The sequence below is a fragment of the Labeo rohita genome, chromosome 17 (genome assembly GCF_022985175.1).
Source record: "Labeo rohita strain BAU-BD-2019 chromosome 17, IGBB_LRoh.1.0, whole genome shotgun sequence".
Taxonomy (NCBI): domain Eukaryota; kingdom Metazoa; phylum Chordata; class Actinopteri; order Cypriniformes; family Cyprinidae; genus Labeo; species Labeo rohita.
In genome coordinates this window covers 20,878,451-20,950,539 of record NC_066885.1, presented here as the reverse complement: position 1 = coordinate 20,950,539, position 72,089 = coordinate 20,878,451, and the positions used below count along the sequence as shown (strand labels likewise).

The window sequence follows — 72,089 nt, the reverse complement described above, 5'->3', positions numbered from 1 at the left end:
GACACAAGAAATTCCCGACAGTAAACTGCTGCCGCGTTCTATTTATGACGTGCTCACACAACGGTCACTTTGCAACGGTCGCTTTGTCGCATCCAGTGTAGACAGACTAAAGTTGTTGCGGCGCGCGACAACTGTCGCGTCCAGTGTAGACACGGTGTAAGACCTTTGTTCATCTATAAAATCAGAAAACAAGATATTTTTGATGAAATCCGAGAGCATATAATTACGGAAAATTACATAAAATTATGACTGAACCACTAATGTCACATGGACTATTTTGTCAATGTTCGTGGTCCCTTCAACGTGGTAGTACCTTTGCTGTCTATGGAAGGTCAGAGAACTCTTGGATTTAATTAAAATATCTTAATTTGTGTTCCGAAGCGAACGAAGGTTTGGAACAACATGCAGGTGAGTAAGTAATGACAGAAATGTCATTTTTGGGTGAACTGAAATGAAGTCATATATTTCTGTCACGGTTTCTTCAAGCTAAACGAAACTTTTATTTTGACGAGTTGCTGTGAAACATTTAAGCTTCTGTTTGTATATGATATGACGATAATTTCTCTCTAAAGAAACAATAAAATGCTCATAAAGTGACTCTAAGAGTAGTTCTAGAAATTATGTTTATGTGTTCATACTGATATATTGAGGCAGCAGATGCTGAAAATACAGATAGGGTTATACCAGCTTTAGTATGTGTATAAACGAAATCGCACGTCTACGCCATTCATCACACAGACAAACGCAGAAAATGCAGGATTCATCTTTAAATAATCTTTTTGTGGCTTAATATTCACATACACTAGTCCATATGGCGTTTTGATTTAAGTGTACTGACCTACTTTTGATGTACTCATTCCAAATTTGGCAAATTCCGTGACATTCCGCATTATACAGTAAATCCCATTTTAATGACTGGATTCCGTCCGCATGTCCCGCATCGTGGAAATCATACAGCCCTAGACCAGTTAGCCTTTTCTAATCACGCCCATGATTTTTGCGTGTTCATTTATAGGGGTGTCCAAACTGTCCTGCAGAATTTAGCTCCAGCTTGCCTTAACACCTGCCTGGAAGTTTCTAGTAGGCATAGTTAGACCTCAGTTCGCTGTTTCAAGTTTGTTTGATTAGGGATGGAGCTAAACTTTATATTACAGGGCCCCTCCAGGATCAGGATTCAGAGGTCCCCATGTTTCATACCATTTGAAGTGAAACATTTTTTAAAAATGTTCAGTCTAAAATGACTAAGTTAACTTACATGGCTATTTTTGTTTTTCACATGCATCCATTAACCTAAAACCTAAAACAAGAGCCTGCTAGCTCCTAACCGGTTCGAGGTCACTGCATGTTCGAGTTGCCACGGTACAGTTGATCTAATGCTGCAGACTTCACAGCTGATTTCCACATTTATGTACACTGGCTAGCTATCGATCTCCAGCACTATTAATTCACTCTTCAGCATCTCTGCTTCAATAAAAGCTGTCTGGATACTTTGTCTGCTCAGATTCTTACTGACAAGAAATGCTGATGCACAGAAAAAAAGTGAAGTTTTCTTACCCTCGATCCATTTATTTAATGTAAACTTCTGTTTTCATCTCTGGAAGGTGCCGAGAGAGATTTAAATTCAGGTCTTTGTTTTTCATTTCATTCTCCGGCTAGGGGACGGGGTAATAACCAGAGAGGTATGGGGGATTTCTTTCACTTTAAAGTACCACAGCATCGTGGCCCAAAGCCAGTCTTTTATTGCTCTTTCACTGTTGCCGTGGTAGCAGTCGTGTCCTGGAAGCTCAATCATTTTCTTATCAGGTGCAGCTGTCAGACTTTTTCTTAAAAATGACCAAGAGAAAAAGAAATATCCCCAAGAAAGAGAGAGGTAACAGAGACCGCAGGAATGCTATTCCTGAGGTGTCAATACTGCGACCCAGTATTAAGCGAGAAACATTTGTTAATGTTCAGCCGTTTCAATGGGAGGCACGAACACACTTTCACACTGGTGCAAGAACTTCGCAAGAGTGCCTGAGAGCTTCGGGGTGAAGCTCTGGTGTGTGAAAACCGAAAGGAAAGAAGCTCAATTACTGGCTGTTTAGTAAATGGATAAACAAATTATGTAGGGGCTTTTTGACAATATTGCTTATTTAGTTAAATTGATTTTATAATTTGGTATTAAATTGGCTTTTACAGTGTTGCCTGAAAACTTGGCATTAAAAACAAGCAATCAAATGGCAGTGTAAATGTTATTTAACAAATTCCACAGCACTTCACTACAGCTGGCATTTTCATCACATTCAGTTCTATTGAACTGACTCAATAGTTTTAGAATACATAAAAAATGCTCAAATCTCAGAAAAAAAACAACATGCAAAGACAAAATCTTATATATACAGTAGTCAACATTTGAAGTGGATCAAAACCTTATTTCAAAGTTTTCCTAAAATCAAAACAATAACTGTTCTTTGATCCAACCATTCTTTTTTGATCCACTTCAAATGTTGACTACTGTATATTAAAAATATGTAAAGAACTTTAAATACTTAAAAAAATATCTAAGAAAAAAAAAATCACTACTCTAATCTTCAGACAAAATTCTACATACAAAGACAAAAAAATCTTTAAATATACTAAAAAGTACCTAAGAAAAAAATCTCAAATCTTAAGATAAAACCCTACATAGAAAGACAGAACATAACTTTACCTGACAGTGTACACAACAATAACTCCTCTATGTTTGTGCCTTACATTAGACATCAACTTCATCAGAACTGTGTAAAAATAGACATACTGTTAAGATAAAATGTAGCTTAATACTGCCCTCATGTGTTCCTCTCCATACAATACACCAAGTTACATGTAACAGCCAAATCAAATCAAAATTGAAGAAATATTAAGAAAAAGTTCAATATTTTTTCATAACAGTTTATTATAAAATTACATAACTGATATTACAAAAAACAGAACGTTGAGGATCAGTCAATCCGTTTAAATACCAAAGCTGTCACACTGTTACCCGTCACACCACCAAACTGAAAACGGGGGGTTGGCAGCTCTCGTACCAACTCAAACCCTGCAAGAAACGCATTTATATTATGATCATTGCAGTATTTGAAACATTATTAGTTTAGGAAATATGCTAGTGGTATGTTAAAGTACCAGGTGTGAATATCTGGAGCAGCTGCTCTTTGGTCCAGTTGCAGGAGGTGATGATGAAAAAGCCGCCTGGTTGCGTTACAGTTCTTAAAGAGTTCACATAGCGCTTTTTTGCCTCCTCTCTGTCCTCTGGGCTCAAACTAATGGCATCAAATGTGCCTTTATCTATACATACATCAAAACCCTTCAATTCTGTGCTGGGGTTCAGGAAATCCTCCACCTGAAGTCACATGTAAAACACAAGGGAAATTCCTTTTCATCCTATGTTCTTTTTAAATGCACAGTGAAATTATTTACTTAATTTATGGATGTTAAAAAGAAATCATTTCCATTACCTGAATTTTAACATTTTTTAAGCCTTCCTCTTCCAGAATATTTACAGTGAGCTCTACAGCAGCTTTGGAATAGTCAATTCCAGTGAGGTTTGAAAAACCATGCTTGGCCTGAAAGGATAATTCATGTGAATATTACTGTTATTTATACTTATTTACATTATCAGGGTTTCTTAAAGACTTTTTAAGATCAAGTACAGATTTGAGTAATAAATTAAATTGGAACACAATACTTCAATATGGTTTCTAAATGCAAGTGTATTGTACAAGCAATGCTTGAAAATTTTAAAATACAACTTAATGAGGAAAAAAAACATGTGGCTTGAATAGCTCTGCTCACAACTACTAGAATATGGAAATAACTTTTATTGTACCTTCTTATCACACTGCAAAAAAATGAAGTTCTTTATCAGTATTTTTTCTATTTTTTATTCTATTTTTCAGTATTTTAAATCTCCGAAATCAAGATACATTTACTTGAAGGGAGAAGGGATAATAACAAGTTGTTTTGAGAAATTGATCAAAATGAAGTGAGTTTATGTTTAAAACAATAACAAATATCTTTGTTGACAAAAAGAGCTTAATTCACTATTCTGCTGACAGATGTTTGTTCTTGTTACATGCATAAACTCAATTTATTTTGTTGAATTTCTCAGAAAACAAGACTGCATATATTCAATTTCTATCTCAAGTAAATTATATTTATTGAAAATTGGAGAAAAACTAAAATTAATATATTTATGTTTATATATTTATATATACCAGTCACAAGATTTTCAACAGTAAGTTTTTTTTAAAAAGTCTCTTTTGCTCACCAAGCCTACATTTATTTGATTTAAAGTACAGCAAAAACAGTAACATTTTGAAATTTTACTAGGGCTGGCAAACGGTTAATCGCATCCAAAATAAAAGTTTGAGTTTGCCTAATGTATGTGTGTACAGTGTGTAATTATAATGTACATATAAATACAAATACAAATTAATGTATATGTTTAAGAGAAATATGTTATTTATGTACAAAATATTTTTATTTATATATAAGTTCTAGAAAAATTATAATAAATACATATACTTGTAAATATTTCTTAAATATGCACATGAATGTGCGTGCATTTATATATATATGTTATATATATATTAATAATTACACACAGTACACACACATATATTAGGCAAACTCAAACTTTTATTTTGGATGTGATTAATCATGATTAATAGTTTGTCAGCCCTAATTTATAAAATATATATTTATCATATATATATTTATATGTATATATATATATATATATATATATATATATATATATATATATATATATATATATATATATATATATATATATATATATATATATATATATATATATATATATATATATATATATGTAAATTATTCTTGATTTCAAAGCTAAATTTTCAGCAACATTACTCCAGTCTTCAGTGTCACATGATCCTTCAGAAATCATTCTAATATTTTGATTTGCTGCTCAAAAAACATTTATTATTATTATTATTATGTTAAAAAAAACAGCTGAGTAGTTTTTTTTTTCAGGTTTCTTTGATAAATAGAAAGTTCACAAGAACAGCATTTATCTGAAAAATAAATTTATTTTGTAACATTACAATTGTCTTTATCATCACTTTAAAGCATCCTTGCTAAATAAAAGTATTTATTTCTATAATTTCTTTTCCAAAAAAAAAAAATTAGCATATTAGAATGATTTCAGAACGATCAAGTGACACTGAAGACTGGAGTAATGATGCTGAAAATTTAGCTTTGAAATCACAGGAATAATTTACATTTTAAAATATAATCCAATAGAAAGCAGTTATTTTAAATAGTACAAATATTTATCACTGATTTTGCCGTATTTTGGATCAAATAAATGCAGGCTTGGAGAGCAGAAGAGAATTGTTTAAAAAAACATTACAAATCTTATGGTTCAAAAACATTTGACTTGGAAGTATTGTTGTTGGGTTTTTCTAGGACTTTTTATTAGGACTTAAGACCTGCAGAAACCCTGACATTGATTCAAAAGAGCATTTAAATTAATAGAATGATTGAAAATAAAGTCAATAACTATATACAACGGTAGATTAAATTTTAACTTGCCAGTTCCACAAGGAACATCCCATTTCCAGTTCCAATGTCAAGTATAGCAGCATTTTCAGGTATGTTTTGTGCTTCCATCCATCTGATCACTCTGTCCATGCTTTCCTCACCAAACCTAAAGGTTGACCAGAGGAATATTAATTATATTGCCACATTATCATATTCATACGGTTCTGGATTGCTGAACACAACCAATATACAACAGAAGATGGTGCTGGTTCAGGTTCAGTCCTACCAGAACAGACTAGTACTACAACACTGTACACTTCATTTGAAGAATGTGACACAAAACAGCAAATTTACCATATTTCTCCCACATCTCCAATATCCTTGTAAGCCTCCAGCTCTCTCTTATAAGCATCATCCCAACTTCAAGGGGAAAAAAGACTTGATTAATTACAACAAGCTCAAGTCAAAAGTCTGATTACAAAACAACCCTACTTTTTTTTTATTTAACAAATAAATATTTATCATTTAACTTGAAGCATTTGCTGGGTAGAATATACAATATTCGTGAGGTATTACAGATGCAAAAACATAAATTTAATCCATGCGCTCGTCGACAATTGCAGGACTAACTAATCAAGTAAAATCTCTTACTACTCCTTCGTTCCGAGTTTTGAAGGAACAAAATCATCTTCTACTTTTGTACATTTAACCGGGCAGTCTTCTGCCCCATGTGTGCTCACTGACGATTCCATCATGACGTCCCGTCACATCAACATCCGCTGACGTCGCACAGAACATGATAATCGACATGACGCTTCAAAATAAAGGCTTTTAATAAAGGTACAAGTACGATTTAATCGCAGATTCAAAATTGAAAGCAAAGCGATACAAATTGAACTACACGGATATAAATTAAAACAATATGCACTGTGGTAAAAGATATTAAAATAAAACATTTAAAAATATTAAAAGCTGCATTTTTTGGTGCACAAAAATATAACTTCTTACTTTATATAACTGTCATTGCACTTATTATAAAAACGAAGACAGATATAAATAAAACACGTTGTTATTGTTGTTATTTTTCCCCCAAGGTAACTATTATGGTTTATACAACATGTATGTAGTTAAATGTTATATATAGTTTTTTTTATTTTAAAAAAAAAAAACTTTTAAACGTTTTTAACATTTTAAGGTAAATATTGCACTTTAAATAACATACGTAAGTAAATAAATGTATTTATAATGTTTTAATAATATTATTAGAAAAAAAAATCGTTCAGTCAAGTATTAAAAAATAAATAGATAAACGATTTTAGGATGAGCCTCTTTTACCTCAGCAGAGGGTTTGTTTATTCATGGGCAGGCTGATGCACAGTGCGTGCGCAAAGGATTGTGGGCTCGGCGCGTATGTTTCCATCATGGCGGCGTCAATTTCGGGATACACTTTTAGTTCTGTGTGTTATCACAGTGCCAACAGCAATTCCGACCATGTAAGTACTCTGTCACCTGACTTTGAGAGTAAATGTTTAGGGGCACGATCGCATAGCGGAACAACAAACCGTTTATTCCATCAAATCAGAATTAATTCATTTCCCGGTGTCATCTTCCTGGTGTGGCTTTAGAGGGGCTGTGTATCAAAACCTGGTCAGCTGCCTATCTAGACAGCCTTGATAATATTCAAGCTTGTTCTAGAATGTTCAAAATTCCGAGTCGTTGGGATTTCTGCAGTATTTCATGGTATTTTTAGATATCATAAATCGAACAGAGCTGACTCAGTACACGCCTTTGGTGGTAAACAGAATGCGGTCTAGATAGGCAGCACACCGGGGTTTGAGACGCAGCCAGGGTGACAGCTAGCAAACCTACAAGCCGAAAGAATTTACAAGCTTGTCAGAAAGTGTCATTGCCGTTTATTCACTCTACGATCGCTTGTTGTCATAAATGTACACCGCCCAGTAGCGCACGGTGAATTCAATCTCGTCGACGTCGTCTTATAGATGTCAAGATAGTCACATTAGCTGGCTGGCTAACTTGTTTGTCAGCAACAACTGTCAAATGCAAACTTGAATGTCGGACGGACATATTAAATGAAGTGTTCACAAATTGCTCAACATTTTCTAGCCCCTTTGTGTCATGTCCTCTAGTAGTAGTTGAGATATTAGGAAGTAGGTGATCTGCCATTGACCCTGCAGGCTTTGCATAGTTGTTTTGGGATGGTTAGTCAGGCGTTATGATTAACCAGTTTTCACTTAGTCAAAGATATGACGGATTTTACTGTTTTTCCGTATTGATTAAGTGACAACCTAATTTTGACAGTTTGAGTTTGTCCATGGGATAGACTGTCGGTTTTTAAGGTGTTTATATGTGGACTGTTGATACTAAACCCCCTTTGTAACCTAATTCTGTTTTAATTAGAAAACAAAAAACAGCATTTTCAGCGTGAATGAGACAAACAGGCAGGGAAGTTGTGTTGTGTTTCTCTCATTGCAGCAGTGTTTAGGAAATTTCATTTTTTTTAGACCTCCTTGTAAAAACTTGCATAATTTGTAACTTATTCATTGCATAAATTCTGGGCACATTCACCTAATATGTGACCCTGGGCCACAAAACCAGTCATAAGGGTAATTTTTTCAAAATTGAGATTTATACATTATATGAAAGCTGAATAAGTAAACTTTCCATTGATGTATAGTTTGTTAGGATTGCAATATTTGGCAGAGATACAACTATTTAAATATCGGGAATCTGAGGGTGCAAAAAAAATCTAAATATTGAGAAAATCGCCTTTAAAGTTTTTCAAATAATGTTCTTAACAATGTATATGACTAATCAAAAATTAAGTTTTCATACATTTACAGTAGGAATTTTACAAAATATCTTCATGGAACATGATCTTTACTTAATTTCCTAATGAGTTTTGCTATAAAAGAAAAATGTATCATTTTGACCCATACAATGTATTTTTGGCTATTGCTACAAATATACCCCAGCGACCTAAGACTGGTTTTGTGGTCCAGGGTCACATATGGTATATTTTGGTATCCCCTGAACATTAAAGGTACAAACTATGTTTTGTTTGTTTTTTAAGCATGTGAAATGTCTGTATTCCCTTAGAAATGACATTTGGCCTGTTACTGTAAGAAAAAATAAATTAAACATTAGTAACTAAAAACCAACATTTGGTCATAGACTAGCAAGCCCTGACTAAATGACAGCTTAGAATATGATAAAGTTTAAAGCTTTTTAAAAAAAAAAAAAGCGAGAGAAATAATTAAATGTGTTTGTACTTTTGTGTACGTTTTTTAGTTTCTAACATTTGTATATTTAATGTTTATGGTTATTTTGTGTTTATTGCTAAATCATACAAGGGTTTTTAACTGTATTTAGACATTTCAAATTTTGAGTAAAAGGACTGACATCAAAATAAAAAAAATAGTAACAGTAATGATTACTTCATTTTTATTTACAGACCTTATTTTGTACCGTCTGTTAAAGGAACACTCCACTTTTTTGAAAATGGGTTCATTTTCCAACTCCCCCTAAACAGTTAAGTTTTACTGTTTTCAGATCCATTCAGCCAATCTCTGGGTCTGGCGGTACCACTTTTAGCATAGCATAGATAATTGAATCTGATTAGACAGTTAGCATCTCGCACTTTGCTGCCATACCATGGGTGCTATTTTCAGGCGCTGCGTAATATCATTGCGCCTGCTGCAGCCATGGTACGTCAGCAAAGTTCCTTGATTATTACGCCAGAATTAGAGTATAGTTCCTAGCCATATCAGCTTAGAAAATTGCAACTTTTCATTTTCCGTCAGTCTTAGTACATGATGTAACTACAGAAGAGTCAAGTTTTAAATAGGAAAAATATTGAAACTCTTTGGTCATTTTTGAGCGAGATGCTAACGGTCAATGATCTATGCTAAGCTATGCTAAAAGTGCTACCACCAGACCCGGAGATCGGCTGGATGGATATGAAAACGGTAAGAGTAAACTGTTTAACTCTAGGGGAGTTGGAAAACAAGCGTTTTTTTTGTTTTTTTTTAAGTGTAGTGTTCCTTTAAATTAAGGTCATAATAACATTTGATCTTAACTACACTGTTTCTACCATTGAAATGTCATTTTATGTTGCTTTTAGGAGGGCTTCCTGTTGGGAGAAGTGAGACAAGAGGAGACTTTAAGCATCAGTGACTCACACATTGGTAGCTCAGAATTCCTCAATGTAATAGGTAAAACCATGGTTAATTATTTTTTACTGTCCTAAAGCTACAGGCAAAAGTTCGAGTTTTTAATCACTGTTTTAGTTTGGGGAAACTTGATCATTCATTATCAAAACATTGTTCATCCCATTACTGAAAACCTTAAAGGCTCAAATCACAGACATAACACGTTTCATAATAAGGACGTGACGACCTTCCTGTGTGAGCAGAGGGACTTTATCAGTTCAAGATATGTCTGATGTAATCTATTGATTCGCAACCATTCAAAGTACTGTAGCATGCTATCCTGGTTGTCAACAACCTGATAAACCACCCAGTTTGTGTTTTTAAGTTTGTGTCAGCCAGCATTTCTGATACTTGAGATATAAAGCCTCATGCATCAATGCTCAGAAATCCTGGAAATAGCTTCTTTCCGACATTAAGAGATCATGTTTCTGAATTTGGCACTGCTCCCAGGACCCCTTCATCTCTGATCACTTTACAAAGAATTTCACAGAGAACTTCAACATTAAAAGTGGGCCCGGATAGTATATTTGCAGTCAGTTGAGTCATTATGAAGGTCATATTGTCCTCTAGACAACCTTGAGATCATGATGGCTGAGATTCCACGTCACAGTTTTAGAGAGTACAACCAATCTGCTAACATATTATCCTTTGGCTTTTCCAAGGTTAATGTTGTCTGTATGCATATTAATATTTAAATTTAGACCTTTTGAACAGTCACAGATTGCGTGCTTTACTCAGATGTTGATAACTCTTTTGAAGAGATTTTTAATAGAGTTAAGCCAAACACAGTTAGTTTTGGAGTTTTTAGCAAAAATAAATAGTAAAAACATGATATAATTCAGCCATAGTATTTCTCACCATGAAAATAGCCATAGAAGCTGGAATGTCGTTAAACACAAACAAACAAAACTCAGATGTTGAATATGATTCATCACTTGCATTCACTTGTTTTTCAGAGGTCCATAATCATGAACCTTGTGCACAACTGTTTAGGTAAGAACATCTTACATGGGCATCTGGATTTAGTAGACGTGTTTTTAAATGTTTATTCTATTATAAAATAAATGTACACTACCATTTTAAAGTTTTGTGTTGGTAAGAATTTTTTGAAATGTTAATATAAAAAAAAAAGTAATAATAATAATAAATAATTATTATTTATTTATTATATTTATTAATATAATAAATAAATCCAATCAAAAATTGTGCCTACCCAAAAAAAAGTGTACACTACCAATGCATTTATTTGATTTAAAGTACAGCAAAAAGAGTAACATTTTGAAATATTTTTACTATTTAAAATAACTCTTTTTCTAATTAAATAAATTTTAAATGTTATTTATTCCTGTGATTTAAAAGCTGAATTTTTAGCATCATTACTCCAGTCACATGAGCCTTCTGAAGTCATTATAATATTCTTATTTGGTGCTCAAAAAACATTTATTATTATTATTATTATTATTATTATTATGTTGAAAACAGCTGAGTTGATTTTTTCAGATTTCTCTGATGAATAGAAATTTCAGAAAAACTGAAATAGAAATCTTTTGTAGCATTATAAATATCTTTATCATCACTTTTGGTCAATTTAAAGCATCCTTGCTGAATAAAAGTATTAATTTCTATAATTTCATTCCCCAAAAAAATTACACCGACTACCGAACATTGAAAATCTTACTGTTCAAAAACTTTTGGCAGGTAGTGTATAGCTGAATAAAATTAATCATTTTATTTAGAAAAAAAATCTTACTCACCCTAAACCTTTGAATATATTTTGATTATTATATCACTTCCTATATTTGAAGTTTTAACTGAATAAAAATTTCTTGTTGCAGCTTTTATGACTATGCAGGTAACGTCAATGAAGAAAATCTCAACAGAATCCTCAAGGACAGAAGAAAAGTAAGCAGTTATCATTAAATATGCATCAAAAATTTAAAGAGAAAAAATTAATTATTAACCGGTACCTTGACAGGTTCTTTGTCCCTTGATGTGTGTTTAATTCAGTCGACCCACCTCACAATGTCTCTTCTTGCTGAGCAGAATGTTATCGGCTGGTACCGGTTTAGAAGGAACACTCAACAGCAGATGTCATTCAGGGAGCAGGTGATCCATAAGCAGTTGACCCATATACTTGGCATCCCAGATCTGGTCTTCCTCCTCTTCAGCTTCATCTCCACAGCCAATAGTTCCACACATGCTTTGGAGTATGTGCTCTTCAGGCCCAACAGAAAGTATGTACATGCTGGTTAATACATATGTAATCCTGTGGGGTTAAAGTTCTCAAAATATGATATAATCATTATTCTGTTTAACTGTTTAGAGATTTGTCTTTCATATTATTTTATAATACCATGTGTAATGTTTGCAGATGGCGTGTTGTAGCTGATATCATGTTTATGAGCATTGCTGTTGCAATGTTTCTTTTTTATCTCAGCAGGTATAATCAGAGGATATCTCTAAGCATCCCAAACCTGGGCAACACCAGTCAACAGGAATATAAAGTCTCATCTGTGCCGAACACCTCCAAGAACTACGCCAGTGTCATTAAAGAACATGGGTGAGGCAAACTGACTGCACTGTTCAGTTATTTTATTTTTACACTACCATTCAAAAATGTGGGATTTTTAATGTTTTTAAAAAAGAAGCCTCTTATGTTCACCAAGGGTGCATTTATTTGATTAAAAATAGAGAAAACAGTAATATTGTTAAATATTAAACCTATTTGAATATATTTTCAAATGTAATTCATTCCTGTGATGGCAAAGCTGAATTTTCAGCATCATTACTCCAGTTGTCAGTGTCAGTGATCCTTCAGAAACCATTCTAATATGCTGATTTGGTGCTCAAGAAATATTTCTTAATAATATCATTGTTGACAACAGTTAAACTACTTGATATTTTTGTAGCAATCATGATATAGTTTTTCTTAATTTACCTAATTTAAAGTCTGACTTTTGCTGCAGTAAATATTTGAATTAGTGATCTCTAATTCATTTTTTTTATTTAAAGGACTGAGTTCTTTGATAAGGATGGGGTGATGAAAGACATTCGTGCTATTTTTCAAGTATACAGTGCCCTTCAAGAAAGAGTGCAGGTAAGTTACTGAACTTTTCTGAACTTTCAAATTAATTCAGGCGATGTTGGTTAAAATACACCACAGTTTTCTACATGTATTAACATTTAAATGTTATAAATAAATAATGCTATAAATAAATAATGCTGTATGCTATATGCTGATATTTTTAAACTCATTTTGAACGATAGCTGATACCGTTATATATTTATTTTTGTTTGGAAACAATACCAAGTCTCTGCTGTGAAGAGTTTATAAACAAATCATTTTTAATTTTGGTCAGTGTTGAGCAAAAACTTATTTGCTAGAACTAAATAAACATTATTATGTAAGCTATAAGTACACTGAAAGCTTTGAAAAAAATATACTAAAATCAGTCGCAGGGTTTCCATTACAGATTAGCACAACTTTTGGAATATTTCATATATGTCGATTAAAAAAAATCTGTTGCAAATTGACGCATTTCCAATTTTATGCAACTAAAACATAATTTTCCGTCTCACGATAAATCTGAGTAGGTTTATGTATATCGCAGCCTATATAATTGTTTTTCATTTACATTTTTACTTTTTTATATTTAAAGAAGAAACTATATGTAAAAATGTAGCTTGCAGTTGATACAAACAATGGTATAAAGCTATTCAGAACATCATTCACTGTAAATTGTGAATGATAATCATAATTAATGATCGCAATTACAATTTCAAAGGAATAATCAACAGTAATTTTTGTCATAATCGTGCAGCCCTAATGGAAAGCACTAGGATGCTTCTAAAAAATGGCTGGAATAAACACCAGCATTGACTCCGGTTGCCATTTTGGAGCCGTAATGCAGTGTAAGTAAGGGGTTATCCAAGCATTAATGGCAAGGAAAGCAGCTTATACTTGACAGTGGCCACATATGAGGTGTTTTTTGGAGGTTACAGTACATTAAAAATGATCATGTGATTTCATAGATGCAAACTCCTCACCTTTCGGTCAGAACTTGTCTTTTTAAGATCAAAGTAGGTCACCTACGAGATTCATGTAGATCTGGTGAGAAAGTGTTTTTGAGGGGGGAGGGGTGTCTTTTTACAGTACCAGTAGTATCAATTCGATTCTTTACCCGCTTGTAGTCGACCGCTTTTAAATGCTCCTGTGTTTTTGCTTGCACGCTCTGGTTTCGATTTACAAAACCACAAGTTAATTTACAACATGTTTTTGCAGCATTGAGTATTGTACCCAATCACAGGCATCTGTTGAAAGCAACGGCCAGTCAGAGGTGTTTAGTTAGTCAGAATCTGCAAGTTTACACGCTGACAATTTAATGTTTTAATTTTCGTTTAAAATTTTTGTTTGTCTAATAGAACCAAACATCCATGTATAGTAAATCTGCTAAATTGTTCCACCAGTCATTGCTATGATTGACAGTGATAACTGTACTGGGCAGAATGAACTATCTGACAAACCAGTGTCTAAAATAGATCTGTGCATGGGCCAAGTGATGCAGAGTAAATTCAGAGAAAAAAACCTATAACAGCAAGTCTGTGTTGGTTGAATATATTTAGCAGCTTCTACAGTTAAAGGTAAAATTTAAAACACCCTTTTTGATGTGTCCTTTTTAAAGGAGAAGTCCACTTCCAAAACAAAGATTCATATATAATGTACTAACCACCCTTGTCATCCAAGATGTTTGTGTCTTTCTTTCTACATTCGTAAAGAAATTTTGTTTTTTGAGGAAAACATTTCTGCATTTTTCTCCATATAATGGACTGATATGGTGCCCCGATTTTGAACTTCCTCGGCCGAGGAAGAAGGGTCTTATCTAGCGAAACAATCGGTTATTTTCATTTAAAAAAATACAATTTATATACTTTTTAATGCAATTTATATAGTTTTTAAAGACCCTTCTTCCTCAGCTGGGATTGTTTACAACCGCATTTGGGATCGTTTGAAGCCGCATTTAAACTGCATTTTGGAAGTTCAAAATTGGGGCACCATATCAGTCCATTATATGGAGAAAAATGCTGAAATGTTTTCCTCAAAAAAACGTAATTTCTTTACAACTGAAGAAAGAAAGACATGAACATCTTGGATGAGAAGGGGTGAGTACATTATTTGTAAATTGTTCTGGAAGTGGAGTTCTCCTTTAAGGCAATGTTTAAACAATGTCGTTTTTGAAATTGAACCTAAAAATATATAAATATATATATATTTAATGCATTATTATTTAATTGTACTTGCTATACTACTTCAGTACAGTACTAAAATTTGTTATAATAGTCATTTTATAATAAAATTCAAAATCAAGACGTGACAACTAGGGAGTGATATGCCAACTGAGCTAATGAGTGATCCTTTGCTGCCATCTACTGGATATAATGGTAATTTCATGTGATTGTCATCTTAAAAGTCTTTATTTTCCACTAGGATTTTTATTTTTTTTTGACTGCATGTCTTTCTCACATTTTTCACCCATGATGAGTTTGCATCTATGCTTTTACGTATGCCAGGTGATTGTAAATGCAGGAAAAAAAAAACTGTTTTCATTGCAGTTTTGCATTATATAACTTTTTCGAATTGCCTGAAAAACCACCTCATGTGAACGAGAAACTTTTTTTTACGATATATAGGAGTTTTTGCAAAATTGCCATGTTTCCATTGGGCGTAGTTTCAATTTGCACAATTTGAAGGGTAATGGAAATGCAGCTAATCACTGCTGGGTATCCTTAAATGGATAATTCACCCAAACATGAAAATTCTGTCAATAATTCACCCTCACCCTCATGTCATTCCAAATCCATAAGAACTTTATTCACCTTCGGAACACAAATTAAGATACTTCTGATTAAATCCGAGAGGTTCAAGACCCAGAAAGCTAGTAAGGACATTGTTAAAATAGTCCATGTGACATCAGTGGTTCAACTGTAATGCTAAAAAGCTATGAGAATACTTTTTATCCACAAAGGAAAAAAAAAAAAAAGACTTTATTCAATAATTTCTTCTCTTTCATGTCAGTCTTTGACTCATGTTCACGTGAGTATTGCAACATATGCGTGTGGTTCTGCTGACGCAGGAGCTGACGTTCTAAAATAAAACGTCCATCTCTCTTAGTTTATCGTTTCTATATTCTGGTTCAGTATGGCTGAGCATAAGTAGCAAGTCATCCTCTCTGCCGACTATTGATCTGTTTTAACAATGTACCTTTCTGGTTACGTTGCTGTCTATGCAGGGTCAGAAAGCTCTCAGATTTAATCAAAAATATTTTAATTTGTTTTCCGAAGATGAACGAAGGTCTTACGTGTTTGGAACGACATGAGGGTGACAAATTAATGACAGAATTTTCATTTTAGTGTGAGCTATCCCTTTAAGCCTTTATCTGTCCATTCCGATGATGTTCCAATAACATCATGCATCCCTAATGAATTTCTGTCGTCCTGCAGGCGGTGTGTTGTGAAGTGGATCAAAGTGAACGAGTGAGGGAGAAAATCCAAGAAGAAGTGAACAAACTCAAAGAGGAAATCGCTCTCAGGAAACGTAACAGCGCTGAGGAAGAGAGAAGTACGTGCTGATGACTCTGCGCATTTGTTGCTTGTTCAACAAAAAAAAAGGAAACAATTTCTTTTAATACCTTCTCTATTTTTTTCACAGGACTCCAAGAGGCGGCCGCTGTCACGCTTCCCGAAAACTCTGCCCTTCCAGACTCCTCACACTCTTCCCTGACTCGAGTCGTGCTCTCAGGTCCCTCGGTGGAGCCCAGTTTAGAGAGACCCGTGAACTCGTCATCTCCACCAATCTACAGCACCACACTGCCTCCAGATTCACCAAGCGCTATACTGCTGCCCCGGCCCCAAGCCGTAGGTTCGCCCGGCCACCCATCTCCCAGTTTGGGCCTGGGCAACGGAGACGGTTCGAGCTCGGATTCCCTAAACCGCCAGGCCACCGGCCAGGAAGACCAGGAGGATGATGACGATGACGAGGACAGTAGCGAGTACGAAAATTTAGTTAGCGAGCAATTGCAACCACCTTCCTTAACAGAAACTGTTACGTTAGGACGACCGGCTACTCTGTGGCCCGACGGAGACGCCCACAGCCCGCCGGGCTCATAGTAGTTGAACAAACCAACGGGGATATTGATGAACGAACAGAACTAGGTGTGATCGTGTGGTCGGTGGTGTTATGAACACAAACAAGCACTTGCCTTTTGTGAGTTTGACAATGTTGTACACATTTAACAGCTCTGTGCAGGGGACGTCATCATGTTTCGACAAACTCCGGAACTTCGAAGTGGAATGGAATGACATCCCCATCCATGACCGACAGCCCCCCCTTTTCTCCGCTTCATGCTCTCCTCTCTGGTTTTGTTCGAGTGGAGAGGTGCAACCTGCTTATCTCGGCGTCTGCTACTCACTGGAGTCATTCGGTTCTTGCACCATTTACCTCTTGCACTGTTTTGCCTTCTTTTGATCTGCAATTGAATAGAAAAGCAAAGGGAATGATGTCTTTTTTTTGCGGCCTTCAAACACGTGTGAGCTTGTTCATTGTCTCGCTTCATAAATCTGAATGGACAGAAAAAAAAATCACAGTTATAATAAGTGCTTAGATCTACGGCTGACACTTGAACAGTTCTTGTTCTAGAAAATGTATTTTATTTTTGGTTTTATCAGTTATATTTGATTTGATTGAGTAATATAATGGCCTATTCATGATCAGTTTTGGTCAACGATTATAAAAGTTACTTTAATAAGGGGTGCTTGTATTTTCTATGACATACTGTAGATCACTACTAATTTCATTAGCTTCAATCAAACACATTTTTGTCCTAATGAATGAATCGATTATCCTGTTATTTTCTGCTGCACTTCAAACTTTCACCATTGAGCTTTAAATGAATTTTCCGGTCGAACGGAGCCAATCAGAAACTGGAAGGGTCAAAATGCAGCATCATCGATCTCAGGATTCTTTTACAGTACCAGGACTGTTGCTTTCTCTCATCATCTTGTCCACATGCCTTTGTTCTTAAGTTGCAAAGACGTGATTGCTCAAAGCGATGCAGCAGTGGATCAGTTTAGCGCTCCATGATAACTTCAAATAAAGATTTCAGCCATATGCAGCAGATCTTTAAAGGTAGAAGCACAGTTTTGTCATCTGTTAGTGGATGTTTTGCCATGTCTGATCAAACCAAAATGACATTTCCCTCAAAAGACTGTATATGTGTGAATCTCAGAAAAACAAGTCTGGGTCATTTTACCATTAACCATTAAAAATAAAAATATACCATTGAATAACAAAATTTAATTTACCTTTAAAGGGATAGTTCACCCAAAAATGAAAACTGTCATTAATTATTCACCTCCATGTTGTTCCAAAGCCGCAAGACCTTTGTTCATCTTCAAAACACAAATTAAAAAATTTTTCTGATGAAATCTGAGAACTTTCTGACCCTGCATAGACAGCAGTGCAACTGACACATTCAAGGCCCAGAAAGGTATTAAAGGAACACTGACATGGACAAGGAGAAATTGTTGAATAAAGTTCTTATTTTTGTTTTCTTGGCGTACAAAAAGTATTCTTGTAGTTTCATAAAAGTACAGCTGAACCATTGATGTCACATGGACTATTTTAACAATGTCCTAACTACCTTTCTGGGTCTTGAACATGGTAGTTGCACTGCTGTCTATGCAGGGATAGAAAGGTCTTATGGGTTTAGAATGACATGAGGGTAATTAATGACAGAATTTTCATTTTTGGGTGAACTATCCCTTAAATACCATATATAATGGTAAATGATAAATACTTTTGTTTAAAGTTACTATATAATGGTAAATTTGCAATATATATACTCATAACTGTAAACAATCTATAGGTCTACTTTAGATTTTTTTCTCTTTCTCGTAATACAGTAATGTTTTACCTTGTCGACAAAGTATAACAATGAAGTTTGGAGATTTAGTGGAAACTAATGTTAGAATGTAAAAAACATCACGAAAATGTAATAGTCCACTCCTCTTAAGTTTTTTTCCAGTTACAAATATTATACAAATATACAGTTGAGGTCAAAAGTTTACATACACCTTGCAGAATCTGCAAAATGTTAATTATTTTACCAAAATAAGAGAGATCATATAAAATGCATGTTATTTTTTTTTTAGTACTGACCTGAATAATATATTTCACATAAAAGATGTTTACATATAGTGCACAAGAGAAAATAATAGTTGGAATTTATAAAAATGACCCTGTTCAAAAGTTTACATACGCTTGATTCTTAATACTGTGTTGTTACCTGAATGATCCACAGCTGTTTGTTGTTTGTTGTTGTTGTTTGTTTTGTGCTTGGTGATAGTTGTTAATTAGTCCCTTGTCATGAACAGTTAAACTGCCCGCTGTTCTTCAGAAAATCCTTCAAGTCCCACAAATTCTTTGGTTTTCCAGCATTTTTGTGTATTTGAACCCTTTCCAACAGTAACGGTATGATTTTGAGATCCATCTTTTCACACTCAGGACAACTGAGGGACTCATATGCAACTATTATGCAACATATTGAATGATGATGTGTACATTTTTCTTATTTTGCCTAAATATATATATTTTTTTCATTTAGTACTGCCCTTTAGAAGCTACAGAAGATACTTACATGTTTTCCAGAAGACAAAATAAGTTAAATTTACCCTGATCTTCAAATTTAAAAAGTTTTCACCCCCTGGCTCTTAATGCATCATTTGTCCTTCTAAAGCATCAGTGAGCATTTGAATCTTCTGTAATAGTTGCATATGAGTCCCTCGGTTGTCCTGTGTGAAAAGATGAATCTCAAAATCATAGTCATTGTTGGAAGGGGTTCTGCTGAAAAATGTTAGAAATGCTGAAAGACCAAAGACTTTGTGGGACCTCATGGATTTTTCTGAAGAATAGCAGGCAGTTTAACTGACAAACAAGGGACTCGTGAACAACTATCACTAAACAAAAAAATTCAGGTAACAACACAGTTTTAAAAATCAAGCGTATGTAAACTTTTGAACGGGTCATTTTATAAATTCAACTATTATTTTCTCTTGTAGACTGTATGTAAACATCTTTTATGTGAAATATATTATGCAGGTCAGTACTAAATAAAAAAACATGTATCCCTCTTATTTTGCTAAAATAACATCTTGCAGATTCTGCAAGGTGTATGTAAACTTTTGACCTCAACTGTATATAGACTTGAAACATGTTCTTGTGAGATTCACCCATATCGTGCACATTGCAATCAATTCGGGCAAGTGACTTGAATCAGATTGATGAGCTGTCAAGACTTTTTCACCCAAAGACTCCAAAACGATTTTCTTAGTTGTATCTCAGGATCTGACGCTCTGACATTTATTTTGGCAGAGGCTGAGAATGTCTCATGTTTCATTCAGTATATTTCTCCAGTTCTGTGTAGGACAGAAAAATAACAAATGTTTGTTCCCTGGCATGAGTGTGAATGAGAGTACACTGACAGAGATGTTTTAGTCAGCTGTATCATGTTGCATCGACCGTCTGCTTTAGATGTTTCTCTGGCTTTGGCATCTCTTCATGCGTACAGCCAAAAACCACCACCACCCATGGTTTTCAACACAAATATGTAAGCGTTAAACTGAACAGTGACAGTAAAGTGGAGAGATGCCACATTTGAACTTGACATGGGCTTGTTTGGACAGCTGGCAACCAGTCGCTCAGAGCTTTAAAATGTCATTTTATCATAACTAACATGTTTCTTAGAAAGCTCAAATGAACATAAATGCCACTTAAGATGATAAAATATATATCTACATATACACAGTTTGATCTGGGTTTTTTTTTCCAACAAATATTTGCTATTTATGACTAATCTGAACATTTGAAGACACCTCAACTAATTAAGTGTCATTGCCTTTCGCCCTCTCCTTACAGATGCTTTCAAATCTGATAACGAAGTAAATCCAAATGTGGCACTGTGCCATTTTAATGGGGAAATTGCAATGATGTGATTGTCATTTTTATTGTCAGTTTAGTCAGCTGCAGGTCAGACATTACTTGTTTCCCTGCGATCGAGCAGCTGCGAGTGATTAACATTGTTCCCATCAGAATTGGACTGAAGTCTCTCGTGTTTTACAAGTGCGGGCTGTGTTTGGCAGGCTGATGCACTACTGCAAGCACCTGCAAGCATTAATCGTTCCATCAACTTGTCATAAATCTGTCAACCTGTTTACAAATATGAAGAAAATTCCCTATTATAAAGCAGTAGCAGTGTTTCAGCAAACACATATTGTGGCTAATTTGCCCATTCTGTCATCATTTGCTCGCCCTCATGTCCTTCCAAGACTTTGTTGTAATGTAAAAGATCTCTTTTTTATACAATGAATGTGGATGGAGACCAAGTCCAAAGTACAAGTACAAAAACATCATAAAAGCTGTCTATATGTGACCTCTGCACTATATTCCAACTCTGAAGCCATATTATAACAGTTTCACTGTATGAAAAAGAGCAGCTTGAACATTATTACAAACGTCTCACAGTTTTATAGGGGAGAATAAATTGTGACAGATTTTTAATTTTAAGCCTCACCAAAATATTAGGGCAAAAAAGGCACTTTTTCCCCTCAGACATTATCCTTATCGGTTCCTTTATTAGGCCCATTTGTCTTGCAGTCTGTGAAATCGTAACTGGCACTCGAAGCCAAAATTTAACATGTGGGTTTTGCTAGCCTCAGATTTCCCAAGACCTCCGTATCCAGCCAAGAATAACTATATGATTTGTTACTCTTCACACAAGACAAAGTGAGTTTAGCGATCAATTGTGTTCGGTTATTCAATTCCCCTTTGATTGAATGTGACCGTTTTCTCACCTATGACGGCGAAATCTTTCAGCCTCAGGTGAAACATCCTTCCAAACTTTCCAGAAATGTCGAGTTTTCGGTCATATAAGCTCAATTTTGTGTCCTTGAGGCTAGTTATATTAGCTACAAAACATAAACATGTAGGAATTGTGCCTAATAATGTAAATAAATCAAATAAAGTACAGTACCGCACACTGCTGGATGGAGTTGTGTAGTTTATATCTTGATCCTGAAGGAGGCGCAGCGTATTCACGGGTCTGCGGTGGTAACGTTGCACACAGGGTTGCCAGTTCCGCGGTTTTGGCGCGGGGTCGTCTTTTTTCCAGTGGTTTAAATGTTTGACGTATTGCATAAATTATATTTGATTGAAATGCTTGCACTGAAATATTAGGTCTACTCAGTTTACTGGTAAGGAGAGTGTTTGCAGAAATATATGACAAGGACCAAGAAGAATAGTAGCATCGGAACAAATAGAAGTTCAAATAGTTCAAAAATAAAGGATTGTGTAGCTGTCAGTCTTAAGGTAAGAAGGTCGTATTTGTAAAAACAGACCGTTTAAGATTATACTACTGTGATTTTTAAGTTGAAACTGTGTGTAATGCATAACAGTAACTAAAATATGAACTTTAGGTATGGCATATTTTAGGTTTTTGTGTTTTATATTATTTGAAATAAAGCTTAATGGCTAGCTTTGGTCAATAAGCAGGTACTTATACACAACTATTTAAAAATCTGGAATCTTAGGGTGCAAAAAAATTAAATATTAATCTAAATATCCGCCTTTAAAGTTGTCCAAATGAAGTTCTTAGCAATGCATATTACTAATCAAATTTACAAAATGTCTTCATGGAACATGATATTTACTTAATATCCTAATGATTTTTGGCATAAAAGAAAAATAGATCACTGACTCATTCAATGTACTGTTGGCTATTGCTACAAATATACCTGTGCTACTTATCTGACTGATTTTGTGGGCCAGGGTCACAAAATAGTGAAGTTCATGTCTTTCTTGCTTCAGTTGTAAACAAATTATGTTTTTTTGAGTAAGACATTTCAGCATTTTTCTCCATATAGTGGACTTCTATGGTGCCCCGAGTTTGAATTTCCAAAATGCAGTTTAAATGCAGCTTCAAATGATCCCACATGCGGTTGTAAATGATCCCAGCTGAGGAAGAAGGGTCTTATAGAGAAACAATCGGTTATTTTCATAAAAATAATACAATTCCCATACTTTTTAATGTCAAATGCTCCTCTTGTCTTACTCTGCCTGAACTTTTTTCCGGTTCATGACAGTTAGGGTATGTCGAAAAACTCGCTGTTTTACCTTTTTTGTTAAGGGTGTTTGATCTTTGCACGTTCACTTTGCAAAGACTGGGTCGGTACTTCTGCAGCGATGTAGGATGATTTTGAAATGATTTTTGAAGTTGAGGGACAAAATATCATTGGAGTTTTTCGACACACCCTAACTGTCTTAAACCAGAATACAGAGAGTTCAAGCAGGGCAAGACAAGACGAGCATTAGAGATTAAAAAGTATTTAAATTGTATTTATTTAATGAAAATAGCAGATCGTTTCACTGGTAAGACCCTTCTTTCTCGGCTGGGATTGTTTACAAGCCGCATTTAAACTGCATTTTGGAAATTCAAACTCGGGGCACCATAGAAATCCATTACATAGAGAAAAATCCTGAAACATTTTCCTCAAAACACAATTTCTTAATGACTGAAGTAAGAAAGACATGAACATCTTGGATGACAAGAGGGTGAGTACATTATCTGTAAATTTTTGTTCTGGAAGTGGACTTCTTTAAGGTAAGAAGGTCGTATTTGTAAAAACAGACCATTTAAGATGTTATCTTTGATTGGTCAATAAGCTGGTACTTATGCACAGATCTGGCAACCCTGATTGCCGCAGTGTGACCCTAGACCACAAAACCATAAGGGTCAGGTTTTTTTCAAATTGAGATTTATACATAATCTGAAAGCTGAATAAATATGCTTTTTCGTCAATGTATGCCTTGTTAGGATTTGACAATATTTGGCGAAGATACAACTATTTGAAAATCTTGAATCTGAGGGTACAAAAATAAATAAATCAAAATCAAAATATTGAGAAAATATAGGAAATTTACAAAACTTCTTCATGGAACAAAATCTTTACTTAATATCCTAATGATTTTTTAATTGCTAGCTTTAACTGGTCATTAAGCTGGTAGATGCACAGATGTGGCAACCCAGATTGCAGATATCTGAAAAAACAACAGCTAAAACCAAAGATGTTTGGCTGATCTTAGCTGGTTTAAGCTGGTCTCCCAGCCTGGCTAAGATGGTTTTAGCTGGTTGTTCCAGCTGGTCTCCCAGCCTGACCAGCTTAGTCTGGTTTTAGCTGTTTTTTTTTTTTCCAGCGATGTTAGGACATTTTAAACATACTTTACCATTGGTTGCTTCATATGTGTTACAGCTCAGGTGACGGAATAATAACATCAGGCAAACATCATTTGTCAAAATCATTTATTTACTATAATACATAGCAGATGATGTTAAAATATTTAGTTTGTACATCATATGAGGCAGTCATATGAACATAATGTTGCTCTTTTTTTTAAACTACACTAAATGGGATCCTAGCAGCTGCACACTTACCCTATTGAGCCCTTTCCTCCATTTTAGTGAGTCAATTGAGAGAAATCTTGTCATTTTTGTTCCCATCCATTCACATACAAGCTCCCGCATCACAACTAAACACCTCTGAGTTGTGCTGTATTCCACACAAAGACTGCAAGCTTTCTAAACAGCATCTGTTACAGTGGAACAAAATTCAGTACCATCTAATAAAAAAATAAAAATAAAATAAACAAAACAAAAAAAAAAGTTTTATTCATATAGGGAATTAAGTACAGTCAATGGATCTAACCCCAAATTTTAATACATCATACCACAAAGAAATCTGATTATAGGTTTTACAAGATTATACAGAGCTCCAGTACCCCATGATTTTTGTTTCGCCAGCCATCAAACGATGCTGGCATTTTATATATATATATATATATATATATATATATATATATATAGATATATATAGATATATATATAGATATATATAGATATATATATAGATATATTTATATTTTCCTATTGTAGGGAAACAATTAAAGCCAAAATATGATGAGTCGAACTATGGCATGACACGAACAAACAAATATAACAATTTTACCCCAGTTTAATGTTCCCTCAAACAAGTTAGATTAAAAAACAAACAAAAAACAAAAAGTCTTGCATAAAAACAGTTAAGCATTTACGTTTTCTCTCTCTTTCAGTTATTACAAGTGGCAAAGAACATGCAAATTCAGCTTAAGAAAAGAATCAACAGAACCATAGAAATTTTGAAGGTGGTCTGTGGAAACGAAACGAACGAACATGAAACGAGACGGAGAAACCGGGCGTCTTCCGAAGCCTGGATCTCTGAGATGTGCCAAATGGTTGCAGTGGGCTGTTTCCCTTTCTGTGGTTTCCAGAGTACGAGGGGCTCCCGGTTGAAAGTCTGTAGGACAAAGTGCATCCTAGGCAGGTGCCCCTGATTTTATAAACTCATAGTTCAATCCCAGACGCCTTGGGATACCACCACCCCAACAACAACTGCTGTCTTTAAGATAAAAATATCCTAAAAATATATCTTTAGTCCATTGGAAAATTAAAAGGGGACAAACACAAGCAGAAAAAAAGGGCACACTTTGCCATTATGGCAAGCCGTGCATGTGGTGTTGGTTTTAGTGAGTGACTGACAGCTTCATTGTCTTTCAAAAAAAAAAAAAAAAAAAAAATTATAAATATATCTTCCTTATGTTGCCACGTTTGAAATTAGTCAATGTGCACATTTACTATGTCAAATTAACATTGACATTTTCTTTACAATTTTTCTTTTACAGTTCTCTCATTCAGACTGGCTGAGGAACAGAAAAGGGGAAAATTAAAAAAAGAGGGGGAAAAAAAAAATGGGACACAGGAGGTCTTATGCAAGTCAGATCTTCCTTTGTACAAAAAAGGTTCTTTTTTTTTCACTTCTTATTTTAAGAGGCTTATACGCACACGTACGAGCCGAATGTGAGTAGGTGGTCTATATGAGGGGTTCGGGGGGCAACGGGTGCTGGATTTGCTGTGGCTGCAGGGGAGGAGGGAGCTGGAGGGCCAGGAGGGACTCTAAGCCGTGGCCGTGTGGAGGAGGTGTTCCCTCGGCGCTGGAGGGCTCTGTGATTTCGCCACAGTAGAAGAAATACTGGCACTGCTGGATGAAGGACTCGATGACGGACTGGTTGAGTTTGGTGGTGGACAGCGTGTCCTTGTTCTCAAAATCAGGCCTCATGAGCGTAGGCCAGAAACAGATGGACAGATTGTCGGCCGTCATCAGCGTGGTCTTACTATGCTGACTTACCCTGGTGGAGAAAGGAGATAAAAATGCATTTAGAATTTTAAAAAGTATGAAGTAGTATTTATGTATATTGTTGTTACATAACATTATATTTTCATATTTACAAAATAAAAAGGCTGGGAATCAACTAGGGCTGTCACTAATTATTATTTTGGTAATCGAATAATTGGTCGATTATTCTGACGATTAATCGAGTAATCAGATAATCGGATTGTGATAATAAAAACAGACCTTAAATAGACTCTAAAATGACTTAAAATGCATATACAATAGCAATGAGGCAATAACAATTGGTTAAAATATAATATCAAAAGCAAGTACTCCTATGGGTTTTTTCAAACAATACAGTTAAAATACATAATGTAATAAAACAATATAATAATAACTTATACATCATATATTACATCAGATGCCTGCAGAGGGCGCCAATGGCCTGACGACTGTTTACACTTTATGGCATGATCCAATCCTTGTTTTTAATCGACTAAACGTTCAATTTAAAACGTCCATTTAATTTTTAATATTTGGCCACTTCTTTATGATAGAAATGCTACAGCCACTGTAAATTTTTTGAACATGTGAACATTAAAACATGCGAACTTTTATTTTGAAGTTGCGATAAAAGGGAAATTTCAAAAGATAATTTCGTTGGTTTATAAATGATTTAAAAACCATATAACCATGACCATATAAACCATAATATGCAAAGATGGAGTTTGAGACGCTCTGCACATGTAAATAATACCAGTTTGTGTGGAGCAGCATTTACTACGAACGGAGCTGCTCGAAGATTCACATAACCTACATGCATATAAATAAAGCGCATATTAAATGTAGCACTATGCTTTATTATGATTTTTAAATAGTTTTAATAAACGGTCTAATAATGTGTTAGTGTTGTCACAATATGATACATGACTAAAATATCACAATACTACTACTGAACTGATACTACAAAAAAAAAAAAACATAGAACAACAGTAAAAGTAATGGAATATAGATGATCCAAATGGAGATCATAGTTATTTTATCTATTAAAACAAAGCATTTCATCCTCCCTTTAAAAAAATTATAATAATGATAATAAAATAATAATAAAAATCACATGCAAGTGCCACTGCACAGGATTATGGTGAACGACTTCCGAGCCTACAGGTATGTAGAGATCTTTGCTATATTGGTAAGTTAGCTTAACGGATATAGACAAATCTTATTTCATGATAAAGTAATTTCACAACAATTCATATCATGACACAGTCATTTTTTTGTCATTTTATCTTTGTTATTAATAATAAGTACCTATAGATGCAAGTAACAATCTAAATGACTGAATCAATGTTGTGTATTCACAGTTTTCCGGTAAATAAATTCTGGTAAATACTCCTTAAACACTGCTTTAATAATATTTTTATTAGTAGTAGTAGTACTATCTTTACATTAAGTAATATATTAATATATTTCTGACCATAAAGTAAACCAAACTTTTTTGACAGGTTGCTATGAAGACCTTTAGGGACTTTATTATATGACGATAGTTTTCCGCAAAAGAAACGGAAAAATGCTCATGAAGTAACTCTCAGAGCAGTTCTAGACATTATGTTCATGTGTTCATGTACTCATATATTGAGGCGGCAGAAACACAGTGAGCGTCACGTGTATGTGTGTATCGTGCAACACTATAATGTGTTTCAGGGATTCTCTTCCGTGGAATGCGCCACTTCCGTTATTTTGCCAGTTACTCCACACGGGCAAAATGTAATTGGTGATTTTTTTTGTAATCTCTCGGATTTAATCGAGGAATCGTGACAGTGTTAGAATTAACCTCTTAACATTAAAAAAAATATATATAATAAATAAAATAAAAAAAATAAATAAATATAAATATATAAATAAATATAAATATAAATTTTTTTTTTTTTTAAACAAAAGATGACAAAGCAAGAAATTTACCTGTTCAGGTGAGTGATGACATATTTGAAAACTTCATAGTTCACAGGAGGAAATTTTCTCACGATTTCCTTCAGCACCTGCAGTCTCTCGTAATGATCTACAATTTCTGGAGAAAGACACATTTAACAAACTCATTAGACAGAGAAGTGAGGAAATATTTAGACTTTGATGTACTTATTAATACCTCCTGATTAAAACCTGTTATGGTTAACTTTTTTGATAATAACTGGCTATTGTGCATAATTTTGCTTATTTCACAACCACTAAAAATAAAATGGACATGATTTGACTTTATAATGCGAGAAAGACTGATAGAAAAGACATTAAATTAGCAATACATAATTGCCCTTATTTTTGTTTTTATGTTTATTTACATTACCTTATGTCATCTTGATCTTTATACAAACTAGTTATGGAATTTTTTTAGTTTTGACCAGTACATTTTACTGTACATTAGAATGTTGTGATGCATTGACCAATTTGATGTTTGCAAACAGTGATGACATTTTTTGGGGGCGTAGCCTTTCTAACAAGTTTTCAAGTAGCAGTCTATGAAAAGTCAGAATTGTGAGATAAAATAGATAAATGTAAATGTTACAGCTTTAAATAGTATTTCATGCTGTAACTGTAGGGCTAATATAATATGCTCCCTATGAACTGCATATGTGAATATTATGTAGACAAATTGTTCAAATCAAATTTACGCTTTAAAAGTAGAGGAATCATAGTAGGCTTCATCCATTAGTCTGTCCGTTCAAACCTCTGCATTTAGCTTCAAATGGTGTCTTTGATGACAGTATCCTATGAAAATGATTTGAATTCCGATTCTGACATTCAAAGTCACAACAATAGATTTTATCTCTTATTCTGTGGATTTTTGCCATTTCGCTCCACTTGTTACCAGTGTTTTTCTGCCACCACAATGCGCACAGCTGCAAGTTGGTTTATAAATTAACTTGTAGAATTTTAAATGACTAGTAATTTTTTGCATCCCTATATATTACACAAAAATATTTAACTGCAGATTACCAAAATTGACCAATCAAAATCATGTATTCTTAGAGATGTGCAATCAGTGGACATTATTAATACAAGGACTAAACATTTAAAACTAAGTACAATTTATCATTTCCAGCAGAAAGACAATTAGGAAGATTTGCATTTGTGTCTTAAACATAATCAAAAAGAGCTTTCTGTATAAGATACGGCACGCTACAACCGCCTGGCCGAGAACTTGCGAGGCGGGGGAAGATAAAGCTGAAATATCAGTACGTTCAAAAAGAACAGCATCCCAGCACTTAATGTCATTTATCTACAGCAGTGTGGATCAGAAATAATGAGAAGTACATCACAGGGGGCCCTGGATTAGATTCAGCACTCGGAAGCATCAAACGGAAATGCAGATGCATTTAAATGACTTCTCAGCTACCTTGGGCTGGGATTAGACGGTGTGGTGATGGGATTAATATTGAACGTAGTTGAAAGAAGAAACCGGGTACACATAGAAAAAAAAAAAAAAACTTGACTCGTGGGCTGTTGAAACGGTGAAGTAACACGGGCAGGTTGATACTTGTTCTCATAGTTGTAGCAGACACTTCCTGTCTTTCTTGAAGCTGCAACCTTGTGCTGATGCAACGGATGAACGCTGCGTCACTTAACCTGCCTCGACACACTGCCGCCCACCTGCTGCTCGTGAAGACTGAAGTTTGAATGAGAGGCTGAGGTCAGAGCTAGTGTCAGACACATGATTACAGATGGAGTCAACTGAAGTTGGATGGCTTATACCTCTTAACGCTAGCAATAAAATAATGGTGCCAACACATTGCTACAATTTTTTCAATCCTTATTTGAAATGTTTGTTCGTTTATAATTTAGTGCCCATTTCTGCCACTGTATAAAAAAAAAAAAAAAAACGTAAGAAGGTAATTGCGACTTTCTACGTCACAATTCAGACTTTCCCCTTGCAATTGCGAGTTTACATTTTGCAATTCTTTTCTCAGAATTGCGTGATACAAACTTGCAATTCTGAGTTATAAAGCCAGAATTGTGAGATATAAACTCGCAATTCTGAGTGACAATTCTGAGAAAAACTCTGAAACAAAGTAGCAATTCTGAGAAATAAAGTCAGAATTAAGAGATATAAATTCGCAATTCTGAAAAAATAGTCAATTCTGAGAAATAGTCAGAATTGTGAGATAAACGTACAATTCTAAAAAATAAAGTTGCACTTCTGAGAAAGTCAGAATTGCGAGATATAAACTCGCAATTCTGAGAAATAAAGTCAGAATAAAGATATAAACTCAAATTCTGAAAAAAAGTCACAATTCTAAAATATAAAGCTGCAATTATGAGAAAAATTCAATTCTGAAAAATGAAGTTGCAATTCTGAGAAATAAACTCACAATTCTGACTTTTTTCTTCAGAATTGCAAGGTTGTATTTTACAATTGTAACTTTTTTGCTCAGAATTGCGAGTTTATATCTCGTAATTTTGACTTTATAACACACAATTGCAAGTTTAACTAAGTAAATTTTCTTTTTTTTTTTTTTTTTTTTTTTTACAAAAACGCATCAGTTCACTTCAGGAGGCCTTTATTAACCCCCCGGAGCCGTGTGGAGTACTTTTAAGATGAATGAATGCATGCATTTTTTGGGCTTCAAAATCTCAACAGAACCAAAAAGGAAGAACCAGGACATTTTTAAATACAACTCTGAATGTATTCGTCTGAAAGAAAAAAAAAGTCACAACTAGGACGGCTTGAGCGTGAGTAAATCATGGGGTAATTTTCATTTTTGGGTAAACTATCCATTTAAACTTCTGAAATTATAAGCTTAAAAATCAATTGTGTAACTTTTGCGTCACTGCAGTCAAATCCAGAGCAGCAAAAAATAAGGCTTCTTGAAAACTCCTCAAACTCACACTATTATTTGACTTAATGATACTGTTGTCAATAATGCTCAGAGAAATGGAATACTGTGATTTTGCGCCATGGTGACAGTGTTTACAATTTTTGGAGGAATCAACCTACACATAATAAGCTGAAACAGAAAGTACTTAAAGGCTTGATAAGGCCACTGTATACTACACTTAGCAGAAACTGTCTTAAATGATACAATCAGTAAGTAATAAAATGAGATGTTCTAAATCAGTCCATTACCACAAATCTCAGCCAAAGAGGAAGCACTTGAGAATCTGAATGAGTCGATACTTACTGGCTGCTTCAACTAGCTCTGGGTGGAGAGAATACGGTATGAGGGGGTCGGGGAGGTCGGCAAAGAAGGCCTTCAAAGCCCCAGCCACGGCGTTTACGGCTACATCCATCACTATCAGGTCAACACTGTGGTCTGAGAAAAGAAAGAAAATAATGTGAGCTTGCACAAGCATCCAACCGCCTTTGTCAGTGCTGGTAAAGCCACTAAAACAGATTTAACGGGAATGAGCGGAACAGAAGGAAAACTACGGAGAAAAGGAAAATAGAGAGGAATGAGAGAAAACAGGGAGGAGAAAGAGGGGCTGTAAGAGCCGGGTTTAAGGTGAAATGACAGCTGTCAGACTAGATCTCTCCGCAAAGGCACTGAATGAACACAAGAAGGGAGGAAAAGCACCCAATTCACAGTATCGTGAGGATGGAGAAGAGAAAGAGAGAGAGTCTAATGGCTTCAGGCCAGCGAGCAGACTGATGCCTATAGTAGCTCTTTTAGGCAAACGATGCCTCACTGAGTGAATAATCTGGTCACTCGGTTGAAGATTTTCCACCCACTCATCTGCACAACTCACCAACTAGAGATGACTAGCGTTTGATTTGAAAGATATATATGAAAACAAGAGTGGATTCATAAAAACATAAATCTATCTTTTGCAATAGTGAGAGCAATGGGGAAACAGCAATGTGGAAATAAACTGCAAAGTCACGAAAATGAGGAAGAACTTGTTTTTTCAGTTTTTAATGTCAGTTTTATTGTTTTGAGGCTGTTGTTTTTTAACTCAAGCGTTATGTAATGTGCTAAAAGCCGCTTTTGCACAGATGCCAGGCTTTATTTGTTATGAATAATCTTATCATTTGCTTCCTGTCCATCGAGTTACAAATAAAAAGAAAGAGAAAAAAACATTAAGTAAAAGACTGAATTCGCAGCATTATTTAAAACAGTCACGGTTATTTAATATATATTTTTCATTGAGTTTTAAGCAGCAAAATAACTATATTGTGATATAGACTATTACAGTGAAATAAAACTGTTTGTGTCACAGAATAAATTTTGGTCATACCGCCCACCGCTAGCCTGCAATGGCCTCCATATATTGTCATCGTAGCGACAATTTAATTCTGAGCTTTAAAATGAGAATATAAGAGACTACTTTTATGTGTCACGGGAAGATTTAAGCTAAAAATGTCCTGCATAAGCTAATAACTAGTGCGAATCACAGCTTGATGGAGGCCTGCAGGCATCAGGCCAGTCAAAAGCCACAAATGTCAAGTTTGTTTTTACAGGAATGGTCCATTTACAGTGTGACAGATCATAATCGTGTAATTCAGGCCTGTTTCTCGTCATTCATGCTGTTGAATGCAGTGTTCACCCTTTAAGTCTTGATAGTTAGACGTTTAGAAGATATTAGATTTAATGATTACATTTTGTCATGTAAACCAATTTTCTTAATTTCATCTATATTAAGATAAATGTACTATAAATAGAAAATCTTATTTTATATAAAAAATTAAATATTAACAATTTAAATAAAATAAATATACACTACCAGTCAAAGGTTTTTGAACAGTAAGATTTTTTAATGATTTTTCTGCTCGCCAAGCCTGCATTTATTTGATCCAAAGTACAGTCAAATTTTGAAATATTTTTACTATGTAAAATAACTGCTTTCTATTTGAATCCATTTTAAAATGCAATTTATTAATGTGATTTTAAAGCTGAATTTTTAGCATCATTACTCCAGTCACATGATCCTTCAGAAATATAATAATATTCAGATCTGCTTAAAATATATATATATTATTATTGTTGAAAACAGCTGAGTAGATTTTTTTTCAGGTTTCTTTGATGACTAGAAAGTTCAGAAGAACAGCATTTATATGAAATAGAAATCTTTTGGAACATTATAAATGTCTATTATCACTTTTGATCAATTTAAAGCATCCTTGCTAAATAAAAGTATGAATTTCTATCATTTCTTTCCCAAAAAAAAAAGAAAAAAATCATACTGACTCCAAGCTTTTGAGTGGTATAGTGTATAAGGTTACAAAAGCTTTTTCATTTTAGATAAATGCCGATCTTTGGATCTTTCTATCCTGAAAAAAAAAAAATTTGTACTCAGCTAAGTTTTAAATATTGATAATAATAATAAAAAATGTTTTTTGAATGCTTTGATCACATTAAATGACATTTTAAAATATATTCAAATAGAAAGCAGTTATTTTAAATAGTAAAAATATTTCACAATTTTACAGTTTTCGCTGTATTTTGGATCAAATAAATGCAGGCTTGGTGAGCAGAAGAGACTTATTTAAAAAAAATAAAAATAAAATAAAAAACATTAAAAATCTTACTGTTCAAAAACTTTTGACTGGTAGTGTGCATCTAAAAAATATATATTATAACAATATGTAAAATATGTAATTTTATATAAAGTAAATATGATTAATACATTGCACATTAAAATAAAGCAAACTGAATCAGACAAGAAACCCTAGACAGTTCAGCTTTCTGATAGATGCTGCCAAACAGTGTCTTAATTAGAACCATAATGAATCTAAAAGGTGAGGAGAAAATCAAATATACAAATTAACCCTTCAAACTAGAGTTTATCAGAGCCTCCTATCCAATTTGTGAACTACCTTCCAACATATGTCCTAGCGGCAAGCCATCAAACACCTGCAAATGAAGCCTAATTTCCCCACAGAGCGCAGTTAAAATCAGTACATACCCTGGTCAAATTGTTTCTGTATGTTGTCTTGATCCGTCTTGTTTCCACTCACTCGATAAAGGCCCTCTGTGGTGAGACCTGCAAATTAAGAGCGACACTTCATTAAAATCAATCCCGCAAAGGTTATGTGACAAAATCTCAGTGGAACAAAGCAGTTAGTGCTCTAAAAAACAGCTAATGCCTGAAGAAGCCATATAAAAGGATGCACAAATGAACAAAAAAGGTGTCAGTTCCACAGTTTCTTATTAAACACGAAGTGAATACAAACACAGTCCATATTTTTGACAGAAAATAATGCTTGAAACAAAACAATGCATCTCTATGAACTTTGATATTATCCTTTGTCTTTTTATTCCAAGGCCAGGTTGATTTTTTTTTAATTGTTTAGATGCAACAATTCATTCAGCCATTTACATAATTTATTTTTCAGATAATGACAAGAATTGGAAAAGTTTAATTTAGTTAGAGTTAATCTAACTCTTAATTCTCTGGTTTCAAAATGTATGCTTATTGAGATTATCTGCTTCTTCTTATCTTGAAATATAGGACATTTTATGAATATTAAATTAAAATAAATTCCAATTTAAATAAGCAACTGACACATAATAAATAAAACAATTAATTATTTCCACATAATAAATAATAAAAATAGCAAAAATATTTCTCAATCACAAAAAAATAATTTTATTAAAAAAAAAAAAAAACACATAATTAGAAGATTTTACCAATAATAAAAATAAAAATACACATAATAAATCATAAAAACAATTTAACATTTAAATTTTAAATTTTACACACAATAAAATCACAAAAATCATAATAATTTAATTTAAAATAAATACAATGATACAAATACCTGAAAAATCATTCCATCTAAAGATTTAAAAACGACTAGCTGTATTTGCGCTATTGTGTTGTTCTTGGTACTTTTTTTGCTATTGTATCCATATGTAACACATCAGTATGTTGTTGTCAGTAACCGGTAAGAAAGCATCTGCCAAAACAGTACGTTTGTGTCACATCCGCAGAAATGCTGTCATTACAAAGGTGCAAATCTTCCTCAGAGGACCAAATATTACTGACAGCCATAAAGCTATAGCTCTACAACCTTCCCACATCACAGACCAGCTCTTTTCCTACATCCTTCGCTCAAATATTTAAAATCATGCACTCAACCCAGTAAACTGGGCCACTCCAGATGGATGAGTGGACATACGAGCTGATCTCACCGAGAGAAAAACTAGGCCAGAAATGCAGATAATGCAGCAGAATTCAACCCACACTTCCCCGTTCCCTGACCGATAACACTGGTTGTATCTCTTCATTTTCATTACGTCTAATCTACTGAAGCCCGTTTATCAAGCTAAAGATAGCTCCGTGAAGCCATGACCTTGTGCAGCTCCGCAGTGCTCCGGAGCACTGATGCAAAACACAGGGCCCCCACAGTCACTTCCAAAGTCTTGTGGGCTGCTAACTGCTACAAGTCAAAACCACTGTGCATTCTTGAGATGCTCGCACATGTCAGAGCCGGTCCCTCCTCCAGAGCGGTGGGAGGCTACAATACAGAGGCGCCTGCTTAACTCACGGAAAGGGCAGGTGTGTAGTGACGAATGTGGGTTGTTTGTTGCTGCCGAGTGAATCAGCTGTTTCCCACAAATGGGTTGTAAGCAGTAAACCATGAGTCCTTTTGAAATCTAAAGATCTGGCTAGTTGCAATATGCAAACATTGGGGGAAAAATGGAATATTGTTATTGTGCTAATACTATATTTATCATAATAATGTTAAAAAAACACTGTGACACTTCCAACACAGTAGGTGGCCATATGGTACTTCAAAGGGATAGTTCACCCTAAAATGAAAATTCTGTCATCAATTACTCATCCTCATGTGGTTCCAAACCCGTAAGACATTCGTTCATCTTTGGAACACAAATTAAGATATTTTTGATGAAATCTGAGCTTTCTGAGCCTGCATAGACAGCAACACAACTGACACGTTCAAGGCCCAGAAAGGTAATAAGGAAATCGTTAAAATAGTCCATGTTACAGTGATTTCAACCATAATGTTATAAAGCTACAAGAATACTTTTTGGGCACACAAAAAAAAAGAAAAAGTTGTTATCCAACAATTTCTACTTGTGGTATTCTCAAAGTATTCATGCAGCTTCATAAAATTGAGGTTGAACCACTGATGTCACATGGACTATTTTAACAATGTCCTTACTACCTTTCTGGGTCTTGAACGTGGTAGCTGCTTTGCTGCATATGCAGGGTCAGAAAGCTCTCGGACTTCATCAAAAATATCTTAATTTGTCTTCCAAAGATAAACGGTCTTACGGGTTTGGAACGACATGAGGGACAGTAATTAATGACAATTTTTATTTTTGGGTAAACTATCCCTTTAACGCTGTTGCCACCCATCATAAAATGGAGGCAAGTTGACAATGCAGTTTGTAGATTCTACTTCTGCACAAAATCATATCTAACCACAACCAAAAAAGTTTGATCTATTTTTTGGGGGATTTTGTAAAAAAGGCCAAACATTATTCTATCCTAACAAACCATATATCAATTGAAAACTTATTTATTCAGCATTCAGATGATGTATAAATCTCAATTAAAAATGGACCACTATGACTGGTTTTGAAAGATCCACGCGACATAGGCGGAACTACAGACCCAGTGTTTATAAAGCGAATGCGCAAAGACTAAGGAAGTGCAAGTAAGTCGAACGCTGTTTGCAAACAAAAAGGTACAACGATGTCGGACAATTCTGAAGTTGTAAGAGAAAATGAAATGGAGTTTTTCGACACGCTCTACCTTTTTAAGCCAGAGTACACAGACAATGAACTTCGCTAGATAAGACCCTTCTTCCTCAGCTGGGATCATTTTAAAGCCTTTTGAAGCTGCATTTAAACTACATTTTAAAAGTTCAAAATTGGGGCACCAACGAAGTCCATTATATGCAGAAAAATGCTGAAATGCTTTCCTCAAAAAACAATTTCTTTACGACTGAAGACAGAAAGACATGAACATCTTGGATGACAAGGGGGTGAGTACATTATCTGTAAATTGTTGCTCTGGATGTGGACTTCTCCTTTAAAGGCATAGTTCACCCTAAAATGAAAATTCCGTCATTAATTGCTCATGTCGTTCCAAACCTGTGAGACCTGCATTCATCTTTGAAACACAAATTAAGATATTTTTGATGAAATCCGAGACCTTTCTGACATCGTTAAAACGGTTCATGTGACATCAGCGGTTCAACCATTTTATGAAGCTACAAGAATACTTTTTGTGCGTAAAGAAAACTAAAATAACGACTTTATTCAACAATTTCTTCTTTCGTGTCAAGTATTCAACACACGTTCACGAGACTTGACAAATTGTTGAATAAAGACGGTATTTTTGTTTTTTGTGCACACATAGGTTCATAACATTACGGTTGAACCACTGATGTCACATCAATATCTTTATTACTTTTTGGGGCTTAGAATGTGTTAGTTGCATTGCTATCTGTGAAGGGTCAGAAAGCTCTTGGGTTTCATCAAAAATATCTTAATTTGTGTTCCAAAGATGAACATAGCTATTACGGGTTTGGAATGACATTAGGATGAGTAATTAATGACAGAATTTCCATGTTTGAGTGAATTCTCTTTTTAACTCCAACAAAATATTTTAAAACATATTGTCCTGAGAAGGCGTATGTCGTTTAGAACAAAAATAAGGGAAAGGAACACACTCAAAAGAATAAACTCAAAAAAGTAGATTAAACAAGTATAGGATGAAATAGCTAACTTCACTTATTGCTTAGGTGACCATCGTGACCCATCCCTGTTTGATTGTTGCTTTGTGATGTCATTTGCGGCCGGCTGATGACTCATGGAGATTAAGTGATGGTTTGGTGAGGTTACCATGCGATGGCGTGGGTTTGGATCCAGCCCTTTTTGTCAGGCCTGTCACATGCGTGAGCGTGAGCTCCGGCCTCGTGGTGTTATGCCCGGCCTGACACTGCGAACAGAGTGTGAGCTCACTTACAATAGCAGGAACACGTCGAGACTAACCGCACTGTACCATATCAAAGTCAAAGCCTTGAAGGAGTTCACACGTACTGAACTGTCAGCCTGCTCAGGAACGTGTCAGCTTACTATTTCAGATCCAGACAAATGCAGACATTTGCACTTTCTTGAGATTTAGCCACTCAGGTTTATACGAATCACTTGATGGATAGTATAAACACACTTCAAACGGTCCAAATAACAAAATTTTATTAATCATACAGTGCGGACACATTTCAAACACATGGTGCGTTCAAGTCAAGTCGGAAAGATAGTAATTACGAGTTGAAAGCACATGAACAAACTCTATTCTATTATTCTCTATTATTCGCAAGTAATCGCATCCAAAATAAAAGTATTTGTTTACATAATGTGTGTGTGTGTTTGTGTATTCATATATACATAATAAATTTACACAGTACACACACATATATTATTAACAAAAATGTTTATTTTGGACGCGATTAATTGTAATTAATCATTTGACAACACTAGTCAGTAGCCACTAACTTCTACAGTATTTTTTCCATATTATAAAAGTCATTGGATACCGGCATTTTGTTTTTTTGGGTAAACTATCCTTTTAAGCCCAGAGTTTCTGAGTTGACCCCCATTTGTTGACCCCCATTATTTTCTCATTTTCAGTGAAAAAATAAGTCAGACACAATGGATACAGCGCTTGTATTAATGGTAAATTTGTTCAAATTAAAGATTTTTTTTTAAAAGTGCATTTACAAAATACCACAGGATTGTACAATTATGACAGAAAATATAATCATTCAATTTACAACAATTTACTTAAAATCACACAAACATAATTAGAAATCAATTTTATTTGTTTTTTTTTTTTTTTCCAAATTCAGTTTATGGATTCCATTTTTTTTCCGTTTTAATTTTTCTAGACTTTATTTTATTAGTTATTTTAAATGTTATTAATCAAAAAGCATGTCTAATTAATTGAAATCAAGAAACATACACAATTAAACAGCAATTTACTAAAAGTCTAACAAAACCAAATGAAGGCCCTATAAAAAAAAAAAATCTTAAATTTAGTTGTATTTTTACAGAATTTCGTGTTTTCCATTAATTTTGTGTATTCCATTTTAATGGTTTTATTAAATTGTAATAATCAAAAGCATCTCTAAGTAAATAATTTTATAAAAAATGAATTTATTATTATTTTATTCAGAAATAGTTTTTGATCAGAAATACTGTGTTGTGTATTAGATTTTTCTGGTAAATAAATTCTAGTAAATATTTTTTCTGGTAAATATTCCTTAATGTTTTAATAATTTTCTTATTAGTTGTAGTTCTATCATTACATTAAGTAATATATTTGTAACAGTTTCTTCAAGTTAAACCAATCATTTATTTTAACGGGTTACTGTGAAGACCTTTAAGTTTCTGTTTGTATATGATATGATGGTAGAAACTATAAAATGCTAATTCTATCTAACCATAAAATGCAAAAACTGTGCCTCTGCACCATTCATTCAAACACAAATACGCAGAACACATAGGATTCATAGTTAAATAGTATTTTGGTGGCTTAACATTTATAGACAGTGGTCCATATCGCGTTTTGATTTACGTGTACTGACCTACTTTTGATCTATTCATCCAAAATTGGGCAAATTCCGTGACATTTTGCATTTTATGGTAAATTCCATTTTTATGACTGAATTCTGCGATTCTGTCCGCATTTTCCAAATCACAGAAATCACAGGGCCCTACATAATGCAGCACAACCAGTTAACATTATGTATTCATTATTTTGTAGATGTAGAGTTTAAAAAAAAAAAGTGCAGAATTTTATGTAGAAAAGGTGCATCTCCATCTTGCTTTGACTGAAGTGATTGAACGCACCTGACATCTTAATTATGACTTCATAACACATAAATACTAACTTCCCAAGAGGACGCTAAAGCACCAATAATCATGGTGTCCAACAGCTGGCAGCCATAAAAGTATAATCTGTCAGCGTGCGGATCCTGTGTGGCGTGTCAGTAATTTCAGACGTGATGGTCTTTAGTCAAATGCTGTGAGGAAGGTCAATGTCAAAAGTTTTGTAAAAACAGTAACAGGAAGCCGTACTAAGGGAAGTGATCTTAATTTGGATGCACGTCTATTGTCCCCTCTAAGCCCTTCCCATCCACCGCTGGACTTTATCTGCACCTCCTCATCAGCAGATTACCATCGCGTTCGACCTCAGAGGCAACAAAAGGCCACCATGATACAGGAAATCACAGGCATTACTGTAACACAGGAAATGTCAAAATAGAGCCTATATGCAAAAGCAGACCATAAATCAAATCAGGGATTCATATAAAAAACAGAAATCACAATATAACACAGATTTATCAGTCAAGCTTTAGTACTTCTCTTTCAGCAGAGGTAACTTCGAAAATGGTTTGAAGTGATGCGAAACGACACACAAAAGGTCAGCGTAGTAATGAAAACCTGCCATTTTGAGCACTGCTGTTTTATCTCTTGACGAAGTGTTTACACAGCAGGAAGTGGACAATATCGCACAGAAATGCACTGCACACAGACTCAGATGCTTCATTAGAGGAACTAAAATGTCATGTTGTTCATGAGTATTTGTTTTCACAATATAAAACATAACAGCAACAGGAAGTCATTCATTGTCAATGAGTGTTGGGGATTTCAACAGGACATAAGCAACAGTGACCATTAGCGACACAAAGTAAGCATGCCCAGACTCAGCGAGGTTGAGACGAGTTTAAACTTCATGCAAATAAGCAATTTCACAACACAATGACTACCGCTAGAGCGCAACAGTAACTATTGTAAAAGTCTTGGTTGCGGAAGTATTTTTCCTATTCATTTCCTCAATGGGAATTTTAAAACAAATGCACAATGACAATTTCTAAGCCTTGAACCAAAACAAAATTACAAAGGTACAAGACCATGATACATTGCACATTATACAAACACAAAAAATAAATGACTATAAATGCACACAGCAGTTTTACACTGCACCATCATTTTTATTCTAAGTGTGAAATACAATATGTGAAGTTTAATAACAAAATAGTTCAAAAATGAGTTTGGGGTTTGTAAGATTTTTCATTTTTTGACAATTTCAGCAGCCATTACTCCAGTCTTCAGTGATACATGATCCTTCAGAAATCATTCTATATAATGAATAATAAGAATACAATTGTATACTGGCAAGTCTGCCACTTTTGATCAATTATTACATAATTGCTGAATAAAAAGATGAATTTCCTCTCGTTCTGACCCTCAACCCATTAGAGTGAGTTGTTTGACATTGTAAAGAAACATCAACTGAGTTCTTCTGCCATGATTCTCGTCTCTATGGCAACAGCGTTATCTTTCATTGGTGGATCCAAGTGCTGCAAGATTGTGGGTTGCATTGTTCTTTACTACTAGACAATGATTTTCATAAATGTAACTTAAAGAAAAACACTAGTGGTTTCCAATTATTTAACAAGCTTTATTTAAAATCAGTGTTAATTTTGCATCTACAGCAGTCTGCAATAATATTTTGTCTCTTTTTGTGATGAAAATAAAGAGATTTTGGTAGTTTTTGTGTTTTAACAATACATTTTAGTCTCATGTTTTATCGTCAATGATACTGCAAGTTGATATAGTATAATAATAGACGTTATTGACGTCAAGTCATCGTCTCGTTTTAGTTTTATATGAACATTGTCAATGAACATTTTGCCAGTTTTCGTTAACGAAATTAACAATATTTAAACCTATATTATTCCTAAAGATCTATTTCAGTAGTGTTAATTTTGTCAGCCATTTTTAATTTAATTTTAGTCTTAGTCTTTTATGTAAAATGTATATTTTAGTTATCATATTTAGTTAACCTTGTCCTGCTTTTTGTTTAGACAAGTCAGTAAAATCATATTTTCATCATGCTGTATAATGGTTAAAATGATCATTATTTTTTTCCCTCAAAATTATAATCGTAATGATTTTTGTCATTTGAGAAAGCTATTTTTGCATTTCAAGTATTTCACTTTCACCAATATGCACAAACCAATAGAATGTCGACTCATACACATGGTTTATTTTACCTAAACTGTTGTACTAATTTATTATAGGCTGTTTATTAAACAAATTAATATAAAAGACTCATGCACTCCCTCTGTCAACATTATGAAAACTGGTAAAACAAACTAAAAATACTGTAACAGTGAAATTCCAAATAGTAATTCCAATAGTTCCAAATTGACAAATCAACAGTGGTGATGATATCTCGTGACAGAACACAGGCTAAATGACACTTTAATTTAAACCAAACAACTCACATGGAGATCGCTAAACTCCAGCTTATGTTTGTTGGTGTTTTCAGATCATCGTTGGCGCTTCCGTAATGAAAAACGAGTGTGTGCGCATGGTCGCCAGATTGCAAAAATTAAGCAAAACACAGCACAGAAAACACTTTTGAGAAGCTGCTCTTTATGGATTTGAACTTCTGATATCTGGCTACCATTCACAAAAATCTGCTTAGTAGAGGCATCTACAGCAGTCTGCAATATTTTTTTTCTATTTTGACGAAAATAAAAAGATTTGGGTTTAAAAAAAAAAAAAAAAAAAAAAAAAAAAAAAAAACATTTTAGTCTCGTCTTTTATTATCAACGACACTGCATGTTGATATACTCACAGTTATTGTTTATTGACCTCACTGAAATCTCATCATAGTCTTGGTTTAGTTATAGGGAGAAAAACCTTGTCAACAAACATTTTTCGTCATAGTTTTTGTTAATGAAATTAACTATTTAAATTTTTCTATTTAAAAAAATGTATTGTTGTGCCTTTGGATGTCAGAATCAGAATGCAATTTGGTTTTTTTTTTTTTTTTTTTTTTTTACAAAATACTGTCGTCAAAGTACTCTATTCATTTACTAACTGCTAGTTTTCTTAAAAAAAAAAAAAAAAAAAAAATCTCACTAGCTTCTCTATTCTTTTTTATTCTATATATTCTTTTTGCATTTATCTACTTTCTTTGTATTTATTATACAATTAACAACAACAACAAAAAGCCTCTAACACTAGCTTGCTCTATTTTTTTTCCATTCTATCTGTTTTCTTTTATTTATTATATAATAAAAAAAACCTTGCTACGTGTACTGCGTTAGGCTAAATGAGACTTGTCACAGCACTTACATATCATTGCTCTTTTGAGGATTTTGATTGCTTCCATTGTCCTCATTTGTAAGTCGCTTTGTATAAAAGGGTCTGCTAAATGACTAAATGCAAATGTAAATGTAAAGACGCCATTTGAAGTTAACGCAGACGTTTAAACAGATTAATGAATGAAACCTGTTATGATTAATCTTTTAAAGCATAAATTTGATTTAAACAATAAGTCTACATAATCAGAATCGGAAAGAGCTTTATTCTGATTATGCAGACTTATTGTTTAAATCAAATGGGAATAATATTCACATATGCAGTTAGGGGACATAATATATTAGCCCTACAGCTATAGCATAAAATATTATTTAATAACTACTATAACATTGTGCATTTACCTACTTTATCTTACAATTCTGCCTTTTTTCTCACAAAAGTTTATATTTTGTATTTCAGACTTTATAACTTGATTTAACTCAACAATAGTGAATCCTGAGGGGGAAAAAAAGCCAGAAGGGTGGGATATAAACTCATGATTCTGAGCCGAGGAGAAAAGAGAATGACAAGTTGATTTTTCTTATCAGAATTGTCAGATATAATCACGGAATTGCGAGAATAGTCAGAATTTTGAAATATAAATTCAATTTTAGTTTTTTTTTATTCTTTTATTCCAGGGCTTCCATAGACTGCTACTACAAAACTGTCATTTTCTGCCACTGGATAGGCTCCGCCCACAAAAATCACTGTTTATATCCACTTTGGGCGTCCCGAGTCCTGGCAAGTGGACCTTTCCTTTCCCCACCTAACTATCCCATCCTAATAAAAGCCCAAAAAATTAAACGTATATTATTCCTGAAGATCTATTTCTCCATTGAGAAAGTGAATGCGATATTTACTTCCAGAAGGAGACTGTTGCGCTCTATAGGACTGAAGGCAGTGGAGCCCACATCATCCATCTGTTGTGAGATACTGTAGTTTAGTGTGGGAAAGATGGAAACTTAATATGTTGCAGTGAGTAATTCCACTGTTCATTATGATGTGTCTCTAACCACACAGAGAGGTATAATAAACACATTACGCATGGAAAACTATGTAAGAAATCACCGCCTGGGTGAGTTGATCATTATTCATCTTGTTCATGATGTGATTCACTAATGCAATTTATATCCATCTCCCGCATAACGTTAATTTTCACCAGCAAGAAAACAGATTTCTTGTCAACATACATTAACAACTACTAGCAATATATCTCATTTGTGATCACAGCAGAGTGACCTGGTGACCTCCAGTGATAAAATCACTGTCAACGTGAACGCTTCAGGCCGGACTCCGGAGCACAACGGCAAATGTCACGCATCGTATTCCCATGTTACCACCATGTCTTGAAGGGGTCGTACACAATAAAAGGGCAAAGCTCAGGGTTACAGCTTCTGTAAATGCTACAGCGCATGTCTGTACAAAATCAATGTTCTTGCTTCAGAGCTGGGACGAACGTCACACCGGGACTGCAACCTTTTCACTGAGCTTCCTTTATAATGCTGTCATCAAATCTTTTCTGAAAAGGGCGTGCCTGCACAGGAACGTACCAGGGATGGGCCGCTATCAAAAGATTCATACCTCCACAGAGGCTTGTGTAAACCCAACAAAGAGTATTCCCAGTTCGCTACTTTGATCCGTTTTTACACGCTACACCATTTCTTGTGTATTGTATCTTATGTGTCTTATCTTTTTATTCTGAAACATTTGAGGAGACTAAAAGGAACTATCTGTAGTAGAATCAAACGTTTTATGTGTCTTCCTTCCAGGTAACCAGACTGCACCTGCATTGCAGTGCCCAGACTAGCACAGCTTGTGTGAAAAATGATTTTACATAAATAAAGAATCTTAAAACGGTGTTGAAACACATTAGAGCCGTTCCAAAACAAGGCGTGAAGACGGTTTCAAAAGGTTGGATGCATAATCATCCCTTTTAAGATACATTCACCTGGGCAAAATCTAAGGCAGAACTGCATATATTCTTCTTAAAGAAAGCAACCACAGAACGCACTGTGAAAAAAACAGTTGAGTAGGTTAAAATGAATGAAAAATAAAACTAAAAAAGACAAGTATAGAGAAATGTTGATAAATATATTTAAATCAATTAACAAAAAAAAAAAATTTAATTAAATATAAATTAATATAAATTAAAATCAGGGCTGCAACAAATGATTGCTTTGATAATCGACGATTAATCAACTAATTGTCGAATAACTCACCGATTAGTCAGTAGACTTGTTTTATCGTTCCACTTTTACAATTAGTTAAAATACTGAGTTACACATTCTTATAAACAAAAAGATATTCACGTCAGCTTTTCAAAAATGTCAAGTACTACAAGTATTGTACAATTATACTTTACAATACCAACACATTTGACACATAAAAATGAGATGACACACAGAAAGACTTCCTCATTCACCATTTAATTAACTGTCTGAAAAGTTGAGTCATGCATCATTCTGCCAAGTAATAAGGTATTTATGTTTTGGACAAATAATTTTATTCACAATATTAGCCCTCTTAAAACACCGTAAAGTTCCAGAATAATCAAAACAGTCCTAAAATAGATTAAGCTTTAATCTGTGCAAACCAAACTATCACTTTGATGTAATAACATTATTTATTTATTAATGCATGCATGCATGCATTCACTAATAAAAAGATTTTATCATTAGCTAGCTCCACATAGGTCATATCAAACGAGATTAAACGACTATTCGACATAAATATTTTTTGCAGCGCTGTCAAACGATTAATCAAATTTTTTTGTTTACATAACGTGTATGTGTAATGTGTATATTTATTATGTATATATAAATACACACACATGCATGGATAAATTTAAGATAAATGTTGTTAAAAACTTTTATTTTGGATGCGATTAATCGTTTGACAGCACAAATTTGTCGACTAATCATTTCTAATACTAATCATATATATATATATATATACACATACACACACACACATATAAACACACATATCTGTATATATTTTAAAAAGCATTTGTACGTAAACTATTATATATAAATATAAATATTTTACATGTAAATTAACATGTTTTCTTAATATATATGTATGTCTTTATATATACACATAATAAATATACACAGTACACACACGTATAGTATGCAAATAAACTTATTTAGAATCAATTAACTGCGACTAATCGTTTTGAAGCTCTAATAATAACAATGCAAATAATAATAAATAATTATTGTGTTGTTAGCTTAGCCACATCAATTAAGTTGACATTCTAATGGAATCAACTGTGCACTTTATGTCAAGAGCACAATTTGTGCTGCTACCGATGAAGACCGTTCCAAATCAGTCACCGAAGTTCAACACCAGTTAGGATGCCGTCTACGAAGGCAGTAGAGAGCTGTGTGGTTCTGGAACAGAGCTACTGTGTTGGCAAGAAATTGAGAGCGATTTCCGATCCATCTTTCCAGTATGAGCGCGCACCCATAACCTCTAACCATTCAAATCAAGAGAAATGATTACATGGAAGATCATGTGCATCTGGTGCTAAACCATTATACAAAATCACTTGACACCATCTGCTTAATTATTCTGCCATAACGCCCACCCCCATAGCGGAGTTCAAGACCAAATATCAGGGTCCACAAATAGACATGAAGGGAAAGTGCTTTTCTAAACCAACCTCCATCCGTCAGCGCAGACGCCTGGTGAAGAAATGCTCCACGAGATACAGTATGATTGCGTTAGCAGGGGGCAAACGTGAGTTTCGAGGCTATTGCCTCAGCATTCCACTAACACACCATAATAAATCAGCAGAGGGGAAGCGTCGACTCACATGCTCATTCCACAGGAAATCGGTTTAAAAATATACCAACCCTTATTAACCTTATTCCTCACAGGGTTTCAATATACTTAACGAGGTTTAGGAAATAAACTCAGGTCAGGGTTGATCCTGCGACGAGAGACGTGAAGCCTCAAATGCCAGCATTAGTGTCACTTAGACACTACGCAAACAAAAGCCAGTCTGGAAATCGAACCTTGCAGAATGTAGAGGGGGGCAGAATCTGAGTCGAGTCATCAATTTCCACACTACTGTGATAATAATTGCCCTTCCCTGCAGCTCTTGGCGCCTATAAATCAAAGCGGCAGATGTGAAGGAAAATATCAAAGCGTATCAGCTCTCCTTTTATTGATTTCTAAATCCATGCAAGAAAAAACGTGTTGACAATGCCTCTTTTGTAATGGGGTAATTCACCCAAAATGCATATTCTGTTATCATTTACACACCCTGATTTTGTTCCAAACCCGTAAGACCTTCATTCATCTTCAGAACGCAAATTACCAGGGCTCTACAGTGCGACCATTTCAGTCACATTTGCGACTGAAAACTACTGCGTGTGACTATAAAAAAATATTTAGGAGAACCAGTGCGACTGACCCCATCAGATATTTGTGCTTGCGCTGAGGGGAGCTTCAAAGGTTTCTATGTGTTTTCGCAATATTGAGTAATGTATCACAGATGTATCTCACGAATCCTTTCATAAAGCATAGACAGTGTAAATTAGAGATTCGTTGTGCAGCATAAAGAGCTTCGTTGATTATAATGGAACTTTGTGAGATTGCGATGAACTAAGATGAGTGACAGCTTTTAGTGATTTTTAAGGGAGTTTGTAAATGAGATATTGATTTAATACAACAGTTTAATAAACAAATTGTTAATATTAAGGGACTTACATTGTCTGACTATAACACTCTTGCCTGATTTTGCTCTATTTTGCTGTCAAAAATAGTCTGAGCCGCTGCGCATCTCCATTGAAACACAGCTGTGTTTCGTTTATGAATGAACGTGCGTTTTTAAACAAATCTAGTGAGTCAATGATTCAATTTTCCAGTCATAAAGACAGTCACTTGCTTTATTCCTAAATGAATCAGCCACTGGAACGAATCAAATGAATGAATGATTCAGTAACTAAATCAGTTACTTGCCACCACCTGCTGGCAGTTTTATTTTTATTTTTAAAGTATCTTTTCCGTTATTTAAAACATTTAATGATTCTGTGTTAAAAATGTTATATTTAAAACAATCTCAACATGAATTTATGAAATTGATTGCACTCATGTCACCTATGGGCCTCATTAAACATGAAAATATACCTACAAGCCACTTTGTTGTATTTCATTTGATTGGTAACACTGTTATTCTACTTGCTCTAATTCTGTTGTTTCAGTTTAAAAATCTTAAAAAATATCATTTAAAAAAATCTGAAAAAAAAAAGATTACACACTTTTAATAAATTTAGAAAAATGTCATTACAAAGGCAAAAAAAAAAACAACAAAATTCCCCTGTAAATCACTTTAAGGAGTCAAATATCACCATTAAAAAAAATAATAATAAAAAAAAATAATATATATATATATATATATATTTTTTTTTTCTCTCCTTTCACGTCTTTATGCCTTTATTTATATAGGACAGTGTAGTTGGACAGAAAGCGAAGTGAGAGAGAGAGAACTGGGTGGGATCAGGAAAGGTCCGCAAGCCGGGATTCGAACTCGGGACGCCATATGGCGGTGCGCTAACCACGAGGCTATAGGTGCTGACAGGAAGGCTAATTTTTGATCAGATTTATTGATTATTGATGAGAGGGTGCTCCTAAAATTTTGACTGTGCTCCTAAAAAGAAAACCAAGCGTAGAGCCCTGATTATGATATTTTTGATGAAATCCAAGAGCTTTCTGACCCTGCATAGACATCAACTCAACTGACACGTTCAAGACCCAGAAAAGTAGTAAGGACATTGATAAAATAGTCCATGTGACATCAGTGGTCCAACCGTAATGTTATGAAGCTACGAGAGCACTGCGGAAAGAAAACAATATTCAATAATATCTTCTCTTTCGTGTCAATCTTCGACGCACGTTCATGAGAGTACCATAACACAACAAGAAATTGTTGTATAAAGTTGTTATTTTTGTTTTCTTTGCATACAAAAAGTATTCTCGTAGCTTCATAAAATAAAGGTTGAACCACTGATGGACTATTTTATCAGCTCACAAACTGCAGAAACTACAAAATGGGTATGGAAAACGATGTCAAAAGAAATCCCTATAAGCTCTGCTATTCTTTTAGGCCAAGCAGTGGCATGTAAGGTCCTCAGCCTATGCTTTTTTTTACATAAACGCTTAGATGTCTAGATTCCAGAGTCAAGCAACTGTCTGAAAGTGGTTAAAAATTAAGCCCTGACATATTTAGTCATGCTGAGTTGACAGCTGCGTGAGTGGCGTAAGTGCTTTTAAAATAAAACGAGTCCAATCTAAGTTGTGAGCACAGCAAGTTGGCTGTTATCAAAGAGGGGTGGGTTTGCGTGTGTTTAGCCCCATGAGAAATTCATGGCAGTCGAGAGGATTTAGCAGAGCCGAGTGGCCTTATCTACTGCCTGCAGCTAAACGGCATCCCCTCGCACAGTCCTAAGAACTATGTGGCATTGATTTAACGCAGTATATCTGCTCGCGGCGAATAGGCAAGCGGCACAGGTGCGCAGCGGGCTGATGGACTTAAATTCAGATATGATGAAAATAAGCTAGCTGTTTGTGAAACAAATGCAAGAAGCTAGACTAAAAACAAAACAGTCCAAAAAGACAAACAACGAACCACACGTTTAATTATTCAGCGTGAATTATAATCAAGGGCTCATTGTGAGGACACTGCAGCGACACGGTTTCGAGTCTGTACTTAAAGCAGTAATGCATGGGTAATGTGTCGGCAGATGAGCTGTGGTCAGCTCGACCATGGACTGACCGGCAGACCCAGGACATCTGTCCTTCAGCAAACAGTGACGGCATCATTCGCTCCAGCTCATCTCTAATTCATCATGAACAGATGGGATATGCTTAAAAATAGTCATTTTTTTAATCCGCACACTACTGCAATTGCATAATCAGTGCCGGATAGCCTGTCCTTTTGGGAGTAGGTGTGTTTGCCGAAAAACCAAAGTGATGGTTCTCTTTAATGTGTTGAGTCTAAGTTGCATTGCTGCTACATTCTTACTTCAAAACCTGAGGCATAAACAATGTTTTTCTATGCACGTTACATTACATTTGACAATGAATTAATGTGCAAAATGTAGTCTACTACACTGTATACGGCTCAGTAGGTTTTAAATTTAGTATGTAAAACAGTACACATCACATAACTATTAAGCTTTTTAAACAGCAGCATGGTATAATAGTCACATGATCTCTGTTTATTTCAGTAATTGGCATCAAGTTTTATGTTTTTGATTTCATTTTGTGAAACCAAAGCAAAGACACCAAAACAAAGCCACATAAAACAAAAAAATTAAATAAGCAAAACCAAAATTAAACAAATTTTGATTAGAGTAAATTAAGACTTACTCTAATCAAAAGCAATCAAAACCAAAAATTAATCAAAGGGATCAAAAATTACTCTTGCAAATGTGAAAAAACTAAAACAATGCAAAACAAAAAACAAAACCCCCCAAAAGTCACACAAAAAAATACAAATAATTTTGCATTAAACAAAACCAAACCAAAACAAAAAAATCATGGGTTTACTCTTGCAAATCTGATTTAATATTTTGAAAAAAATAAATAAATACATAAATACATATAATAATAAGAATAATAATAATAATAATAATAATAAAAATCAATATAATAATAATAATAATAATAATAATAAAGTAATTTATAAAAAATAAAATAATAATATAATAATAATAATAATAATAATAATAATAAAGTAATTTATACAAAAAAATTAAATAAATAAATAAACCAAAAAATTATGGAATTACGTTTACAAATCTGATCAAATATGTTGAGAATAGTAGTATATTTTTTATTTAATGCCATGTCAGCATCTTAGGCTATTTTTATGGCAAAAACAATAAAAATAAATTAATAAAAAAAAAAAAAAAAAAAAAAAAAAGTATAGCAAATACAATAAAAATCAAATATTTTGAAAAACATTTATACATTCAAAAACACCACAAAAAGTCAGGCAAAACAAAAACAAAACCCAAAAAACAAACAACAAACTAAAACAACTAAACTAAACATAAATCATGCAGTGCAAACCTGATCAAATATTTTGAAAATGTACAGATATTTTTAATATTTACATATATTTATATATTTTTATATGTAAACAACACAAAAAGTGAAGCAAAACAAAAAGACAAACCCCCCCCCCCAAAAAAAACAACTAAACTAAACAAAAATCATGCATTGCAAATCGATCAAATATTTTGAAAAAGAAAATGATATATAAATATATAAAACAAAACGACGCAAAGCAAAAAACAAAGCCACACAAAACAAAACAATTAAACAAACAAAAACTAAACTAAACCAAGCCAAATCTAAACCAAACAGAATTTAGTACACAGGATTGATTTTTTTTTTTTTTTTTTTTTCCAATTCCTGATTGATACATCTTTACACTGCCTCGTTAAAAAGATTCCCACCCAGAGTAGAAGGTCATCAGGCTATTCTACGCATACATAAAATGTACAAACTGTGCACGGCATATCAACTACAAAGATTAAAATGCTATTCTGAACATAATTCTTCTTTCAGCAGTTGCCAATTAAATGTTTTAAACCAGCATGCTGAAGTGAGCATGGACAGTAGCCCCAAACGACGACCACCGGGCACACTGGGAGCTTAAAAAGTTAGTTACTTCCTTGCTTCTTGTAAGTACATAAGCTTCATTCTTGCTTTCTGACAAACTCCCAGAGCTTATGGCATCATCACCCTCCCCTTCATTACATTTTCTAAGCCACTTCCTGAGTCGAGATGCACTGGCTGATGTGTGGCGACAGCCTGTCAAAGCCAAGCGCTTCTGACATCCTCTCCCCTCAAGCACGACAAGCAGTAGCAGGCCAAGGGGAATAACAGGACTTTGCGTTGTCGGACACTTATTGCTAAGCATTCGCCAGAGACCTTGATGTGTCAAAGGAGGAAAAAGCCAGAGTCATCAAAACTTTCTGCAAGCCTCCAGCAAGGTGCATGTCTAGAATCATCAGGAGGGAAACTCCACTTCCCGAGCAGGCCTAGCAGATTAAATGTGTCCTTTATATGCCTAATTCAGCCGGATCATATAAAGGGAAGTGTTGAAAGTGAAGGCACACAAATTAAGACTCATCCTTTCACATGGATCTAGTTTCTGTCTGGAAAAGGTTAAAACACACTACACGCACCCTAATAAACCAATAGTAACATGAATGATAGATTAAGCAGATGACATTAAAACAACATAACCAAAGTAGTTCAGGCTACATATAACGATTATTAAACATGACTGATTTTATTTACATTGATGAAAACCTGTGCTTGTAAAAACAAAGCAAGGTGGTAAGTCAAGTTACGCAATACAAACCACACCTTACATTTGTATCTGTAGATTAACCTAAACAATGCAATGTATCAAGCAATCTACATTACGAAGAAATGGGGCAAATTGCAAATCACACATTTCCTGCAACTGCACTTAATGTTGTCGGTTCAGATTTATGACACCTGACCCTATAAAGCCTATTGTAACACATATGATGCACAAATTCAGCCCTTATCAACATGTCAAAACTGCTGAAAAACCTGTTGTAAACAATCTTCTACACGCTTACTGTAATCTGATTAATAGTTTATACTTTTTCTAGCAGGTAAAAGGCCTTTTAGTATAATTCTAACAATGTCCCACTTCAGGTCACGATACACGTCTTTCTGCTTGGAAGGCTTAACTGATTTTCATAACGTAAACATAAGAATAACTTTTATATTGCATGTAATATTTCAAGATAAACAACTACTGAACTGAAGCCCAAGGTTACATAAAGTACATCTCTCAATCTTCATTGTATTGCACTGCATTATGTTTCACCCCCACAATAAAAACAACAGAGCTTTGATCATAAGAACAACAATTCACAAATAATTTACTCACCCCCTTGTCATCCAAGATGTTCATGTCTTTCGGTCTTCAGTCGTAAAGAAATTATGTTTTTTGAGGAAAACATTTCAGGATTTTTCTCCATATAATGGACTTCATTGGTGCCCCAATTTTGAACTTTGAAAATGTAGTTTAAATGCAGCTTCAAAGGGCTCTAAACGATTCCAGCCGAGGAAGAAGGGTCTTATCTAGTGAAACGATCTGTCATTTTTTTCTGAAAATAAAAATTTGTATACTTTTAAGCACGAAAGCTCGTGTAGCACAGGCTCTGGGATGCGCGTTCACGATGCTACAAATTAGTGATGGGTCGACCTTGAACGAATCTTTAATGTGACTCAGGAAGAACGAGTCGTTTCGGGGAGTGATTCATTCAGTCGCACATGCACAACATCCTATTAGGTTCTGTACTGGAATTAGTTCACCTGTTTTGAGTCTTTGGGTTTTTCGAGTCGGTCGTTCATCTTATGGGGCTGTCACGTGATGAACAAACGACTCAAACCCGAAAACTTGTCAAATAAAGAGGTGAGGTGAGCTAATCATAGACTAAAGACCCAGGTAAACAATGAATTAATCTTTTCTGTTTCTTATAGCATTATAGTTTTGTCTTGTTTGTAGTGTGATCAACGTTTGTGTAAGCAGTAGATGTGTTAGGGATGTAACACATAACATTTTAAATTATATTTTGTTAAAATGAACGAAATTACTCAAAAAAAGATTTGATCATTTTTGCTGAACGAGACTCAAAGGTCAGAGTCTGTAAAATGATCCGAACTTCCCATCGCTACTACAAATCACGTCTAAGTTCACTGTCTGTGTACTCCAGCTAAAAAAGGTAGAGTATGGCGAAAAACTCCATCTTATTTTCTTCTTACAACATCAGAATTTTTTCAGGTTTCTTTGATGAATAGAAAGTTCAGAAGAACAGTATTTATCTGAAACTGAAATCATTTGTAACATTATAAATGTCTTATCATCACTTCTGATCAATTTAAAGCATCCTTGCTATATAAAAAGTATTATATATAAAAAAAAAAAAAAAAAAAAAAGTATACAGACTTCAAGCTTTTGAATGTTGTATCCTGAATGATCTTTGGATCTTTCTATTCATCAAAGAAACCTCAAATAATAATAATAATAATAATAAAAATAATGTTTCTTGAACAGCAAATCAGAATATAAGAATGATTTATGAAGAATCATGTGAGTAATGATGCTGAAAATTTAGCTTTGATCACAGGAATTACATTTTAAAATATATTAAATGAGAAAAAGTTATTTTAAATAGTAAAAATATTTCACAATATTGCTGCTTTTGCTGTATTTTGGATCAAAGAAATAAGAAATTAAAGAAATTAAGTGATAACATGCAAGACAGAAACCCATTTAAACTATAGCGCATAGATTTAAATAATCAAATAATAATACTCCAAGCATATGACATTTTATTTACAGCAGACAATCATGTGACTGGCCACGTGAGCGCACATTTCGTAGGATCACAGAACTTGCTTCTCCACTGTGAATAAATCGCCATCCGAATCCATGAGCTTTATCACAGAGGTGCCATGTAAACTTATTTTTACAGTCGTTCACATGAGAAAATTATCGTTCGATAGGGTTAATGTTTTTTTTTTTTTTTTTTTGTTGTTTTAAATCTAAGGTTCAAGAATTGCTCCATTCAAAAATAAAAAACAGACTTTGAACCCTGTAAAGCCAGAAATAAAAGCCTGTAAAATCCAAGCAGACAAAAGTATGACATTAGCCTAAAAAAAAATATACAATAGTAACCAAAATTCCCACCGAAATGATACAAAAATCCACCACTGTCATCAAAACAAGAAACTAACCAAAATAACAGTTATTCAAATCAATAAAAGTAATTAATAATTTAAATTACATTATTAAAATCACATTATATTAAATCTATGGTGAGTTTTCAGCAACAATAACTGAAATAACTACACTGCAGTGCAACAATAGCTAAATCTAAGACTGAGCTACTTCCTCATTTAAAATACAATTCATCATGTTGAAATCAGATACTCTGCAGCACTAGGTCTCAAACCGCAGAAACAGGCCATGACAATTATTCCCTACTGAGTTAAGTAATCCCTATGGCTGAGTGGAAGCTGCACCGTATTGAAAAGCAGGGCTAAAGGGCTAAAGACTTGTGAAAAGGCTGACTCCTGCTTTTTTACCACGAAAGAGTCACTTTAAAAAGTGCATCATTGCAACAGCATCTTGCTTTAGTGACCTGACGGCCAATGCGGATGTCCTGAAAAGGTGAGATGTACAAGATCGCAGCCAAAAACCTAATCTAAAACCTAGCTGTCGAACTAGCCAGCTCACTGAGATTTAAAACAGCCACATGTAGGCTGCAATCTACAACTCATTTCCAACTTGAGAAATACAAGGTTATACATGTGTGTATACATTTTTTGGGCTGCTATTCAAACCGCAGTATTCAGAAAATGTTCTCTGATGATTTGTTATAGAGTAAAAACAGCGCAGTATATAGTATCAAAATGAGTAAATAAACTAAAACATAGACCTTGAGAGGAAACATCAACAAGCTGTAAACAATCCCGTCCCATTCCGTGTCACAATCCATCAAGCGTTCTTGGAAAACGGTCCAACGTTGCAGAATGATGTTTTAGAGATTGTCAGTAAACACACTTATGACCCTTTCAGCCGAGCGCTGTCGCGATCGTGAAATATTAGCCGGCTGATTAACTGTTGTACAAATACTCTCGCCTTTTTCTTCATTCATCAAAGCGGTTCCGCATGTCCGGCTAAGAACTGTTGGCTATCCGTGCTTATGCAGGATATTTTCTGCTAATCTAATACCCAGTCTGCCAAAGTATACTGAAGCCATTCAGCTATGAGCTTCTCTGGTACATATCTTATTTCACACTTGGTAGCATCCAGTCATTGGTGAGGTAATGTATTGTTAAGCTCGCGTATGGGGCAACATCTGCGCTTGATCACACGTGTGTATTGGCCAAGCCAGGTTCTTTAAACCTTGACATCTTTCATCTGGCGACATGGGTTGGGAACTGCAATTTCTGAGATTTTCCTGGCAATTCATAATGCTTTTGCAGCATTCACATCGTATTCCAACTTGGGCCAGAAGCCTCTGCAATAACCCACTGCTGGGGAGCAACTGCAACTGCCATTTTATGGTCTCAGTGCCTCTAACTGCCACTGCTTTGCTGCAGAGGCGACCCATCCGAATTATTGGGCTTTCCTTTTCCATTTGAGTTAAGACCAAAATGCGCCCACAGGGAAGTCTTTGTGTTTGGCTTTGCAACCAGCTCTGAGTCCATGTTGTGGATTTCAACGACAGCTGATCAAATGATGCTGGCAAAGCAATGTCAAATGAACTGAAACACCAGTTGTAATGCTTCACACAAAATAAAATAGCTTTAGCTACAACTATTTTGCAGAGCTATGAGTAGCAAATAAGTCAGTTCAGTAAATATTTTTTTCTTTATATGAGGGCCATTCTACTGAAATGTACATATGCAATTGTATAATTACATAACTGTGCAGTTAATTGTCATATTGTAGTTTTGGAATATTTGTCCTCTCCCCAAACTTTCACTGCCGAAACACATTAAAATATAATTTAAAGGGGTCATCGGATGCCCATTTTCCACAAGTTGATATGATTCTTTAGGGTCTTAATGAAAAGTCTCTAATATACTTTGGTTAAAAATTCTCAATGGTTGTGTAAAACAACACCCTTTTCACCTTGTCAAAATGAGCTCTGCAAAAACCATCTCATTCTAAGGGGTTGTTCCTTTAAACGCAAATGAGCTCTGCTCACCCCGCCCCTCTCTTCTCTTTGTGGAGTGACGAGCCTGTTTACTTTAGCCGCCTTTAGACGCTAAACTTCCTAACTACCACGTTATATAGATTCATAAAAAACCCTTAAATGCTCTTCTGATGCCACAACGACAGGCATCTGAGAATGGCTCGATTTGAAAAAGGGGACATTATTTTTACAGATTACTTAAAAACCACTGCATGGATTTTTATCATTATAGGGTAGATTTGTACATACACTGCCAACACACATTAATGTTCAAACAACATGAAAAAGTGAGCTTTGCATTCGTAAGAAGGGTGATATTGACCTGTTAAGATTTTGCTTACATGTACCTTGTAAATATATATTTTTCTATTTTATTAAAAAAGTTTTCAGAGGTTAATTAATAACAATTACATTTTTAACAATATTTCAAGTGTGATTTATGATATTTGTTGTATTTTGAATCCAAATCTTTCTTTGTAAAATGTATAAACATCCCATGTTTCGGTCGTGACTGCACATTTATTTTCGGTATTGACAGCAATGTGTTGGTAGCAACCACATCACAATCCAGAATTTTAACTCTCATACTAAAACACTAATAAAACATACTAAGATTCGGATAACTGTACTAAAATTGTGTTTATTTTCCACCCAAAATAAAGGATTGTGTCTTCCCTTTTGTCAGTACTGAAACAATGATGACGTTTCAGTCATTACAGCTTCATTACATTACATTACATTACAGTGACAATTTTAGATACTTCTAAGCCTACCTCAAAGATGCTAATCAGCACATGGTTAGCTAACACAGTTCTGAACAGTTGTACACATATTATAAAGAAATCTCAGTAACCATCTAAAATTTTAATTCTTTAAATTTCTAAATGTGTTTTTTCATTGTGATACAGCAGTTTGCACCAATTCTGTAAAATGGCTCATAGTTAGACATTAACATTCTAATCTCAATTAATGAATATTCTAATTTTTTTTTTCAGGAAATGCTTAAATGTTGCATAAGTATTATTTCACATTCCAAGCCCAATTAGATGGATATTAGTATTCCAATACCAATTAGTCAATGCTTACTATTTCAATTCCACTCTACATTCCAATTCCTTTCTATATTCAAATAAATGCATTGTTGCTTAAATAAGTACTTAACATTCAAAATTTAATGAGTTTAATGTTAAAATTTTGATTCCAATTAGCTAACATTTAAATGTTTCTAGCAAATGCTTTGTTATAAATCATTTGTTAATATTCCAACACATTGGTTGGAATATTGACTTATTCAAATTGGAAAATTACTAAACAACTAATTGTATTGGGAATATTTACATGCCAAAGCACTTACTGGAAATGTTGTAACATTACCATTGAATATTTCCAGGAAAAGCTTTGTTGTATGAATAATTAGCTAATGTTCCAACTGTATTGCACAACCGTTTTAAACAATTCAAACATGCAAAATTAAACAAGAAAGCACTGTCTGTAAATTACCTCCTTTCCACAGAGCTGTTTAACGCACCGCTGCACCCGCAAGGAACACATCAAGTCAACCAAAATGCACCTAATTTGCATCCTATTTGTTGCAACATTTCCAAAATTGGCACAATATTCCTTCATTTGGATAAAAGCATGATGTGGTAAAAAAAAAAAAGATTGCACATTGTGGTCAGCTCATTTAATCACTCATGTAGGCCTAATAAATGTGATAGTCCTATTCAAGGCTTGGAAATATTTTCTGGGAACTGACGCAACGATTTTTTTCTGATCGCACTTCCTTGGTGTCTGTTAAGTTCATGGTTTATTTCACAGTTAGTGTCTCATAAAAATATCTAAACATCCATAACGTTTTACACAAGAAGGGGTTATTACTGCAAAGCCCTGCAAGGAGGAAATGACAATGGGGGTACTCTTCTGATGGATAAATGAAGCATCCAGGCCTAAATGAGCCATGAAAGTCAATTAGGAAACATCCATAAAGTCCATTTTCTCCATACAGTTTTTAACGCCACAGGGTCTTGGTTTTCAGAACGGATGGGCCGCGAGAAATAAAGGACTATGTGTGTGCATACACCATGTTTGGAGGAGTGGATTGTTGACTACTTGTTCTTGACCACAGAAAAAAAGGAGAGTCAAGTATTATCATTTCCTCTGGGTTTTACAATGCAGCACGGAGCGAGATAGAGGGGCATAAATGGGAGGGAGTGAGCGTTTGGCTTGGGGGGCTGGGTGTTTGATGAACCTTTTCATCTGCACAGCTCTTTGAGGCAAGATGCTTTCAAAAAGCTCTTAAACAGAGCCCTGCGATGCTCAGACGCAGCCATCAGCACATTGTGCCATCTCGTCCTATTACACAGAGACCAAAAAAGGCCCAGATTCAGCCACGGTCAATACAACAGCTTGATTTTAAAGAGATAGTTCAAATATAATAAATATTTGGGGTTAGTTCACCCAAAAATGAATATTCGGTCATTAATAGATCACCCTAACGTCACTCCAAACCCGTAGGACCTTGGTTCATCTTCAGAACACAAAATATTTTTGATAAAATCCAAGAGCTTTTTGACCCTGCATAGACAGCAACATAACGGACACATTTATGCTTTTTCTCTTTTTGAATTTTAGTGTGTGGTGTGTATCTTTGGCCATAAAAAAGATCTACAAAGTTACAAATCTCAAAGTCCACTCCAAAGGAAGATTCGTTTAAAAAAAAATCTCTTTCCAAGAACTACAACGAACGGCTCCTTTGGACTACAGCGTTTGTTTTCCACATGCAATGATGTCACAACGTGGTGTATTAGAATATCATCATATTAAATCCGGCCTACGGATATTCGAATTGTTGGGGGGGGTGTAGGGACGAGGTGGTGGATTAGCCAAACTTTAGCGATACAGTGTGGAGAACCGCTTCAACGAGCTGCAGTGCGGTGGGTATAAACACAAGAATTGACTAGAGTGGCCACTTCAGAGCAGTAACGCGCCACAGACGTGTGCAGTACAGGGGGTCAGAACGCATGCCGAATTCGCAATCTACTCCGGTTGCCACGTCGGAGCCATAACGCGCCCCAGACGTGTGCAGTGTGTGGTAAGAGATTTATTCATCATACAGTGTAGATAACTTCACTTACAATGCAAGTGTTTTTTAAAATGCATAAACTTGCACTAAAATAGGCTAGGCTAGTCAGTGATGATGTTTTTTATTATTATTTTTTTTTAATTAAAAAAAACAAAAACTGCATTTAGGGCCCTATGAAATCAGTGTTATTTTTTCCCAGTTTCCATTTTCTTTTTTTCCAAATTCAATTTTTTTCCATTTAAATTTTTCTGTATTCCATTTTTTTTCTGTTTTAATTTTTTTTTAGAAATATTAATCAAAAAGCATAATTAATTAAACCTAATTAATTGAAATCTACACTATTTAACAGCAATTTAACTCTCTCTCAAATTCAGTTTTTGTTTTCACCATATTCTGTGTTTTCCATTCATTTTCCGGATTCCATTTTAATGATTCATTCAGTTTTAATAACCAAAAGCATGTCTTATTAGTTGATTTTATAAAGAATTAATTTATTATTGCTGTATTTATTTATTTTTTTTTTCAGAAATACTGCGTTATTTAAATTTAAAATTCTGGTAAATATTTCTTTTTAAAAAAATTGTGTTTTAATAATAATTGTATAATTAGTAGTAGTTCTATCATTATAAGTAATACATTTCTTTCACAGTTTCTTCAAGTTAAACTGAAGTTTGTATATGGTACTATGATAGTTTTTCTCAAAACAAACAGTAAAATGCTCATAAAGTGACTCTCAAGAGTTCTAGAGATTACGTTAATGTGTTCACTTACTCGTATATCCAATAAATGTCATCATGAAAATCATAGGGCCCTATGCATACATTTTTAATACTGTCCATTTGTCGGTTATCAATGTGTTTACATGAGAAAAAAAAAAAAAAATCTGAGATCATCGGTATAATTTAAATATTGTGCACCACTAAAGGTAATCTTTAGCAAATCTCAAAATGAAGTTTTAATTTTTAATATTGTATATGCGATACCTGAATTCACCTGTAGCATTTAAAATGACTGATTTGAGTCTTATTTTTAGACACAATTGTGTAGAATTTCATTATCATCTATTTATTATCAGCGGCAACAAGAACTTATATTTTTTAATATATATATATATATATATATATATATATATGTGTGTGTGTGTGTGTGTATGTATATATATATCACACCTAATTTATAAACCTAAATGCTTCCCTATGGTCTACAACCCTGCATGTCACAAACAGAATCAAGCCACTTACCAACAAAATCAATCGTCCTGCACATTAACTGTGGACACAGCACTATGTGAGATCTAAACATGAGATCAGCAAAAAAGTGCTTCGGATCGTCGCATATAGGATTCATGTGTGTACGGCCACACATACACAAAGCAAAACCAGTTCAGCCAGCAAATTGACCTAGTATTACGCTCACCACAGACACTTTGCCCACTTCCAGTACACACCATAAAAACCACAAACAGCAGCTTAATAATTTCCTTTAAAAACCACATCAGTGCATGTCATCCTTGCATGAGTTTCACTGATCTACAGCCACAACCAACCTGAATGGCAGTGTGTGGGTGTCACCTACTTGCTAATGAAACCTCAAGCTATATTATGGGTCGGCTGGGCTTATTGACAGCCGTGTTAGTCAGAGTTTCCATTGAACATAGTTACAGAACAAGCTACTGAAGGGCATGTTGTAACCAAACAAACAGGCACAGTTAAAGGACCTCTATCACACATCTGAAACGGACTTTGTCCGAGTCCAAATATGGTCAGCATGTCCTAAAATGATGTTAACCCACCCCGTGGCTATGATATGTTATGGACCACAGTGTTTACACAGCGCATGCAGAGTCCATGAAAACGCAAACCGCAATCTAACTGAACAAAGTGCTCTGGGAAAAATTAGATCATCATAACACGTGCCATAAAAATCCATTCAATCATTTACTAGACGGACTTCCCTCCTCCCCTGCCCATCAACTTCCTGTTGTGTCAGAATTTATTACCTCAGAGTAATGGATTTCATTCATTTGCTCATTGACGGTATTTGAACCGCATGCAGAATTTCCTGCGCTTTAAAATATGGACTGTGTCAGGCTCACAAAATAAGCAATGCACAAATGTACAAGTATCTCAAGACCAGGAAAGACAAATTGTTACCAAATGCTCCTAAAACTGCACCCCGCTAAATGAAAAAACTGCCAAGAACAAAAATGACGAACATAAATCACTTTACGCTAGCAAACTCACACAAGAAAGATTCAATTTCAAACTGCCTAAAAGAAGCGTTTTCACATTTTCAGATGCTACTTAGCCAATCAACCAGGAAACTTACCTGTGCGCTCAATGTAGTCAACACACTTCTCAATAAACAAAGGTATGGGCCTATCAGGTGTGACCAAGTTCTGAAGAGGCACCCCAAAATAGTTGCTGTCCCAATTTCTTCGAGTTGGTGGGTACAATGGCTTTGTGGTCTTTGTTGACTTTGTCTGTTAAGAAATAAAAAAATGACATTACATGGCAAATGAATATTTTAATTTTGAGATTTGCTGAAGATTTAACTGTGGTATTAAACTACTAAACGAACTTTGGATTTTTCTAGCTAATTGAAAAGTAGTAGCTCACCTTTTTGGGTTCCTTGGTCTTTGGTGGTTTCTTTTTCTTCATTTTCTTATCATCCTGCTCCGGGTCCGACGTGATGGCTGGATTGTCTATCCCTCCTTTCCAAGGATCCACTGGTGAGAGAAGCGGATCTTCTTCACTTCCTCGGTTGCCCCTTCCTTTCTTCTTCTTCTGCGTCGCAGGCCCCGACTCATCATCGCTGACATCCGAGTGCACTCGTCTATGATATGCTTTCGTCTTGCTAAAGAGGATCTTGGAACGATGTTTGTACTTAGAAGGCCTTCTGCCACCCTGAGACTTAGACATAGAGTCAAAGCCATTCTCCTCATCCCCGTGCAAAGCGAGCCCGCCGAACGAATTGCGGATCTTGCCAGACCTGCTGTGTGCGTCTTCCGGTACGGCATAGATGTCATCACTAAAGCCTTTCGATTTGAGAAGAGTGTCAGCCGGCTCTGCATAGTTATCAGACGCTTCAAGGTCATCGCCGTGACCCATCATTGGACCTCGAGTCCACCTGGAGGTCCTCATTCCAGCTTCAATGGTCCTCAGAAGATTGGGGTCCAGCTTTTTAACATTGGGTTTGGGCAGCACGTTGGGCTTGGGTTTGACCGGGGGAGGCACTTTGTGGTTACGCTCGTGATCACCAAGGGGTGTGCTGTGAATTGGGTACTCGTTTCCTTCCAGGTCGATTCTGTACTTCCGTTCACTAGGATTGGGCAGCAGCTGCACGTCGTCGCCTATCGGGCTGTAAGGTGGCGGTCCCTCTCCGTCGTCCTCGGAGTCAGGGTAGTATTGGTAGGCGGGCGAATGGCTGTGAGGTGACTGAGGGAAGACGTCTTCACCGGTGCCTGTTCCATCTCTGCTGTTGTCAAACATGAAGGAGCTTTCAATGTTGCTCTTCTTCTCGAGGACCTCATTGAAAAATGGCGTGAAAACCTCCGTTTGTCTGTGATACTGGGACAAGGAGTAGAGAGCGGTAAACTTAGCCGTGATTTCTGTAGCAATGTGCTCGCCCTCGGTCATCAGCTCTTTAATCGCCTCATTCTCGAAGAAGTCCGCCTGGCTGTCCGTAATAGCCACCAGTTGAACTGGAATGACATCCTGGACTTCGGCCAGGAACGCCCTCAGCATGGCCATGGAAGACTTTCGTTTTGCTGAGTAAACAAGAATGTACCCATGCACCAATTCGTCCTTTCGGATTCCAATGGAGGAGTGGTAGGAGAGCACAGTGACCTGTATGCGTCTGCGGCTGTCGCCGATGATTTTGTCAAGGATCAGCGTGTTGCACTGGCCGGGCTGTCCGGCGCTGCAGGAATGTGAGTCCAAGAATGGTGAGAGAATGAGATCCACGCTGAACGGATCTCCACACATGGCACACATGACTATCCGCAAATCTGTCTCCGACAGATCCTTAATGGAGGGCATGGGGCTCATTGTGTCGAAATTGTGCTTCAATCCCTCCAACACCGCTCTGAGGGCCTGTTTTATCTGCGACTCATTAAACTTTCTGGGGAAAGTGCCGGAGGCGGGTATATCTACAAAAGTACACTGTAGCTTATTTGCAAGCTGTTGGCCTTGATGCCTCAAAATAGGCATGTTTTTGCAAACGCTGTCGCGCTGATTTGCTAGAATGAGAATGAATGGCACTGGCTGGCTATACCGATCCCTTCTGCTCTGGGCAATCTCAGCTCGGATCCGGCTTACGCGGTCACCGATGTAATTAAGCGACTCTATAGAGCTGAAGACACAAAAGAACCCATGGGGCTTGAAAGTCGATATCCAGGAATGGTTCAAAAGCATGCTGGAATTGACATCCACAGGCAAAAGGTCTAATTCATAGATTTTCCCATCAAGGGTGTATTCATCATCAGTGGACTGAGCTCGGATTTCATTCGCGAGCTCCTGCGCCAATCCCTCTCTGCCCACAAGACACAAGTTAACCTTATCAATGTTGGCACTGTTGTAGTAGATATTCGAGCGGCCGTGATCCAGCTGAACCAGCCGGTTGGCCAGGACCTGCTCAACTTTGAGATCGATGCAGGCCGTGCCGCTGAGGCACGTCTCCTTCGTGGGGTGATAGACAAAGCCGATGTGCTTCAGTAAAAGCGACTCCCTGTCAGTGGCGAGCTTCTGGAGAGCTCTGTATCTAGGTTCCTCGTTAAGCACGGCATGAATCTCACTCATTTTGTCACAGCTCGGGGTCGCGTTCAAATCAAGGTCATAGAACAGCTCTGCATGCTCAAAAAGCATTTCCTGAAACTCCTCTTTGGCCCTTTCAACTATTTCCTGCTGATGCCGACTGTAAACATCCCTGCGATCTGATTCGGTGATGTACTTGTATGCCTCGTCTTCCATGACAAAGCACATGACCTCTTCCCACGGCTGGCCGGGGCTAATGAAATGCACTCGCTCCAGCGTCTTCTTGAATTTCTCCTTCATCTCCAAACGCCTCTTCTCAGATATCAAATGCTGTACGTGGTTCTGATAAATCCTGTCTCCTTCCATGGTTTTGAGGATGTCGAAGGGCACTCTTCTGTCGTCGGTTTTATCAAGGTGGTCCGTCTCATACCACGGCGTTTGTTCTAACTCAATGAAATAGAATTGAAACTCAGGCCTGCTCTTCATAAGGCTCTGAGCCTCACTCCAACTCAGCGTCTCAATTTCCTCCAGGTTGTTCAGCAACTTATTAAGAATTTTTGGCAGGCTCGTAAGGTAATCCTCACGCCGCCTCTTGATATGCTCTTGTCTCAGCTGTTCTATGTGCTTCGAGAAGGTGTTTCTAGCCTTTTTGGTGCCTTCCAAGTTGATGTACTCTTCATAGTCTGGGTGGCTTTTCAACTTATTGCTCACAATTTTCCAGCTCGTGTGGTAATCTCGGACAGTTTGAACGATGAGCTTTTCAAACTTGTCTGAAACTGAAGCTACTAATTGTCTCTGGGATTTGTACGCTTCCAAATAAGAGATGATTTTGGGTTTTCCTCGGGTTTTGTCCATCTGCTGTATCAGAGCGTTGAAACAGAGCTCCACGTTCACAGACGCTCGAGCTGATGTTTCCACCAGCATGAGGTTCTTTTTTCCTGTGACAAACGTCTGCACCTCCCTCAGGTATTGCTCAACACACTCGTCACACTTTGTCGCGGCGATAATGATGGGCTTTTTCGCCTTGGAAATTTGAGAATGAAGGCTGTGGACAAATTTCATCTGGTCGTCGAATTTTCTATTGCATCCTTTGCTTACGTCTATACACAACACAAAGCCATCGATGTTGAGCTTGCCGTCAGGCATCTGCTTCTGATCAAAATCCTGTTCCAACCCAAGCTGGTCTGTGCAAATGTACATCAGCTTCTCCGCAGACTGTAGCTTCGTATTTGCAGCCCGTTTCGTGTAAGGCTGCAAGTTTGTGCTCCGATGAGGCAAGAAAGTTTGGTCATCGATGAACTCAGTCTGCTCAATGACCTGGATTCGACACTCAAGCCCATCGTCCCCTCGATGTAACACTTCACCCCAGTATAAGAAGTGGTCGTTATTCACCACACGCCCTCCAAAGTCAATTGTGCTCAACACAGAAGTGTGCTCCGAGTAGTAGCAGTCTGCACTGGGGCGCACATATCTGTTGCATAGGCAGGATTTACCTACGCCGCAGTTGCCCTTCTCTTTCTCAGTGCCTGAGAGTCCGACGACACTGATAGCGTATGTCGGACGGGGCTCCTTGTTCTTGGCCATTATATTGCCCCTCTCATTGCTTGTTACGCTAAGCGAAGTATGCCGGCCAGGCAAGCACGTACTTCCATTTGCTAGTGCAGGCGCATTTCCATTTCTCACTTTGCATGAGCCGATGTAGCATTAATCTCGATCATCTGTCCCAGACGACTGCTCTATTCTCTCCTATCACCTTCCTGCAATAAAGAAATATTAAATTAGTCGACAATAAGATAAAGTGTATAGTTTTCATTAGCCAGACACTTATTTATCATTCTGAATTTAATAAATCTGATGACAACACAGGCACAATCACAATACAAAAACAAGTACGATAAAAAAATGACACATGTTTAAAATGATAACATTATTGCTAATGCATTTGCATTTTGAATAGCCTTTTCATATTTAAAGTCTTCGCTGATCATAATATAAGCAGGAGTACTGACACGGTGGCACAAGCCCATTCACTGAAATATGTTTACAGCATGTACTCCAGTGTTCTTAGAAAATATGCAAGCTATGCTTGTCATCAGCAGTAACAAGCTTTGTACTAACAAATAAATGCAACTGTCAGTAGAAACGGCAGCAAATTGACTAATTTACGCTCAGGAGCATTCTGTTCATGATAAACACAAAACACAAAAGAAAGTATTTTAGAAATGCAATTCAATTCAGCGTTGGCAGCTATAACCACTTTTGAACAGGCCTATACTATACTCAGTATGTGGCAGTGTAAAACCTGACGTGTCTCACACTCAAAAAAATGTACATTTACTAATTCTCATGTGGTTCCAAACCCGTATGACTTTCTTTTTTCAGTGAAACACAAAAGAAGATCTTTGCCAGAATGACAGGCTTAGTCACTTTTTATTGCATCTGTTTTCCACATAACGAAAGTAAATGATAACCGAAACTCTGATTCTTTGTTCCACAGACGAAACAAAAATCATCTTTTTGATCAATACATTCCCAGGTATTTTTCAGTCATTTATTACTGGATTAGACTTTTAAAGGACATTTAGACTGATTGCTAATGAATCTTTCAAACCATTTTGTGAATCAGATTCACTGAAAAGAACCGACTCAAAAGAACAACCAGCTCACAAATCGATTCACTCTACACAAAATCAATACCTAATATCGCAAAACTCAGCATAAATCAAAAAAAGCATTTTCTCTTTAAAACGTCCACGACTTTTAGGATTGCGTTGCAATTTTCAAGTCTAGGAAAGACTTTTTAACATTCCCAGTCTCAGATATTTACAGTTCTTCCACGACCGTGGGAACCCTGGAGAAAATGATGCCAGAAATTTCATTTTGGCCGAATTTTCCCTGTCATAAATAACGACCGAATTTATGGGACATCAACGACTGGAGCGTTAAATCACGAAAACACGGGGCATCAATGTCGAGACGCGTTTCTCAAGCGAGGATGTAAAGCAGACAGAAGCATCTGCTGAAGGTGAGAAGGAATTCAGACCAGCACTCGAGCAGAAGCGCTATTGTTACGGACAGTCGCAAGCAGACACACTGCGATCATACGTGCACGCCACGATTCCCACAACTAGTCGAGTGAATTATTCCCAACGACCGCTAAATGTGGCTAAGAACGTGTGTATCGTTTACTTCGAAACACCTCACCCGAAAGCGCCCACTGCATTTGAATCGCAGGAATTGAATTTCACATCAGAATAGTTTTATCACCGCAAACCGATTATTGTTGTATTAAACAACACGGCGATTTAGATCGGTTTAGTATGTGTTAATATGCTTATTTGTATTCTCATCGACACGGGCCTTGCCTCTAACAAGGCATTAGATGCTTCCTTTGCTTGCTAGCTTCCCAGTTAGCCAGGGCTAGTTAAGTGTGACACCGACACAACGCACTGTAGGCGAGACAGAAAAATCTGTGCATTTTCATAAAGCCACACAACTATCGCTTAGACATGGAAATAAATCACACATTAAACCAAATCGAATAAAAAGCATGTTAGAAAGTCACACAGTCCGTGTACATTCCCCTACCTAACATGGTCGCTCCCAGCTCCCGACACCACAGATAGGAGGAGGCATTCCAACTATTTCCTTTAATTTCCACGGAAGCGATATCGAAACAAATTCCAGTTTTGTCGCGTTCCCCGTGAGCGCTTGGAATAATCAGCGAAATTTCCTAAAGTGGTTGTTTTCAGTGTTTTCTAGCAGTAAGAGTGGTATGCGTGTAATCGGAGAGCCATCCCCTCCCCTCTCATTCCAGTCGGTAATGGCGACGGATAGATCCGGCTCTCACTCACTCTCTCCACACTAACTTTTCCATTCCGCTCACCGCGGGGGCACGACGCGCGCTCACGATGCCTCTCAGGATCATGTAGGTTAATGCTTTACGATTTTTGATATCTTAATTTGACCTTTGCCAAGGCAAGTAAGTAAAATCAAGGAATAAATTATGGAAAAGGCATCGATTTGTATTAACACTTTACGTCTATCTATCTATCTATCTATCTATCTATCTATCTATCTATCTATCTATCTGTTATTAGGCACATATTTGTAATTTCTAGTAACCTTTTGGATTGAGATTTAACATTTTGCTCCAAGGTTGCTAGTGGAGTTTTTGGTTGTTTTATTTATTTGGATTTTCTCAATGATTTTTTAGGCTATTTTTAATTTTTTACATTTTTTTATTCTCAAATAATACCGTTTACAGATTATGTATGTTTTAAAATAAGTCACAGCCTTTATTTTTAAAGTGATATTTTAATATAGTTGTAATTATGAAATATGTTCTTTTTTGTTTTATTTAAAACCAGTTGTTTAAAGATTAAATTAAAGGCTCCATTGCACTGGTTTGTTTGTATGAAGGCTCAACTGCTATTTCATTAACAGAAAATACCAATTTGGTCAGTTACCCAAATGTGCGGCCATATTGGCAATACTCGGATTTAAACAACAGCATAGATTGCATGGTTAATGTACTACTGAATACATAGTTTTGCTATTTATGCTGTCTAAACCACTGAAAAAAAAATGTGTAGAAGCTGCTAAATCATATAGAGAAGGAATTAGTAAGCAGAAAAGGGCACAATATTTTGACAAACTAAAGTTAATAGGTGGTAAAGACACATACATGTAGTATTAATTAAGATATTAGCCTAATATTTTACCTACCTGACTGGAAATGATAAGAACAAACACGAATGTTGTCAAGATTCTTGCCCTGGAAATCCTAGTTCAGTTTGGCCAATCACAAACGCCTTTTGTTCCTCAGTTTTTTTGCACTCTTCTCCTCAATTTGTTTAAACTTTTGTCAGTCTGTAGTACTCCAAATGTTTTTCTTGGTCGACCCATTAGTACAGCCCAAAACATGACAATAATTGAGCATTTTCAGCAGCAATAATTGGCAAGTTTTGTTCGATTCAGTGCCATTGTTTACATCCAGTGCCGCCAATATGGCCGACTGATGATGCCTCGTGAAAACACTCTATTGTCCTGGATTGTTTGTATGAAGGCTTAGCTGCTATTTCAATGGCAGAGTTAATACCATAGATTAGGAAAGCAGGTCTTATCCTGTTTGCACTGTTTTTATCTGTTCCTATGGATGTGTTTGGCACAAAGTCTAAAGTTAAATTTAAAATCATTTCTGAGTCCATCATACCTTTACATCATCAATAAAACATGTCAGTGACAGTCATGGGTGTTCATTTAGCAAGAGATTGTATGCTACAATGATTTTAGCAAACATCTGCAGTGCAGTCAGTTTGTTTTTATGGTCACAGAGAACCCAGGACAATGTTTATAGTACATTGTTTGACCCATACCTTTTGAATTTGCGCAGCCTCTTTTGGACTTAATTTATTTTAAATTTAGATAAAGGTTTTATTCTTAACAGACACACACTTTGCTTTACTATTATATATTTATGATTCCTTTTTTCAAGGATTTCTTTTTTGTGATTCCCTTTGAACCCATTCTCTTGCAGTATTTATATTAAAAAGATTTTGAAATTATATAGGCGTACTTGTGCCAGGCAGAAGGATCCCCTGCTATTAACCAGCAGAACTAGACATGGGATAGTCTGATTAAGGAATGAAGGTGTGCCCACTGCTCCTGCAGACTCTCTTGTGTTTGATGTGTTTGTGTTTCATAAAATAATTCTCTGTTCACCAAATCTATTGTCTAGAGAGCATCTGCTCCCAAGGCAACGCCTATCTGTGGTCAGTGGCCAGCCACTCCCTGTCCCGGGACACAACACAAATGTCAAGTTTGTTCTTTTGTAATTGCAAATGGTCAATCCGACAACTTAGGGTCTGAAATCACTGTTTTGACTGTAAAAATATTGTTATTATGATGTGGTCAATTACATCTTTGTTTTATACATTTTTAAATTTTACATCCATTTATATATCACTGCAGGTATATTTGACACTGCTGATTAATTAGAAAAAAACTTTTACAGTGAATTTTTACTTCAAATTATTGTCATGCAAATGCTCAATGTGCATTGTATGATTGGTCAAGACAGAAAAAAATGGACAATGTTTATTTTTCTTAAATGTACATCATATTTTTGTACAGAATATAGTTCAAAAATGTCAAGGCTGCATTTATTGATTAAAAATACAGTGAAACTAATATTGTAAAATAATATTTCAATAAATTATTTTTAAAAATAATGTAATAATGAATTTTCAGGATAATTACTCCAGTCTTCACTGTCACATGATCTTTCAGAAATCATTCTAATATGCTGGTTTGCTGCTTGAGAATTTATTATTATCATTGTTGGAAATGATAATAATAAGTTGTGCTGCTTAATATTTCTTTGTAAAACATAATTTTTTTTTTTAGGATTCTCTGAGGTTGCGCTTAGTAAATTCTGATCATAAATCAGATAATCTGACTACAGCATGCCTCTTTTATCCAGATCTGATCTGTTTTGTTGAACAATGGCCCTGAAAGCATGTGGGTCTGAAAGTGAATTTCATCACAGTGTCATGATTGTGTCTGTATTTGACATTCAAATGTTACTGCCATCAGCCATGCAGCCATCACTTCCTCTAAGGATGTTCATTTGAAAATCATCCATTGAAACTCCGTTTCATACAAATAGTTTCGTACAAATAGTCCTCTCTGTGTCATTCTGGATTCAAAACAGTATTATTTTAGTATTATTTACACTACCAGTCAAAAGTTTTTGAACAGTAAGATTTTTAATGTTTTTTAAAGAAATCTCTTCTGCTCATCAAGCATGCATTTATTTGATTCAAAGCACAGCAAAAACAGTACAATTTTGTAATATTTTTAGTATTTGAAATAACAGTTTTCTATTTGAACATATTTTAAAATGTAATTTATTCCTGTGATTTCAAAGCTGAATTTTTAACATCATTACTCCAGTCTTCAGTGCAACACGATCCTTCAGAAATCATTCTAGCATGCTGATTTGCTGCTCAAAAACATTTATTTGACCAATTTGTAATAGTTTTAGCTTTATTTTTAGTTTTAGTTAACAATAACAATTGAAAAGTAGCAATTTTGTTATTTTGTCTTGTTATCAATAATACCTATAGTAATAATAACAGAATTGCTTTCTATAATGACTGAACTGTCCTAACACAGGCTGTATGCAAAGTATCAGTAATTGATGTTCTTAACTAATGTTCATTAGTGCGGCTACTGCCCACAAAACACAAAGTGTGGACATCAAACACTCA

The 72,089-nt window shown here is 35.4% G+C and overlaps 3 protein-coding genes across 5 annotated transcripts; 1 reads left to right on the top strand and 2 right to left on the bottom strand.

Moving 5' to 3' along the window:
• Positions 1-2,894: 2,894 nt before the first annotated feature.
• On the bottom strand, positions 2,895-11,836 carry eef1akmt2 (EEF1A lysine methyltransferase 2). 2 transcript variants are annotated; one of them, XM_051133534.1, is made up of 6 exons: positions 11,732-11,836; positions 5,890-5,955; positions 5,587-5,701; positions 3,477-3,584; positions 3,145-3,361; positions 2,895-3,058 (listed from the first exon to the last, which is right to left on the bottom strand). In XM_051133534.1, exons 3-6 carry the CDS (start codon positions 5,683-5,685, stop codon positions 2,961-2,963), a joined length of 522 nt encoding a protein of 173 aa, XP_050989491.1. In that variant the 5' UTR covers positions 5,686-5,701; positions 5,890-5,955; positions 11,732-11,836; the 3' UTR covers positions 2,895-2,960. The 2 variants fall into 2 exon arrangements, with proteins under 2 accessions (XP_050989491.1, XP_050989489.1); XM_051133532.1 differs by lacking the exon at positions 11,732-11,836 and adding an exon at positions 6,187-6,469.
• abraxas2 (abraxas 2, BRISC complex subunit) lies at positions 6,713-21,844 on the top strand. Of its 2 annotated transcripts, none has more exons than XM_051133525.1 (9): positions 6,713-7,028; positions 9,677-9,767; positions 10,721-10,757; positions 11,600-11,666; positions 11,808-11,998; positions 12,205-12,324; positions 12,777-12,861; positions 16,263-16,380; positions 16,471-21,844. In XM_051133525.1, the coding sequence occupies exons 1-9, from the start codon at positions 6,894-6,896 to the stop codon at positions 16,926-16,928; spliced, it is 1,302 nt and encodes a 433-aa protein (XP_050989482.1). In that variant the 5' UTR covers positions 6,713-6,893; the 3' UTR covers positions 16,929-21,844. The 2 variants fall into 2 exon arrangements, with proteins under 2 accessions (XP_050989482.1, XP_050989481.1); XM_051133524.1 differs by having other exon boundaries at positions 6,722-7,028; positions 12,202-12,324.
• A 2,311-nt stretch (positions 21,845-24,155) lies between these two features.
• On the bottom strand, positions 24,156-68,677 carry arhgap5 (Rho GTPase activating protein 5). The gene is made up of 7 exons (XM_051133514.1): positions 68,404-68,677; positions 62,680-66,572; positions 62,390-62,543; positions 33,972-34,049; positions 31,250-31,381; positions 28,038-28,143; positions 24,156-26,091 (listed from the first exon to the last, which is right to left on the bottom strand). The coding sequence occupies exons 2-7, from the start codon at positions 66,397-66,399 to the stop codon at positions 25,776-25,778; spliced, it is 4,506 nt and encodes a 1,501-aa protein (XP_050989471.1). The 5' UTR covers positions 66,400-66,572; positions 68,404-68,677; the 3' UTR covers positions 24,156-25,775.
• Between the last annotated feature and the right edge of the window lie 3,412 nt (positions 68,678-72,089).

What these genes read in the sequence shown, in the direction of transcription:
- eef1akmt2 (XM_051133532.1), bottom strand. Translation starts at nt 6,290, where the DNA reads ATGATGGAATCGTCAGTGAGCACACATGGGGCAGAAGACTGCCCGGTT. An exon ending in GGAGATGTGGGAGAAATATG is followed by an intron (nt 5,702 to 5,889) that starts GTAAATTTGCTG and finishes GTCAACCTTTAG; the next exon opens with GTTTGGTGAGGAAAGCATGG. An exon ending in GGATGTTCCTTGTGGAACTG is followed by an intron (nt 3,585 to 5,586) that starts GCAAGTTAAAAT and finishes TTATCCTTTCAG; the next exon opens with GCCAAGCATGGTTTTTCAAA.
- abraxas2 (XM_051133524.1), top strand. Translation starts at nt 6,894, where the DNA reads ATGGGCAGGCTGATGCACAGTGCGTGCGCAAAGGATTGTGGGCTCGGC. An exon ending in CCTTGTGCACAACTGTTTAG is followed by an intron (nt 10,758 to 11,599) that starts GTAAGAACATCT and finishes TTCTTGTTGCAG; the next exon opens with CTTTTATGACTATGCAGGTA. An exon ending in AGTGTCATTAAAGAACATGG is followed by an intron (nt 12,325 to 12,776) that starts GTGAGGCAAACT and finishes TTTTATTTAAAG; the next exon opens with GACTGAGTTCTTTGATAAGG.
- arhgap5 (XM_051133514.1), bottom strand. Translation starts at nt 66,399, where the DNA reads ATGGCCAAGAACAAGGAGCCCCGTCCGACATACGCTATCAGTGTCGTC. An exon ending in ACAGAAACAATTTGACCAGG is followed by an intron (nt 31,382 to 33,971) that starts GTATGTACTGAT and finishes TTCTTTTCTCAG; the next exon opens with ACCACAGTGTTGACCTGATA. An exon ending in GTCATCACTCACCTGAACAG is followed by an intron (nt 26,092 to 28,037) that starts GTAAATTTCTTG and finishes TTTCTCCACCAG; the next exon opens with GGTAAGTCAGCATAGTAAGA.